The sequence below is a fragment of the Myotis myotis genome, unplaced genomic scaffold, assembly GCF_014108235.1.
Source record: "Myotis myotis isolate mMyoMyo1 unplaced genomic scaffold, mMyoMyo1.p scaffold_m19_p_15, whole genome shotgun sequence".
Lineage (NCBI taxonomy): Eukaryota > Metazoa > Chordata > Mammalia > Chiroptera > Vespertilionidae > Myotis > Myotis myotis.
In genome coordinates this window covers 41773201-41823781 of record NW_023416319.1, presented here as the reverse complement: position 1 = coordinate 41823781, position 50581 = coordinate 41773201, and the positions used below count along the sequence as shown (strand labels likewise).

Sequence of the window (50581 nt, the reverse complement as noted above, 5' to 3'; positions counted from 1 at the left end):
TCTGCCCCTCCGCCCACTCTCCATCATCTGTGCCCGCTCCTTGGCTGTGGTACAGGCCACAGGGACTGGGCAGAGAGCAAAGGAGGTGGGAGGGAGGGAGGGGTGGAGGGAGGGAGGGAGGAAATTTACCTCTTGTAGGTCACAGCAGGTTAGATGTGCCCCTGCCAGCCCTATACCCACTCTTCAAATACCCTCAAATTACCCATTTTGAGTGTGTTCTTTCCTGCCAAGACCCTAACACAGGCATTTCATTAAATACCCAGGTATTTATTATGCCCTTGAACCAATGACCATGTTGTAAACATCAATGTCAAAAGACCCAGCCCTGCCCCAGGCCATAGACCCCTTTAAAGAGCCCTGTTTGAAAATGGAGGCCTGACCTGCTTGGTCTCCAGTCTTGGGAAGCTTTCTGGAGCCCAGGTTTAAGGAATGAAGGGCTCCGCAAGGCCTCTTCGGGTGTCCCAGTCTGGTAGGTGGGTGCTCTCTCACCCCCAGAAAGCAGGGTCTGCACAGGCTTGGGTCTTGTACCTAAAGACTGGCCATCCCATGGGGACTTCTTTTCCAGGGAGACCCCTCCGGTTAGGGAGGATTGAGAATTCCCACACCTTGCTGTCACCCGCAAGGAGCAAGGCTGGGTGTTGGCACTTCACTGAGCCGAACACTGGCAACACGGTCCCCAGCAGGCTATACAGAGAGGCAGAATGCAACCGCAGCTGGGACGGTGACACCCACGCTGCCTGTGGCTGTGTCTTATTCAGATGTCTTTTGGTCTTCAAGTCTCAGGAGCGTTCTGTTAAGGTGTCTGGAATGTTTCTGCCTGGCATGGAGGCAGCACGTGCCACCAGCTCCCCGGGGACAGATGAGGCCCAGTATGCTCTGCTGTCCACACTGAGCCCAACTCCAGCCCTCCGGGCGGGTCCTGCCATCTCTCCGAGCTCCCAAGCCTGGCTCAGCACCGACCCTCTTGCCACCGCTCCCTCCTAGATGAGGTGCACAAGCAGGGCCGAGCAGGCAGAGCCGAGCACCAAACCCAAGTACATGTAGAAGGACATCACCACCCCTGTGGCCTCAGCCAGTTCCCTGGACACGATCTTCGGCCCATAGATGAGGGCCAGCGTGCTGAGGTAGCCATTGCTGAGCCCCAACAGGGAGCTGAACAGCATTGGGTAGATGTCGGACGGGAAGACCACGGTCTGCAGGTGGACACGGGGCTGGTAGTTGCAGAACACAAAGAGGGGGACGAGGCCGGTCCGGAGCAGCACCAGCCCAGGGAGCACCTTACTTCTGGGCCCTGGCACCTGGATCCAGGCTGTGATCTGCCGGCCGCACAGGTCAGAGAAGTTGAACAGGAGGAAGGCAGTGAGGGGGACGAAGAACTTGGTGGTCCACGGCGAGCCCGAGTCCTTGTCCAGAGACTCGATGTTGGTGGAGACAGCGGGGAAGATGATGCTGGTGATGAAGAGGAGGTAGATGATGCAGAAGCCCAGACCAGCTGTCTTCTTTAGGATGGGGCGCAGGGGTGGCGTCGGGGAGAAGCTGGGCCTGGGGGCCGCCAAAGGGGCAGTGGGGGAGTCCTGGCCTGGCTGCTCTTCACCAGAATACACGTGGGCGGGCCAAACAGGCCTCATGTAGTACCTGCCAGGGGAGAAGACACGTGGTCAGAGGGCCCCAGGAAGAAAACTGGGGATTTCCAGGGACAAGGCAGGGGACCTTTGGGCCCAGCGTGCAAAGCCCAAGCCCCTGCTGGCCTGCAGCCCCAGGCTGCTCTCGGGTGAGGTGCGAGCCGCAGGATGGCGCGAGGGGAGCTGCAGTGTCTGGCCTGCCTGTCCGGGTACTGCCTGAACGGCTGGCCTCCAGCAGCCCGCTGTTGTGTGATGGTGGCCATACCCGGAGATGGGACAGAGGAAACCATCTCTGACCACCATATGGCGAGCCTGGGCTCCAGTCTCAGCTCACTGGTGTTTTGGGGGAGGAGGGTGGAGATAAAATAACACTTAAAAATACACATCTTTGAAATTATAAAAGCAATACATGCTTGATGTCATGAACCCAAATAACGCAGAAGAGAAATGACGTAGTACAACGAGACTTCTCACCTCTGGTCTCACTCCTCAGAGGTACTGATCATTCAAAATCTGGTGAATATTGTTGTTCTACATGTGCAAACACCCCACACCTCCACAAGCCCAGTTATATTTCTTTTCTTTTTTAAAAAATATATTTTATTTTTTTTTTACAGAGAGGAAGGGAGAGGGATAGAGAGTCAGAAACATCAATAAGAGAGAAACATCGATCAGCGCCTCCTGCACACCCCCCACTGGGGATGTGCCCGCAACCAAGGTGCATGCCCTTGACCGGAATCGAACCTGGGACCTTTCAGTCTGCAGGCCGATGCTCTATCCACTGAGCCAAACCGGTTACGGCAGCCAGTTACATTTCTTAAGCAAAAGTAGCATCAAACGTACATATTGCAAGACTTTCTGCAGCAGTCTAATTCCTAAATATATAAAAAATACATCAAGTAACTGCCTGAATACACAATAACTGTTATGCATAAACGCATACATATAACTGTCTATGGAACATTGTGTGGCCATCTTTCACACGAGGACGCCGGGCTCTGTGCCTGTTGCATTGCTGCTTCGTGTTTCACTATATGAACATATAATTCACCTGCTCCCCTACTGATGGACAAGTAGGTTAGCGCCAGTTTTTCTCTACTGCAAACGCAGGTGCGATGACTATCCCTATACATCAGTCCTTGCGCGTGTGTAAGTATTTTAGTAGGGCAGACTTCTAGGAGAGCCACTGCTGCATCAAAAGGTTTGTACCTTTAGCCCAGCTGGCGTGGCTCAGTGGTTGAGCCCCAACCTATGAACCAGGAGGTCATGGTTTGATTCCTGGTCAGGGTACATGCTAGGTTATGGGCTCAGTCCCCATCTGGGAGCATGCGGGAGGCAGCAAATCAATGGTTCTCATCATTGATGTTTCTATCACTTTCTCCCTTTCCCTCCCTCTCTGAAATCAATAAAAATATTAAGACTTTGTCAAATATTGATGAACTGCTCTCCAAACAGGTAGGACTAATATATCTCTGCTCTGTCTGACCCACCTCCTCCACCCTTTTAATCTCTCTGAGAGCACCTACTTATTGCTCTTAAAAAAATGACCACAGATTACAATCATTGTGTTCGTTACTGGTTTATCTTCTGTCTCCTGTAATAAAAGACAGCTCCCTAGGGCAAGAACTATGTTTGGCTTTTTCCAGCTAAACCTCCAGGCACAAAATATCCTTCAAAATATAATTTTTGAAAGAACTGATAAGCCTATAAAACTGCCTTTCCCACCATATCCTCAATACTGAATATGATCAATCTTTTCCATTTCTGCTCCTCTGATCAGAGAAGAAAAGGTGTGGGTCACTTTGCCTTGCTGTGTGACCTTGTCTGGGCCACTCAACCTCTCTGGGCCTCTGATACCTGAAAACCAAGAGACATGGGCCCACTGCATTGAGATGCCTCAAACAGAAGGCTCGGTGTGGTGGTGGTGGGAGAACAGCAGCGTGGCGACAGCTGGGTTCTGATTTCAGTCCTACTCTGCCTCCCTGTGTGATCTTAAGCCGGGCCCGCCCCGCTGTGGGCCTCAGTTTCCTCCTCTGTAAAATGGGGCTCTGCAGCTCTGAGCTTTAGAGATCCGTGCCAGTCTCCTCATCCTAAGAGCCTATAAATAACAAGCAGGTCGGTGGGAGGATTCCTCCCCACAATCACTTTTTCATGTGATGCCCAGGTGGGAGCTTTGGCCTTGAACCCCATCTCGATTTACAATCACTATTTAGGGGAAGAAATCTTCTTACTTCTCCCTTTACTCAGTGTCAGGTCCTCACCCCAAGTCTTCTCTGAGGAAGCTCCCCACCAGGCTCCTGCGGTTGAAGCTCTTCCTCGTAAGTTCTTCCGACTCTAACCGGCTCACCTTACCCCGGCAAGGTCACCAGCCTCCCATAGTGCGCGAGGCTCAGTTCCTCCTGGGCGGGAAGGGGCAGCCCAGCCCTCCTGGTGCAGCACCTCCCCCCTTTAAAAAATATGCTTTTATTGATTTATAGAGAGAGAGAGAGGAAGGGAGAGGGATAGAGAGATAGAAACATTGATGAGAGAGAGAAACACCATCGATTGGCTGCCTCCTGTATGCCCCACACTGGGGATTGAGCCTGCAGCCCGGGCATGTGCTCTGACCGGGAATCAAACCATGACCTCCTGGTTCATGGACTGACACTCAACCACAGAGCTACGCCGGTTGGTCAGCACCTCCCTTTAAGTAAGATTTAGTCTGAGTTGCCCAGGAGCACAGCTCCATCCTCAGACGAGCTTCTATAAACCCCAAGGTCCTGAGCAACGTGTTCATCAGCCGAGAAATAGAAGCTTCCATGGGGCAGCATGGCCCTGGGTGCTCTGTCCTCACATGCTCAGCTGGGCGGGACTTAGCTGTCCAGGGGAATCTGCAATCCAGGGTGCAAAGCCCAAGCCCCACATCCAAACCGTCCTGTTGGCCTGAGACTTTCCTGTTTCAGCACTGCAAGCCGCTCCCCCTGAGAACACCTTCGGTCCCAGCAAACAGGAAAGGCCGGCCGCCCCACTGAGAACAGACCCATGCAAAGCATTCTGAAAACAGGACCCCAGCAATTTAACCAGCAGTGACAAGGTGCATGGGGTGCTGGGGGGACAGTGAGCCAGCCAACGCCCAGGATTCACAGGGACTTCCTCATGGACACACGTGTAATTTCTGACGACGGCCTTAAAGGAGCAGGAGGGACAGGCAGCTCATGGGTCGGCAGCCGCTGGGGGACACAGTGTCAGGCTGCTCGGCCTCTTTTATCCTCCTGAGGCCGCTGAGGTTATAACAATCCGCAGATGGGGAAAGCAGCTTGCCCCAGTAGAACTGGGGTCCTGGGGATTAGGGAGGTGACTCTCCCAGGGACAGGAGGAGTGAATGATGAGGACAGACCCTCGAAGTCACAAGCCAGAGCTACCACATGTGCAATGGAAAGAGTGCAGCTCCGGAAACAGCTCCGGGTTCACATCCCTGCCTGCGGCTCACCGGGTGAGCAACCTGGGCATGGCCGTGAGTGCTGCACAGCCTGTTTCCTCACCTGTAAAGCGGAAAAATACAGGAGCAACTGCACACAGCCTTCATGGGTAATAAATGAAGAAAGCGTACAGTGAGTGGCCTAGCTCAGGCCATCACACAAAGCAGGTCTCCTGTGGGAAGGGCAGGGCCGGACCGGACCTCGCCCAGCTCTGCTGGCTGGCACACTGGACCAAATGTCAATCACCGGGCCTCCTGCCTCAGCTTCTTCCCCGGTAAAATGGGGGAAACAGTTCCTGCCTTTCCTACATCAAATAAGACAACGGGTAGGAAAATGGATTGAAAAAGTTGAGGGGTTTTTTTGGTGTGGTTTTTTGTGTTTGTTTGTTTAATCCTCACCCGAGGATATTTTTCTCATTGATTTTTAGAGCAAGTGGAAGGGAGGGGGAGAGACAGAGAGAAAGAGAGAAACATTGATTGGTTGTCTCCTGCACATGCCCCAACCAGGGCCAGAGATGGAGTCTGCAACACAGGTACATGCTCTTGGCAGGAATGGAATCCAGGACCCTTCCGTCTGAGGGCTGACGCTCTAACCATTGATCCCAGCTGGCTAGGGTAAAGTCGAGTTGTTTGTAAAGAATGACAGGAAGCAAGAAAGAAAAAGAAAAAAGACAAAGCAAAGGAGAGACTCAAGCAAGAAGAGTGGTCCTGCAGGGTGGAGAGAGGCCTCGAGAGGCAGTGGGTAAAAATCCAGGTTTGGAGTGGGGTTTGAATCTGATCTGCTGCCAGCAGGCTGTGCAACTCAGGCAAGTAAGTCAGGCTTTCTGTGCCAGGTTCTCTCACATGTGAATGGTAACAATCAGGATAAATGGTAGTGCTGCAGCATCCTTCGGGGAGCAAGTATGTGAGCATTAAATGAGAGACGAGTCACTGGGCTATGCTGAGCACAACACAGGGGCAGCGGAGGTGCCCCTGAATGGAGCTATTACGCATCATCCTCATTCCTCAGTCCCACTTCCACCGCCTGCCCTCTCTGTCCGAAAACTTGCTGATCTCTCATCCACTGGCCAGACGATTTATTGAGCAACTACTATGAGCACAGCACAGTTCAAGGCATCAGGACACAGCAGTGAGCAAAATCTACACAATTCTGCTCCAGGAGCTCACACTCCAGCGGGGAGATGGGCAGTAAACAAGGAAACAAACATGCCACCTACTTATATGAAAGAACATCAGTGAATATAAAAGATAGAACCACATAAAAGAGTGAACTGAGAGCATGCAAGGCGGGGCCTCACCTGGCGTACTCCAGCCGGGGCAGCAGCAGGTAGAGCCCGATGCAGAGCCCGAGGAAGACGTCCGCGGTCAGAAAGAAGGCCAGGGTGCTGTCCGTCACATCATTGGACAATGCCAGGTCCACCAGGGAGGCCACGGCACTGATGGTGCCGCCCATGGCTCCTCCTGCAGGGAGCACAGGACGTCAGGGAAAAGGTCAGGGGTGGGTCCATCTTCCCTGCATCTCAGGCTGCCTCCTCTCTGCTCAAGTTTAAAAGAATCAAAATAGTTTCTCCCCGCTGAGGACAATGCTGCAGTTCTCAGTGTCCTGGCTCCTTGGCGACACTAGGGGCTCTGCAGCCGCGAGCTCTCCGGCTCTAAGAGGACAGCGTTTGCGTGTCCCTGCCCCAGGCTCTCTGATGGGCTTGGAAGAGGCTGCTGTCTGAGGCGGGCAAATGGCCTCCAGGATTTTGCCTGTTTTCTAGTTTCCCCTCTGTCCCTTGACCCTCCATCTCTCTCTCTCTCTCTCTCTGTGTTTTAATTTTAGAGGACCTTTACTAAATGTGGGAACAGGGAAACAAGAAAAGGCTGGGGAGATGGGTCCAGGCTGGGCTGCTTGGCTCACTAAGAAGTCAGAGAAGAGGGGCCTTGGGGGCAGGTTCAGGGGGTTTGTCTGGGGTGAACTGCCGCTGCCCATTGCTGCCCTGGTTGCAAGCCTCGTGGGGTCCCTTAGAGTTTAGGAGATGCACGCTGTGGGGGACAAAGGGGGGGGGGCTCGGGCATGCTCCTTGGAAGGAGAACACCCCCCGCCATCTCTCTTTATTGCCCTCCCAGTGGGGTCAGAAATTCTAGATGAGGGGCGTGACACCTCAGAGAACTAATTCCTCTTCCGCTCAAACCACCCACCACCCACACTGGGGAGAGGCTCGGGGATGTCCAGCACAGCTCTCCCGCTGCCTGGGAGCCAGGCTCTCTGACCTGGGCAGCCCTCACCCGTCACCATGCCCCGGTGCCGCCCACCTGGACTCAGGAACTTACCTGGCACCTCAAGGCAGCTTTGGCACCATGCACATGTGAACATATGTGTGCATGCATATGCATGTATGCATGCACACATACATATTCACACACATACCCTATCACATACACAAACACACACACATACACTACCACATAATGCTTGTACTCTATCACATATCAGTACACACACATATCCACACACCTACACTGTCTTACACGCTCACACACAACACACATACACTATCACATACATGCTCACACACTCTATCCCATGCACACACATATACTCCCACACAGACATAGTAACCCACAGTCATATATATACTCGCACACACATCCTCACACCCTCACACACGTACACACGCACTCGCACGCAACTGCTCCACCACCTGGAATGTTCTCTCTTGCCAAGGGCTTTCACCTGTGACGCGTGTGACCATGTGGCACCTTTCACTGCTACTAGCAGGGAAGGCTGCAACACCTGGTGGACCCAGAGGCCCAGGACCCAAACAGATGTACGCCTGACCCTCGACTGCAATGTGCTCATTGTGACCTGAGTGCTGACATGACATCCTGGAGCCACAGTCTGCTCATCTGTACAATGGGGATAGCAGCCCCTCCTTCCATGGCTGCTCTGAGGACTGAGTGACATGAGGTTGGAAAGGGCCCCGCACAAGGTAGACTTTCAACAAACGCCAGTCCCCTCTTTGCCATGATCATACAGTTATTTTGGGGAGAAGGAATGTGTCTTTCTTTTCTGTTGAACCCTCCAACTTTTACTGGCCCAGAATCAGCAGTTATATGTGTTACACATGTGAGCAGATCATTTACTCCTCTCTGCCTCTGTTGATGTGCCTGGAAAATGGGGCTAATGCTTGCCCTGTCATCACATGAGGCTGTAGTGGGGGGAATGGGACAAAGAACAGAGAAAGCACTGAACACAGACACAACCCTCGGTACCAGTACAGTCAGTGCCTAGTGACTACGTTGGACCGACTGGCTGAATGAGTGAACTTTTTTTAAAATTTATTTTTTTTTTTATTGATTTCAGAGAGGAAAGAGAGGGAGAGATAGAAACAGCAATGATGGGAGAGAATCATTGATTGGCTGCCTCCTGCACATCCCTTACTGGGGATCGAGCCGCAACCCAGGCATATGCCCTTGACTGGAATTGAACCCATGACCCTTCGGTCTGCAGGCCGACGTTCTAGCCCCTGAGCCAAACCCGCTAGGGCTGAATGAGTGAATTTTGATTCTCAAGGAAGCAAGAAGCGGCTGACTGCAGACAGCAAACAGCACACTCTGCGTGTAGGATGGAGGGCTTTGCCACTGTATTAGGCAGCTCTGACCGGGCACCACTTATCTGCCCGGCATTGCACAGAGCAGAAGTGGGAGCGGGGCAGTTCTGGCCCTTGTCCACCATAATGCCCATCATCACTGCCTCACCCACACTCCACCGACACCTCTGTGACTCTACACGGAATGACCCACGGCACTGACGGATGACCCCGACCTTGTCAGCATGAGCTCGATTAGTCACAGGCTGGGATTCGAAGGAAGGCAAAGAAATAACAGCTAGCACAGTGATTAAGAGCACAGACTCGAGAACCAGAACATCTGAGTCCAAACCTGGCTCTCCCACTCTGGCTGTGTGAGCTTCAGCAAGTCACTTAACCTCTCTGTGCCCCCCGTTTCCTCATCTTTAAAACTGGGGATGTTAATAAACCCCACCTTTTAGGGTTGTTATAAGGATTAAAAGTATTATTACATAAAAGTGCTCAGAAGAGCACCTGGCACAGAGAAGTACTATATAAATCCCCTCAGATTCTCAATTAGGTGTTTGGCTATTTCTGTCCTTCCTACATCAAAGCAGCAACAACAGAGTAAACCCTTTGCCAAGAGGCTGCCAACTTCTGAGAAGCTGTAATCCCCACCTGGGTGTTTTGTGAGAACTGGGGTTAAATTCAGTAAGACATTCCCCGGCTGCCCCGAGGAGCAGATCTAACATCGCTGCCTATTGATTTTCCTCCCTCCCTCCCCAAGTCGCAGAAAATTTACAATATTATCATCAACAACAAACCAGGCCTCAGGGAGCTCATCCTTCATGACTCCCTCCTTTTATCTCATCAGTTATGGAAATACATGCAAATGAGGGATTGAAAAAAAACCAGTATGGAACGGATGGATTGTTCCTCAGATGCCTACATGCACAGAATTCACAGATGGGCTCCTCCGGACGAAAAACCGGGGCTGGCGAGGTGGCACTGGGGCCTCCGGGAAAGTGGACCCCGGGGACTTTCCAGCGTGATGGGTGCCCACGGGGGCTGCGCACAGTGAGACAAAGGCTCAGGGCCCGGCCGGGGTAACGAATACAGAAGTGTGAGTACTGGGTTTCAACACTTTTTCAGAACTGGACTTTCTGAAAAGTTCAGGGAGCATCCATTCCCTCTAGATTCGTGGGTGGCCAGACGAACCCGAAGGGCTCTTGCCAACATTAACAGTGTGTTTGGTCACTGGCCCCTGAGAGGTAACGAGCATGGTTGACGCTTTATTAATAATACATCTTCCAGCTTCCAGGGAGCTGAGGGAAGGACAGTTCTCTCTCAGACGGGGATGGCAGAGGGATTGGATCAGCATCGGCGGCCATTCCTCCAGCCTAGGCATGCCCTCTGGGAGCACTGCTTGGATACATTGATTGCACTCCAGAAACTTAACAATGGGTCCATTCTTATTTCATTTTAGGCCCAAGGGCACAGACTCAAGAACCAGAACATCTGAGTTCAATCCTGTATCAGAAATAGCAATTAGATTTGAGGCCACATCTAACTCTGATCCCTGGACAGTAGCCACCTCCAGGGCTGTGTTGAGAAAGGATTTAGAGCAAGCATGTCAAACTCGAGGCCTGCGGGCCACCTGCCTCATTTATTTGGCCCGTGTTAGCCTTTGAGTTTGACATGCTTGATTTAGAGGCTCAGGAGGAACAATCCAGATCTATTAGTGATGTCTGGCACTGGCGTGGGAGTGGGAAGGGGACCTACCCTTGCTGAGGTATTTGTCATCCCTGCCACATAAGACCTGGCATATTCACTGTGGGCACACAGTGGGTTCTTTGTGAAATTCTTTTCAAGTGGGCAAATGCTCACAGCACTACTCCACGTGACGGGGCGTGTGGAGATGCCCAACAGAGCGGCTGCACCCCCAGTCTTGCTTTACGGTGGTGGTCTCCCCACCTGACCCAACTCCTTTTAATCTTGTTGGGACATCTGGGTAAGAGAACGGAACTGCTGAGGGCGAAATACCAGGCTTAGGGTCAGCATCAAAATGTCAGCTAAAGCACTTGGCCCACAACCCGCATCAGCCCCCCCCCGCAAGTCCTTACAATGCCAAAGTCCAGGGCACAGAGTTTATTTACTAGGCTGTCAGCTCCTGAGCGGCTGAGTCTTTTTTTTTTTAAATATATTTTTTATTGATTTTTTATAGAGAGGAAAGGAGAGAGATAGAGAGTCAGGAACATCAATGAGAGAGAAACATTGACCAGCTGCCTCCTGCACACCTCCCAATGGGGATGTGCCCGCAACCAAGGTACATGCCCTTGACCGGAATCGAACCTGGGACCTTTCAGTCCACAGGCCGACGCTCTATCCACTGAGCCAAACCGGTCTTGGCGTGAGCGGCTGAGTCTTGTTCATCTTTGCATCCCCAACAGATAGCAGGTCTTCTATACAATCAGAAAGGAGGAAATGACAGGTAGAGGGGAGGAAAGGAGAAAAGAAGGGGGAAAGGTAAGGGAATGGAAAAATAAAGAGAAGGGAGGAGACAGGAGAAGGGAAAGGGGAGAAGGAGGAAGGGAAGAAAGGAATGCCGGTTCAGGGAATGCAGTCGGGAGGCAGACTGGCTGCAGCCCTGCCCTCCCTTTCCACCTGCCTCTGCCGATGTAATTTTCTTACGCGCCCACTGAGACAGTGTGCAGACCGGCTTATGGTTCTGGTGGAAGTGACCCTAAATGGCGAAATCATAAAAGAAAATAACATTCTGCCTGGGTCTCCTGGGATGCCTGTTCTTGTGGCCCAGAGCCTGCCACGGGGAAGCTCAGCAGCCACGGCAGGGTCTGGGTGGAGAGGAAACCTGGCCCCACCCCCAGCTCTGGCTGAACTTCCAGCCAATGGCCAGCACCAATGTGCCAGCCAGGTGAGCATGCCATTTGCAGGTTTCTGAGCAAAACAAAACACAATAATAGGTCATGGAAACGCACCTAACACTCACTTCCTTTTCTCAAAGGGCGGCCACGTGCTCCCCTCTGGCTCCTTCATGTGTCACCGGCAGGACTAACCTGGCCGGCTGTCTGGACCTCAGCTCTCACCTGATATCAGCGCCTGGGAATTCCTCATAGGGAAGGAGCCCGTCATGCCGAAGACGCTGCTATTGAAGACAGTGGAGGTGCCACTGAGGATGGCCATGCAGGCGATGGTGACAGCAAAGAAGCTGTGGGTCCAGGAGGAGGTGTCCACCTTCACCAGCACGGTCATGACCACGAAGATGGCCAGCATGACAGTCAGCGAGGTCAGCACACGGACATGAACCGGAACTCTAGGGTGAAGATGCAGAAGTGGTTAGACCCCCTTGGGCTCCAGGCCAGGCTGGGGGTGGGGGACATTCTTAAGGGAAGCAGGGGAGCTCAGGGACTGGGACTGTCCATCTGCAGTTAGGAGGCCTGGGTCTGAATCCTGCCCTTCCCAGAGCACTCGCTGTGTGGCCTTGGATAAGTGACTCAACTGCTCTGGCTTCAGCTTCTGCATCTGTACCACAGGGAGGGGGCTGAGTCTACCTTCTGGAGTGGCTGTGCGGATCTCTACAGGGGTGTGTGCAGAGTGCAGCGGGCAGTGTCCGGCTCAGAGCAAATGCTCAGCGAACGCTGCTTCTTTCTGTCTTGCTGAGAGGTTCAGGAAGGAGCATGAGGGCGCCTGGGGCGAGCCCCCTGCTCCTCCTGCCACAGGGCTGAGCTCCTGCTGACTTGCTCTAGTGTTTGACAGAGGAGCAGTGGGGGAGGAAAGAGAAAGAAGGAACACGTCATCCCTATCATGGTCACAGCAAACACTGGGCACTTAATTTGTGTAGGTCCGCCACTAAGCGTTTTCTATGCGCGAACGCTGACTTCACCCACCAGCTCCACAGGCATTCCTACCTATCCCACAGGCACAGAGAAGGACACTGAGGTCAGAGAAGCTGAGGAACCTGCTCAAGGTCATTTGGCTTGAACCCAGGTCTGGCTGCAGTCTGGTCTCAGAATAGACACTCCAGCACCTCCCCTGGAATAAAGGCAGCACCGGTGGTCCAGACAAGCGGCCAGGGCAGGGTTCTCCTGGGATGGTCTCCGTTGTGGGCAGCAGCTGAGGCCAAGCTGTGCAGCTCAGGGCCAGCCCCCTGCCCCACCTGCCACCCCGAATGTAAGCCCTACACTCCTCCCACCCCCCACCCTGCCCGGGCATGCCCTTCAGGGAGGAGAGGGAAGGCTGACTCTCAGAGAAACTGCACATTCTTATTCCAGGGAGAGAGAGCATCATCTAAAGAGGCTGCTTCAAAAAAAAAATAATAAAGAGGCTGTTTAAATCATCAGATTAGACTCAGCTTTAAATCGGATTGGAAGTTAAGTTAATTTTCCTGCTAACCAGTGGGTGAGGGCTGGGAGAAAAGCCAGATTAGTTATACACAATTTCTTTTTTTGACTAAAAAAAAAAAAAAGATTTGAAAGGTAGAAAAATATATACGTACATAAATAGGTGTGAAATGATGAACATGAAAAGCAAGAAAAAAATTTTCTAGTGCTTTTGTGGCCCCAGGCTAATCTGTTCCCTTCTGATGCGGCTGACGGAGCCGGTGCTGCCTCTGTTTTCTGAGGCAGCAGGAAGCCCAAGAAGTGAAGGGAGGGTCCAGAGCCGTGTGAAGGCTGTGGGGAGCTGGGACTAGAACCCGGGTCTGCGGAGCCCCAGCGCAGCAGAGCCTGGAGGCAGACCTTACTGGAACTTCCCAGGTGAAGAATGAGAACATCTTTCTTGTGTCTCTTGTGTCATCTGTACCACAGGGAGGGGACTGAGTCTACCTGCAGGAGAGGCTATGCGGATCTAAGGGTGCCAACTAACACAAAGAGACAGGCAATCAGGGCCTCCAGCTGGGAGCACATGCTCAGGGTGCCCGCCCCTGTGCCCACCCTCCTACTAGGAAGCAGGCTGCAAGTGACAGGTGATTAACACCTGTTAAGAGCAAACTTCAACCAGTGCCCAGGAAGGGGGTGGGTAAACACCCCAGCTCCCTCCCACGGGGTGTGTGCTTTCCAGGAGCCCAGAGCTTCCCTGGCAGGTCAGGCGTGGCACACCCCATGGGCATTCTCTATTGCCTGCCTTTCCTTCCTCTCCCTTCCCCACTCTCCTACCACCACCTCCCAAATACACTACTTCTAAATAAAATCCTTGTTCCGGGGTCTATTTCTGGGGAGCCCCACAGTAAGACTCATCTTCCCGGGGTTCGCAGGGGTCTAGGCCTGGGCAGGAGCTGGTGGGCAGCCAGGTGGAGCACCTGAACCCCCGGGGCCCTGAGCATCTGTGTAAGTGCACACAGGTGCCCTGGAGGCTGGTGGGCAGGCCTTCCCTCTGATGCCTGGGGTGATCCTACACACTCAACGCTGCCACACAGTGCCCCGCCCTCCCCCAGCAGCTGGAGCTGCCCCGTTCACCCACAAAAGAAGAGCCAGCAGGGACTCCTCAGAGACTGGAGTCCTGGCCAGCTCTGCCACTGACTCACTGTGTGACCCCACGCGAACAGTCAACCTTTCTGGGCCTCAGTCTCCTCATCTCCAAAAAGAAGAAGCTGGATAAGATAACTTCCAGTCCCTTCCGGCTGATGATTCTAAATCTGGAGACACCCAGTGGAGAGACGCTAGGGACAAACGCCCAAAGGTGTTAACAGTTCCTTGGGGCAGAAAGAAGGAACAGGCCAGACCAGGAGGTACGGAGCTACACAGAACAGGGCCTGTGTAAGCTGTTATCCTGAGGGCTGGCACGGGGCCTGGCAGGCACCTGGCAAACATCAGCTGGATACATGCGTGGACAAGCAGGGGTACCAGCAGTGCAGGGGCGGCTTTCACACTGGGCCTGAGCCTCCCAGTCACTCTGCCTCCTGACCCCTCAGCGTGGCAGGGAGACAGCTGTGAGCACCTGCAGCGTTTCCGGCGGCTTTGGGATAGCTTCTGCCTCTACCCACCTCCTCGCAGGCCCTGCAGGACAGTCCACCTCGGGAGCCCTGGGGCCTCGCAGGAGCTCCTGTGCCTGTCACCACCCCGTACGTAGCTACTTGAACAGGATGGATGCTTTGGAGAGAGCTGGGGACTTCTTACCCAGCACCCACAGGGTGGGGAGGAGAGGGAAGAGTCAGGGATGAGGGGGTAAATGCCACCTGCAATAAAAAGCAACGCAAGCCACTTTTGCCTCCACCTCCCCATAAGGCCCCTCACCTGCACGGGTCTCCTCTGGCCTGCTCATTACTGGCTGCATAACCCCTTCTCCTCCGTGGGCCCCAGGCGCTCGGACCTGGCCTGGGGCTATTCTCAATGCTCATAAAGCTTTACGATACATGCTAGTGCAGCCTGCCCCACAGACACTAATGGGGCATGCTGGCTCCACTCTCTGAAAGTGGTCCAGGGGATGGTGATGCTGTTGGGATTTTAGGGGAAGTCTTGACAAGTGTTGCCCCGGGGTGGGTGTTCTGCGCTGGGACAGGGGAAGGCCGAGATTGCTCCAGTGCCTGGACCCGGGGCAGGTCACACAGCCCTGAGACATGGAGAGGGTTGCTAGCTGTCCCAGGCTGGTTGCCAGCTCCCCCACCCCCTTGCCTGTGAGGCTCGGGACCCCAGGGGACTGATTTCTTCACAAATCTCCCACATGTAAATCCTCCTCATAAGTATTTATGATGCTGCGGATTGAGCATAATAAAACGCTTGGCGATTATGGATGAGCCAGTCAGAGAAAGCCAGGGTTCTCCAGGAGGCGAGAAAACGAGACATTTCATTCTCGCACATTAAACAAAAAACAGCTCAGCCTCAAACCACCTTCCGGGGGGGCTTGGAGCACTCCCCACATTGCCCTCACCCCTCTCCCGTGGCCAGCGGAGGGCAAGGCCAGGCCTGGGCAGGCTGGACCTCTGGAGGAAGCCTGAAGTGCTCAGCCCTCAGGGCCAGCTCTCTGCCCAGCCGGCAGCCCCGGGTCCCCACTGCAGGCAGACCCAGGCCTTCTGAAGCACCTCCCTCCTTCCAGCAGCTGGAAGCCAGGGCGGGGCAAGCCCTCAGGTGAAGGGTCTGAGGTGTGGCTCTGGCTGCAGGGAGGGGCGGGAAAACCTGGGGAACTAGGAGGTCGGGGGCCCGAGGTTCCAGGCACAGATGTGGGGGAGAAGGATTCCAGTTCCAATGCTGGCTGCACCCTCTTATCAGCCATGTGACCACCTGTAAAACAAGGCAGTAAGTTTCCTGTTCTAGGCTGTGGCAGGGATCAAAGGGGGGAGCGCGTGTTCAGAAGTGCTCAGTGCTCTTCCTAGCCCAGTGATGGCGAACCTTTTGAGCTCGGCGTGTCAGCATTTTGAAAAACCCTAACTTAACTCTGGGGCCGTGTCACACATAGAAATTTTTTGATATTTGCAACCATAGTAAAACAAAGACTTATGCTTTTGATATTTATTTTATATATTTAAATGCCATTTAACAAAGAAAAATCAACCAAAAAAATGAGTTCGCGTGTCACCTCTGACACACGTGTCATAGGTTCGCCATCACTGTCCTAGAGAGTATTCTACTCTCCCAGGGCCTTAGGAGGGCCTTCCCTGCCACTGCTGACCCAGCCCCAGGATGGCTCCTGACCTGGACTTCATAACCGCTAGGTAACTCAGTCATGTCACAGCCGCCCTTCTGGGTTGCTGTGCAGCCTAAGTGATACAACAGGGGATCTGCAGGCATCACCCCTTGTTACAGCTCAAATAGAGTCTCCAGATCAGGAAGGGGTAGGAGCTCTCATTTATGTTCGCATGGGCAAGCCCAGCTGCACAAGCGAGTGGACAGAGGATCATGAGAGAGGCCTAGAGAGGAGAGAGGGTAGTGAGGAGCCGAGGGACTCTCCCCATGGGGCTGTCCCCCTCCTCTTCCATCCCCTTCCTATCCTCATGTTCTCTTTCAAGTCACTGCCAGGGACCCAGCTGTGCCCTCCAGGGGCTGACAGTGCTGAGGGAACCCCTGGCTCTGCTCCTAGCTCCATTCCTCACCTCCTCAGGGCTGGGGAACTGGAGGCTGCACCCCCACCTCCTAGGACACTGAAGGTAGAAGGCAGCCCCATGTGCCAGGACAAGGGCCCTGAGGCCATCTGAGCACCGTTCTCCTTCTTGCTCTTCCAGCCTGCACTTCGGTTTGAAGATGGGTGCACACTCTTCAACATTCTTTCCATTGAGAGAGGGGTCTCTGTCCCCTTGGAACCAGGGGGCTCTGTGACTGCCCTGAGCAGTCGGTGACGCAGTGACACCATGTGACTGCAGAGAGTAGGTCATGAGAACCACGTGGCTTCTGCCTTGTCTCTTGGAGCACTTGTTCTTCAGCCACAATACGAAAAGCCCTACTACCTGAGGCCAACATGGGAGAGACTACAGGGAGAGGGGAGCAGAGGGGAGGGGACAGGAGTGGAGGAGAGGAGCCCCCAAGGAGGCCAGCTCCAATCCCAGCTGTCTGCAACCACATGAGACACCAAGTCAGAGCTGCCAACCGAGCCCGCTGATTCCCAGGATCATGAGATACTAATTATGGTTACTGTTTTAAGCCACTATGCTCTGGGATAATTTTTACACAACAGGTCATTGGAACAGCCCCAGAGCATAACATGTTTGGAAAGACTGGCCAGTGCAGGCTTAGCACACAGGAGGCACATGTGCTGCCCCCTCTATTCTGTACTCAGGCAGACATCACTAATCCATCCCAGCACACTCCCCAAGGCCAAACGTGCCTTAGATTCCTGTTCAACCAGAAATCCAGGCAATCACTACAAATTGAGCAAAGTTAGGCAAAACGGGTTTGCCATTAGAGATTTAAGGTTTCAGTAGGTTGTACCCCAATTCAGGTTTCTGAAACATGACGTAGCCACTGTTATCACCTGGCGGTAGCTCAGGGAATAGGCAGGCACAGTAGCTGGGGCTGTTGGCCTTGTAAACCTTGACTGAGGATGGATGGCAACAGCCATCCACCCAGTGGGGTCTAAGGGCCATGCTATTGGCCTGGCTGTCTCCTAAGCCATTCCTTCTTCCATGGCGCGTCCAGATGGCGGCTCTCTCCCAGCCCCTCACTATACACAGGTTGAAGTTCCCCACTGATCCCTTTGTGAGTAGTTGGCACACACGCTAGTGTCACCAGCTTAGCGCTGAGCAGTTAGGTGAGCCAGTCCCCACAGCCAGAGCCAGACTCATGGGATGCCAGGCTCTTCTCTTCAACCTGCTCTCAGAAAAGCTCAGAAGACCAGCTTCCACAAGACTTGCTTCCGGGCCCCGCCTCACCATCCAGGTGGTGTCCCTTGACTGCAAGGCCCACAGCCAGGGCAGCCATTGATAGGCCCCCTGGAGAGGAAGATGGGAGAAGACCCATGTCCCCCCGTCTCCTGCTGGCTGCTGATGCCACGTCACAGAGTGTGGCTCAGAAAGTCCGCTTCCAGGCGGGGCCTCCCACCGGCAGGGCCCCAGGTAACCGATCTGACTTCCCAATCTTCACGGAGGAGCCTGAGCTGCCTGCCTCCTACCTTGGCAGCCACCCTTTAAGCAGGCAGAAAAGCAGCAGCTATGGACAAAGGGCAGTGGAAGAGGCAGGAAGGGAAGGTTGTGGAGGTCGGGCTTGGGAGAGGGGGGAACGTGCCTACCTGTTGACAAGCAGGAAGTTCGCCACGAGGCACAGCACGGAGGGCACGGTGGAAGCGATGGAAAGGTAGCTCTCAAAGTAATTCTGTAAGCACAGAAGTGAGGAGGCCGCTGAGGTTACTCGGGAATGAGGGGAGGGGCCCCCCAGAGCAGAGAGACAGGGCTCCTGTGGGGGTGCTTCTCCCTCCTGTCTTCAGAAACCTACAAGAGATGGGTAAGACACTCCCGCCCCATCTCCAACCCAGGATCACTCCCTGGGTCACTCAACACACAGACACCGATATGAGCTGTACTAGGTGCTCGGGACATAAGGAAGGAAGAAGCATTGCCCCTGCCCGAAGAGTGGCCCCCAGTGATCTGCAGGCTACACTTCCCCTAGTCTACCTGTCCCACCTGTGGACGAGGCAAGGTGAACAGGACTCAGTGTACGTCTACAAAGAAAAGATTTGCCCCATCAGCCTTCTTAGCCCACAGTCAAACTCCAGAATTACCCACACGGGCTTTGTTATGACTCAACCACATCCTTGGTTCTTGCGACCAAGTGAGGCCTCTTAAAAACATACCGGGCCCTGATCCCTGCAGGGAAACGTTGTTCTGACTCTGGATTAGCTCCGTCAATAGAGCAGCTACTAAATGTCAAAGCCATTTGGGGAAAAGGCTCCTAGACTGGCCAAGCTGAGGAAACTGGGCATTTCCTGGAAGCAGCACATGGGTATTATAGACAGAGAGTACAGGAGCCCACAGACAATAAAGAATTCCTGAGCAGAATGTGCTGGAACCTATGGCTACAGAAGCTGTGCAGCAACTGTATGTGTTTTACAAACTCGGAGAACTGTCCACTTATTAGGGCGGATTTTACTGTGTGAACATTATCCCTCAATATACTTGTCTAAAGAAACAACACTGGCCCTGGCCGGTTTGGCTCAGTGGACAGAGCGCCAGGGACTGAAGGATGCCAGGTTTGACTGTGGTCAAGGGCACATGCCCAGGTTGCGGGCTCAATCCCCAGTGGGGGGCATGCAGAAGGCAATCCATCAATGATTCTCTCTCTCATCGATGTTTCTTTTCTTTTAAATATATTTTATTGCTTTTTTACAGAGAGGAAGGGAGAGAGATAGTTAGAAACATCGATGAGCTGCCTCCTGCACACCTCCTCACTGGGGATGTGCCCGCAACCAAGGTACATGCCCCTGACTGGAACCGAACCTGGGACCCCTGAGCCCTCAGGCCGATGCTCTATCCACTGAGCCAAACCAGTTAGGGCTCTCATTGATGTTTCTATCTCTCTTTCCCTCTCCCTTCCTCTCTATCTAAAAAACAATAAAAACATTTTTTTAAAAGGTTGAAGATCACTGCTAGAGAGGATAACAGGTGCTCCTGCCCATTACGAGTGGAGTGTACCACTGGGGGTGTAAGACAGAGTGTGAAGGTTTTTTTAACATCTCGAAACACCACAGGAAGTGACGTTAGAATGCTGTGACCTCCCCCCACCAAATCAGAGGTAGGAGCAGTGTGTTCTGAGGGAATTCCAGGTGGGGGAGTGGGATTAGGGAGCTAAGTACTTGAGGGAATGGGAATGGGTGTGGGTTTGGGGACAGGTCCCAGAGGAGTTGGGATGTGAGTCAGACCTTGAAACAGAGGGTCAGATCTCTCTTTTCTGGGCGTCTCGCTGCAAAGGAGAGGCCAAGAAAGGCAGATGTCATAATGGGCTCCTCCAGTCTGAAGCACAGACGCGGCCACCGTCCCTTTGTAAGCCTGCAGAGTGCTTTTGGTCATTGAAATCTGCACCCTGAATGCAAGGCCATGGCAGCCTTGCAATTAAAATGATAATCACAGCCGGCGTGGCCCATGAACCATGAGCCTTAGAAATAGCCTTCCTCCTTTGAGGTGCCACCTCATTGTTCCTGCCCTGATGGGCTTAGCAGCCTGGACTGGTCTGAGGCACTCAGTCAATTACATCTTGACACAGTGGCTGGGCCTACGTGAGGCCAGGCAGGCAGGCAGGCAGGCGGGAGAAAGGGAAAAAGGCCCAGGGGAACAGCTGGCTGCAAACGGGGGCCAAGACTGCCCCGATGCGAGCCCCCAGTGAGGCGCCCGTGGTTCCGTGGCTGCTCAGTCCAAGGCAAGCCATGCAGGACCATCACGCGGGAGGCAGAACCTGTCTTTGCCTTTTTGAGCAGAGCAGGCTCCGGTTGCCTGGTGTTTTAGGAATGGGGGCTTCTTCGGTAACTGAATGTTCTAGTACAGTGGTCGGCAAACTGCGGCTCGCAAGCCACATGCGGCTCTTTGGCCCCTTGAGTGTGGCCACGAAGTTTCAATCGCACTATACATGCGCGCCCACACGTGGTATTTTGTGGAAGAGCCACACTCAAGGGGCCGAAGTTTGCCGACCACTGTTCTAGTATATTGAAAAGCAGAAAACTTGGAAAGCTTAAATATTGACAAGTGAGTAAGGCTGTGTCTCCCTTCTGCTGACTGAGCCCGTTTTTCTGCTTAACAAAGAGCAGGAGGGGGGGGGGAGGCATAAAGATGGGGGCGGGCAGGCAGAATGGACTGGACCCTGGGCCATCTTTCCTCTGGGACAGAGGGGGCTGCCGATGGTGATGTAGGTTGACTCAGAACATCCCATGGGGCTCTTTTCTTCAACCTAATTCCTGAATAAACATGTGGTGTGTTTTTTTACATATTTGCTGCCTTTGCTTGTAAATAGAATTCTAGCAAAATGAGGTGTGGTGAGCAGACTCCTCAGGTGGCCCCAGGATCCCAGCCTCCTGTGTTCACGCCCTTGTATGATCCCTTTCACTGAGTGTGGACAGGACCCGAGACTGGATTCTAACCAAGAGAAAACAGCAGTGGTGGCAGGTATACATGATGCTGTGCATGGGACTGTGTTACATGAGATGGTAGCACCATCTTGCTGAAGTCTTTTTCCTCCTTTGATGGCGCGGAGGAGGCAAGTGGCTATGCTGGGGACGCCCACGTGGTAAGGACTGCAGGTGAGACCGCTGGTTGCTGAGAATGGTTTCTGGCCAACACCCAGCAAGAAACCGAAGCACTCAGCCTACAACTGCAAGGAGCTGACTCCTGCCAACAACCCAAACCAGCATGGGAACGGCCTTTTCCAGTCAAGCCTCCGCGAAGCCTTGGCCAACCCCTTGATGGCTGCCATTTGAGACCCCGAGAAGGACCCAGCTAAGCCGCAGCCAGGCGCCCGGCCTACAGATGCTGTGAGACAATAAGTGTGTGTTCTTTTAAGCCACTAGATTTACAATATTTTGTTAAGCAGCAATAGATTCCTAATTAATGAGAGTTTCAGACAGCTGAGTTCCTACTAACCAGGGTTTTTCTGAAATTGCAGCCTTCCTGTTGCAATTTAAATTCGGTTCCTTGCCCTGCCCCTGTGGCTCAGCTGGCTGACCGTCATCCCGTGCACAAAAGGTGGCGGGTTCGATTCCGGTCAGGGTACATACTCAGGTTACAGGTTAGATTCCCAGTCAGGGCATGTACAGGAGGTAACCAATCTATGTTTCTTTCTCACACATATATTGACGATGTTTTTTTCTCTCTCTCTCTAAAATTAAAATAATCAACTAAAAGCCCTAGCTGGTTTGGCTCAGTGGATAGAGCGTCGGCCTGTGGACTGAAAGGTCCCAGGTGCAATTCCGGTCAAGGGTACATGCCTGGGTTGCGGGCTCAATCCCCAGTGAGGGCCGTGCAGGAGGCAGCCAATCAATGATTCTCTCTCATCATTGATGTTTCTATCTCTCTCTTCCTCTCCCTTTCTCTCTGAAATAAAAATATATATATATATATCTTTTAAAAATCAATCAACTAATAAAAAAGAATCTCTATTATTTTTTTAAAATGCAGTTCCTCAACAAAAACAGGGACAACTGATCATGACCTTTTATTCAACCTCCAGCCAGACAAGAAGGCCAGTCTCTCTGCCCCTTTAAGTGTAACAAAAGCTACGCATGCTGACTACATCATAGGCTTTGCTCACTAAGTCTTTGGCTGAAATTAGGATCATTTATGCAAGTGGCATGCCCTGATTTCAAGAACCTGAACTGAGTTGACTACCCCCCTGGATCTGCGCACCTTGCCTGCCCCTCAGGCCTCTGCCTTGCAACTTGGTCCCATGGTGTTAAAGCCACTGCCACCGATGCCAGCAAAGCGGGAAAACCCCTGTGTCTGCACTGCCTGGGCCCCACCGGCTCCCTGGTGGCTGGGGAGGGGCCAGTGACGCTCTCTGAAAGGGGAGGGAGGCAGTCCCGTGAGGTAGACTTTGACCAGCAAGAGGCAGGCGAGGGGAAAGAGACGAGAGAGACACTGCTTGCCCTTCCTCTCCTTCAACAGACTCTTCCAAAATGTGGAGGCTCCATGCGGCCTCGTTGGCGACAGCCCGGGTGTCTGAGCAGCCAGCTGTGTTGGCTGCGAAGCTGTGGCCAGCCCAGCAATACCGCAGCCAGTTTGCTCTCGTCCAGGCCGGCCTCACTTCCCTCTCCCCGCACTCTTACTTCCCCAGGACTGCACTCCCTGAGGCGGTGTCTGCACAGAGGCGTTCTCAGGCTCCTAAGAAACGTTCCACAGTGAGACCTACATCCAATTCTTGATTCTGCACTTTGCAGACCCGCAGCTGGCATTTCCTGCCTGTGTGCATCTCCTTTGCTCCTAGGAGTGCTGGGCCTCCCTTCTCCCATCTCACTCAAGGAAAGAGAAAGACATTTGAATTCTGGTTCAAGCTCATGGCAAGAAGAATGGGAAGAGCACTGCTCCCTCCAGAGCAGCCCGTAACCGTCATCCCATAGGGCGACTTCAGGGAACGCGACGCTTTGGGATAATGGATGCCATCGCTCACCTCCACGGGGCCCACACCTGAGAACGCCCTCAAGGCTCTGCTGTTATTTATCCCGCCAGGTGCCCTGCGACATGGTTGATGAACATGGCCTCTACCTCCAGGGGTGAACCCAAGGACCCCGAAGGCAGCTGTGGCCCCGGAGGAGGGGAGGGCAATGGTACTGGGTTACCGCCTACGACAGCAGAGGCTGTGCTTTGCACACCACAGGGGGCCCCATCCCATGGACTGTAAGACAGTGGAGCCCCTCAGAGCTGTGCAACATGGCAGCCCTGGGGCTGGGTTGGGTCTTGCATAATTGCAGGTGGAGGACGGTGTGTGGCTCAGCAGGAAGGCAGGGCTGGCAGGTGGGCGGATGCCGCAGGCAGGACCCTATGAGCTGATGAGGCCTCCTGAGCAGGCTTCCCTGCCTCAGCTAGTGGGAGACACAGAGGCTGGGATCCTCGCGGCCCTCAGTCTGGCTGGGAGGCCATTGTCCATCCAGATCAGTATCACTTCCTGTTTTAACCCGTCCTTTGTTTACACTGAGCTGGTGCTTGGTGTATAAAATAGAAAGCGCACGGTGGCCGATGCCCTCAGGGAGCCTGTGTCATGTAATCGTAGGCCAGCGGCTCTCAACCTGTGGGTCTCGGCTCCTCTGGGGGTCGAACGACCCTTTCACAGGGGTCGCCTAAGACCATCGGAAAACACATATATAATTAATTACATATTGTTTTGTGATTAATCACTATGCTTTAATTATGTTCAATTTGTAACAATGAAAATACGTCCTGCATATCAGATATTTACATTACAATTCATAACAGTAGCAACATTACAGTTATGAAGTAGCAACGAAAATAATTTTATGGTTGGGGGTCACCACAACATGAGGAACTGTATTAAAGGGTCGCGGCATTAGGAAGGTTGAGAACCACTGTCCTAGGCTGTAGCAGGATGGATATAGGTGCGGAGGGAGAGAGCGGGGCTGGGCGCTTCCCCAGGCGTTCCCTGAAAGATTGGGGGAAGGTTGCCAGACAGATCTGGGAGGTGGGGTGCTTAGCAGAGACAGAAACGGCATTCCAAGAGCGGGGAACAGCACAGGCAGAGGCATGGAGAGATGTTTGTCACTTGGGACTCCAACCCAAGTTTTTGTTGGCGTAAACCCTGAGGCTTTCCTCAGCATCGGGAGGAATCTGCTGAGCTCAGAGCAAACTGCACTATTATCTCCAAACACACTGGGACAGAAGCAGAATCCACCTCGCCCCCTCAGGGTGCTAATGAGAGAGAGATCCCATCAGTCACCATTCTGAATTCTCCCACCCACTGTGAAGCGAGGCCCAGCTCTGAGGAACAGAGAAAACTGCTCCTGGAAAGTCTCATCCAACCTCCCTGCCCTTCACTAGTTGCCCTGCACTCACAGTTACCTGGGGCTCCGAGGGCGCGGCGCTGGCCTCCGGAAGCAGTAACAGCAAAGGTCACTCACCCTCGGCACCAGGTAACAAGCAGGACAGCCCGCAGAGTACCAGGTAACTGGTATTTGAACAAAACCGCTTACGTGGGGCCTGACCAGACCCCAGTGCATTTGCTCTTAACACAGCCTGTGAGAGCAAGGCAGAGCGGGGATTGCTCCCACTTCACAGATAGGAAGCCTGAGGCTGGATGATTGCACAGAGGTGCAGATTTAGCGAGTGCTGGGGGCAGGATCTTCTGATGCTGCAGGGGAAGCTGAAGCCATTCCAGGGGTCGGGGGGAGATGAGATGGGAGATACTTATCACTCCACAAACCGCCCTACCTGAGACTGCCAGCCTCAGAGGCACACAAGCCCAAACACTGTCCCTGGGATTGCAGGATGTCCCTGGGATGACCAGTGGCCAGGTCTACCAGCCCGCGTGCCTTCCCTGCAGTGAGCAGGGACCAGCCTGAAGGTTCCATCAGAGTGGCCCCTTCCCTCTGCCCAGCCAGTAAGTGCAGGGGGCCTGCCCAAGCCAGCAAATGATGGGGTTTCCCTCCCTTGTCTGTTAACTCTTCCTTCCCCTTAAAACCCACTGTCCATTCTCCTGGGCATTTCCACAGGCCCGTGGATCTGAGGAGTGTTAAAAAGAAAAAGATTACGAGAAAAGCGCTCACTTCTGTCAGCCACCGAAATGGATGGACACGGCCAGCTGATAAGCACAGACCGTGTTAAAGAGGATATTATAGCTGGGAAGCACCGGGCAGGCTCCCAGCCTCTCCCCTCACCGTGCAAACCCAGCAAAGCCCCACCGCCCGCTGGGTGGGGGTGGGGCTCAAAACCCAGCCTATGGCCCGGCCAGTGTGGCTCAGGGGTTGAGTGTCCACCTATGAACCAAGTTGATTCCCAGTCAGGGCAAATGCCCGTGTTTCGGGCTCAATCCTGTGTGGGGCGTGCAGGAGGCAGCCGATCAATGATTCTCTCTCATTATGGATGTTTCTATCTCTCTCCCTGTACCTTCCTCTCTATATATTTTAAAAACCAGCCTATGGACGACCCTGGCCCAGAGGGGCCTGGTACGAGAAGCTCCCCAGGTACCAGCTCAGCAGGGAGGAGCCACCTGTGGCCTGGGCACAGGGCACCTGCTCACTTGCAATGGAGAGGCGGAAACTCATTTTCATTGGTTACACTCTGGCCCAGTCTGTGAACACCAGGGAAGGGGAGAGCGGCGCTTCAAACACAATTTAGAAGCCCGTGGAGCCAGCTGGCCAGATGTGAGGCCCAGGTTATGATGGGGAGCGTTTCCTCTCCACCGCCATGCTGAGAGGCTCCATGCTAAGCGCCTCTTCTGGAAGAATTTAATTCTGGGCTCAGCGTCCAGGTAAAGAGGTTTCTTCGGGCAGGGAGGCCCTGAAATGAGCCCGTGTATCTCCGGCAGGCCCTGGTGAAGCTTCCTCCCCCTCGCATGCCATTTGGGCACTTTGAAATGAGTGCAGCAAATCAGTCATGAGCTGCGGCAGGCTAACTTGGCGCAGGCTTCTCGAGGCAGCTTTGTGCAACCCCCACCTCAAGAGCGAGGCGGGCAGAGGCAGCCGGGCTCCTGCGGGTCGGGTCGAGAAAAAGCGATTCAAGCCTGGGGGTGGTAGCTCGAGGCAGCAAAGCGTTACCTGGATCACAGGGGCATGAAATTAGTAGCAGTGAGCAGGCTGGAGCCAAGAATAGCTAGCCATTGCGAAGTTGCGGCCTGGGATGCTGCAGGGGAAGCGGAAGCCATTCCTGGGTAGGCCAAGAAGTGAGCAGAGGGCAGGGGTCCCCACCAAGGGTGCGGGGGGGGGGGGGGACATCCTATCTGCCCGTTTCCGGGCCCCACATGGGGCACTGGCCCGGGGCAGCTAATGGTGTGTGCCCGGGGCCTGGGTGAGCTAAGAGGACTGGCTGGGCAGGGAGGAAGGGGCAGACAAGCGAGGGAGACCGGAATCCACATCAACCAAGGTGTGAGGGAGTGGCCAGGGGTCAGAATGAGACCGGTAAGCCCTGGAAAGATGCTGGCCAGAGACCCAGCCCCTCTAAGGCTGGGCCCCCAGCAGCCCTCTCAGGGCCCCTCCAGGCCTGGGCTCCGGGGGGAGGAGGGGGTGATGCTCAGTCTTGCTCTGTCATGGCCGGGAGGCCCTCCCCAACTGCAACCCCTTCTCCTGTCTCCTTGGGAACCCTCGCTAGAGGGTAAGGAGAGTTCCCAGGTTTTCTGGAAGGCGCCTCCCTCTGTGTAAGGATTTCTGGGGCACACCTCCCCTCCTCTCAGCAAGAAGGTGCACGGCCAACAGCCTAAAACGCCTTCTTAGCGGCTCGCACCAGGAACCCTCACCTTCCTTGCCTGCACTTTCTCTCCACTGCTGGTCCTTCCTCCTCTTCTTCTGGCTAAAAGGCTCCCTCAGGTCTCCCTGGGGCTAAGGAAAAACCCTCCCTGATTTGCTGTCTCTAGCCACCAGGCCCCTCCTTCCCTCCCCTCCAAGCCCCCTAAAAAGGCAGCCCACATCCTCACTGCTCACGACTTACCCCCCACTCCCCCCACTGCTCCGGGGAAAGACTCCTCCAAGGGGCCTCTCTGCAGCCCACCCACAGCCGAGAGTCTTTGCAGGGGGATGGGGCCTGGAATTGGGACTTCTCTCCTCTAAACTGTGAGAATGAAATCCCTGCTGTTCTAGACAGGGCATCGTGAGGCCCTTTTACGCCAGCCACAGGGATGCCCCCCACTTGGACTCACAGGCCACCCCTCCCCACTCCACCTCTGCTCTCTCTGCCACCAGAGGGGTGGCCTTAGTTTCCTTCCTCCGGGGGCTACTGTCCTGCCTTGGGAAGCTCACTCCCCGGGCTCCAAAGACCCCCATGATGGGTCAGTCCCGGACTCCGAGCAAGTTTCGCTGCCTGCCAGCTGTCCCCCCTGTGGCCTGTTGAGCCCAAGCTCCCAGCTCCTAAGCCTTTCAGAACCCAAGCACCCCCTCTCGAGGATTCATGGTCACCCCCCCTTCCTCAGTGCCCCTCTTCCAGTTCCTTTGGTTGCCCCTTCGGCCTCATCAGGGCAATCATGCAGGGCCACACCCCCATCACCCACTGCCTATGTTCCCCCCCAACCCCCCACACTTACCTGCCCACCTGGGTGTTAGCCATCCCGCCAGGTTCCCACTTCCTCCCACGCCTTTGCTCAAGCTCCCCCCTGGGCTGGCCACTCTCTGCCTCTCAGCTCCAAGCCCAGCCCAGCTGTCCTGTCCTCGCTGGCCTCGCAGGGCCCAGCCACGACACCGGCGTCTCCACAGAGCCCCACCCTGGAGCCCCTCCTGCTCTGTCCTCCCTCTGTCCTCCCTCTGGAACCTTTTCCAGGAAGCCTGAGGGGCCCCAGTTTGGTTAAGTGATGAGGCAGGTGGAGGCGAGGGAAGTGGGGAGTGGAGACTAAGGGATGGTGTCTGGCAGCAGACAGAAGAGGGGTGTTCGCTTAGACCAGCGGTTCTCAACCTGTGGGTCGCGACCCCTTTGGGGGTCGAATGACCCTTTCACAGGGGTCGCCTAAGACCATCGGAAAACACATACATAATTACATATTGTTTTGTGATTAATCACTATGCTTTAATTATGTTCAATTTGCAACAATGAAATTGGGGGTCACCACAACATGAGGAACTGTATTAAAGGGTCACGGCATTAGGAAGGTTGAGAACCACTGGCTTAGAGGGTACTGAGCAGTTACGGAGGCCTCTGGTCAGTGTGAGGCACAGAGGGGTCGCATGTCAGAGTGGGTGGGTGAACGGAGGGGGAGAAGCAGGTGCCAGTGGCTATGCATTTATCCACTCATTTATTCACTCACAAATGTTCAAGGCAGTTGATCTTGAGCCACTTACTCAACAAATCACAGCTGAGCACCTATGTTTGCCCAACATGTGCTAGAGGCTGAGGATGCCACAGTGTTCTCCTGATGGAAGCAAAAAAAAAAAAAAAAAAGAAGAAAAAAGGAAAAAAATAAATAGCAAATTAGGGGGAGGGGGAAAGGTTGCATTTATTATAACAAATGCAATAACAAGAAAAACCAAGTAATGGCTAAAATATAGCCTAACAAGGGGCTGATGTTGGTAGGGGTAGTGAGAGAGGACTTCTTAAGGGAGGTAATGCCTGAACAGAGACCCAAGCATAAGCTGTGTGCGGGGTGAAGGGAAGAACATTCTGGAAGAGGGAATAGCATACTGGCCTGAGGCAAGAATGAGCGTGCAGAGTTCAGGCAACTGGAAAACCAGGTGATTGCAGAATCCAAGAGTGAGGGAGAGAGTGGGGGGACCGGGCACGGGCAGGGCCAGTACGTCCAGGCTGGGGCGGGAGCCAGAGCAGGATCCTAAACAGTTGAGAGGCGTGGTACCAGCACACATTCGCGGAGCCCTCCCCACCCTCTGCTGTTCTGAATGCTTTTCACATATTCACGCCCTCGATGCACACAGCACCCCGTGGAGGGAAGATGCGTGTTGCCGAGGAGGAAACTGGCTCGGGAGAAGTCGGGCACTTGCTCAAAGTCGCACGGCTCAAATGCAGCCCTCTGTCCCCAGAGCTTGTGCCCTAGCCGTCACAGCGCATGGTCTCTCTGTTTTATGTCTTTGAAAGACCACTCCTGCAGCCTCCATGGAAAGTGATCGGAGGGCGGGGGGAGGGGGAGGGGGGGGCCTGGCTGGGAGCCAGTGGCCAGGGAGGCTACGGCCAGGACGATGGCCGTGGAGGGGAGAGTTGGACGGACTTGAGCCATTTCAGGGGGAGAATTGACGGGACTTGCTAACGAGTTGCGTGTGGGATGGAAGGACAGAGAGGTAAAGGGTAACCCTCACTTTCAGGGGTGACCACCTTGGAGTAGGGAGGGAGGGCCGTTGACTGGGCAGGGACGGGAGTCTGCTCCGGTGCATGCCGGGTAAATGATGACCCACGATGAGATCCCAAACCCCTGACTGTGGGCCCACATCGGCCTATAGTCCTGGGAAGAGGTTCTTTCTCCTGTGCCCTCTCTCTCCCCAGCCCCGCACCAGTGATGTGCCCGCCACAAGCACTTAGATCAGCGGTTCTCAACCTGTGGGTCGCGACCCCTTTGCCGGTCGAACGACCCTTTCACAGGGGTCGCCTAAGACCATCCTGCATATCAGATATTTACATGACGATTCATAACAGGAGCGACATTACAGTTACGAAGTAGCAACGAAAATAATTTTATGGTTGGGTCACAACATGAGGAACTGTATTTAAAGGGCCAGAAGGTTGAGAACCACTGACTTCGATTAAGCCATCATTCTGCACGTATTCGTTGGGCTTCGTCGGTATTCCAGGCACAGGGGATTTAGTCCACGTTCCCGCTTGCATGGAACTGATGTGCTGGCCAAGGAGACAGGCGGCAAATGCATAAACAAGTAAGCAGATAGTGGCGGGCAGGGTAAGTGTTAGGAAGAGAAGTTAAGCAGGGCAGGTACCTCTCACAGATCTCAGAGCACTAGGGGAGACCCGCCAGGGAGCCTGAGTCCAGGGAGCCTGAGGCCAGGGATCAGCAGCCGCTGCCCCGGGGCCAACACTGCAGCTGTGACTTGCCTATGGCGGCTCTCACTCCCCAAGGACGGAGTCAAGTAGCTGCAAGGGATCACAGGGCCCACAAGCCTGAAATATTTACCACTCGGCCCTTTGCAGAAAAAGTGTGCCACCTTGATCCGGTTTCTTAAATAAGGAGATGGAAACCCAAGTCACCCAGCAAACTTGAAACCGAGTCAGAAACAGCCCAGCTCTCCTGCCTCCCAGATCTTTCTGCCATGCAGGGTGAGCTCGGGAGATGGAAACGTCATTTCTGCCCACCCTCCCACCCTCCTCTGTCAACCCTTTGCCAGGCTCCCAACAAGGGCCAAGCTGGCCTCTGACTTTCATCCCTGGTGTTCCCCGTACGCACCCTCAGGCTGGAACCTTAGCGAGCAGAAAAGTGGCTCAGAAGTAGACCGAAGGGAGGGTCAGAGACAGAGGGAGCCCTGGAAACCCACACACAGGGACCCCGACCCCCAAGGGGTGAGAGCTGCTTCGAGGCCTGGTCCCTGGCTGATGCTTGGGCGGCCTGTCCTTCCTCCTCTGCAGCCTGACCATGTGGCAGGGCAAGGAGGAAGTGGCCTTCCAGGAAACTCCCCACCTACCGCACAGCCCGCGCCTGCTCGGGGCAGCTTCTGCAGCTCCCCGTGGGTGCCAGGAGTCAGTGTCCCAAGGCTGACCCCGTGGGGGGATAGGGACCATGCTCTGTGGCATGTGGGCAAAGAGGAGGTGGTCTGGGGGGTGCCCCGGCTGCTCTCTGCAGAAGGAAACCTAGGAGAACCACCAAAAAAAAAAAACAGGCCCTTAGTAGACAGAGCGACGCTTCCTCACAGACATCCCGTCTCCCATCTGGGGAAGCTGTTTGTCCTTGGAGGTCCCCATGAAACCACGGTGGCTGCTACAGGCCTTGGGTGCACACGCGCACACACACACACACACACACAAATACACACACGCACAGAGCACCCCCAAGAGGCCAGCAAGGGTCCCCTCAGACCCCCCTCGGACAATGATCCCTGTAACGAAGGCGCCCGCCACAGACTCCAATTTGGTTCTGCTCTCTGGGCAGTCGCCATGATCAATCACGTTAAGGAGACACTTGAGCACTTAAGGCCCAGGCCATGTTCTAATTTGTCCAGGAAATCGCCTCTGGATTCTAAGGACGAGTGCGGGAGGAAATAAAATCGAAGTCGGAGGGGGAGCGATCGATAGCCCAGGAGGGCCAGGGAGCCAGGCACAGGTGGGGAGACCGGGCCAGGAGCACGCGGGGAGAAAACAGAAAGAGAATTTGAGAAGTCTGAGGCCACCAACGGCATGACTGACAGCGCTTCAGGTCGGGCTTTTTCTCTCCCTCTGCAGGACGCGGCGAGAGCTAAAAACAGAGGAAAAAGCCATCACAGGTATATTTATTGGGAATGGCACGCTGGCTGGGTCTGCATTTAGAAGCAGAGGGTGGACAAGGGAATTAAAAAAAAAATCACTCATTTTTGGTTCTAATTTTTAAAAATGATTTAGAGCCGCCATCCAAACTTGCCTAAGCCACTGGACGGCTGGGGGGAGGGGCTGCCCTCCCCAGCTGGCAGCCACTCACCCACCCCCTGCGCAGGGAGCCTAGAGCCCCATTCCCTAGACCAGCCTGCCATCTCTTTTGGGACAACAGGGCTCAAGCAAAATCCTGCCTTCACATGTTTGCATGGGGAGGAGGGGTGCTTTACGAAGCACTGTTCTTTGGAACGCTGCTCTTCAGAAGTGCTTGCCTAACGGAGTCTGTGCATCTTTCTGGGGTGACACGGGGAGCGCCGTGACCCACCCACATCCAGAACAGAGCGCGCTTCTCAGGGAACAGCAAGTGGCATCGAGGAAGTGGCTCCCAGATACCTGCCCCTGCCGGCCGGCCGGCCAGGGCCCAGCCCACCTGGGAGAAGGAGCAGCAGGGAGGGTCCAGGACTCTGGGTGTTTGCCAAACGCCCCAGGAAATGCGATGCCAATTTGGATGCCCCTGGGCTGCAGTCCCCGAGCTTGCCTTCATGGCTCTGTGGATGAGTGAGGGCAAAGTGCATCCTCCTGGCTGTGAGGTTAGAGGCTAACAGGTAGAGCAGGATTTTTCAAATTATAGACGGCAACCCACTAAAGGACATGAAATTCAGGACCAGAATCGGATTTCATTTCATCTTTGGCTCCTCCTCTCCTATTCCTAAAGATGAGCTGTCTGCATGCTTTGCTGGGACCCCCTCCACTGTGCAGCGGGCCCAGGCCCTCTGCCTGCTCAGGGACCTCCCCCCGCTGTGCGTCCTCCTCTCCCTCAGCACCCGTTTCTCCCTCTCTACTGGACCATTCACATGAACACACACATTGGCTGCTGCTTCTCTTCTATTAACAAACAAAACCATAAAGTTGGTGCCCTCCTGACCATGCTTTCCCTATAATTCCCGCCTCACTTCTAGAATGAGAGTTTTAAAAGCAAACCTCCTAGACACAGTTCTCCAGGCTTGCTGTCTCTAATGTCCCCTCCCCCACGGCCAGGGGTCCAGCTTCTGCATCTCCCCCTCCCCTCCATGGGGCTGTTCCCAAGGCCACCAAGGACCTACACAAGGTGAAATCCAAAGGCAGACTCTCCACCCTCAGCGGGTGGCTTACAAGCTACTTGTAAGATCAGCACAGATGATCACTTGCTCCTCCTTGAAATCTACCATCAGAGATTTTTTCAAAGTGTAGATGCCGCTTCATGAAGCTGTTGTTTCCATTATGGACATGCAGGGCCTGCACACTTCATCGAGGGAGCAGGTGCATTGTGGTCAAAAGAAGTCTGAAAACATACGAATACTCTGACACGGAGCACAGGGTCCAGAGAATGAACAGCGTGGGTGCAGGTGGCCCGTGTGAGTCCCTGTTGTCACTTGCTTTGTGTCTGGGACAAATTACTTCCATTTCTTGAGCCTTGGTTTCCTGCTCTGTAAAATGGGTAAAATAATACCTGTCCTTGGGGCTTAGTAAGGACCAAAAGAGATCATGAAAATAAAGCCGGTGTAGCTCAGTGGTTGAGTGTTGACCTATGAACCAGGAGGTCACGGTTCGATCCCCAGTCAGGGCAGATGCCCAGGTTTCAGGCTTGATCCCCAGTTGGGGGTGTGCAGGAGGCAGCCAGTCAATGATTCTCTCTCATCTTTGATGTTTCTCTCTCTCTTCCTCTCCCTTCCTCTCTGAAATCAATAAAAATGTATTTAAAATAAAGCCTCTGACACACAGTAGGTTGCTTAACACATTCTGTGGAATTAAAGAAAGAACCAGAAGCCTTAGCACAGTGGCCGGCACATGGTAAGGCAGTGGATGTTATTAGGACTCTGCACAGCCCTCATCCAGCAGCTACCTGGTAGGAGGTGAGTAGTAGGTATAGAACCTCCGTCCCAGCGACTGCAAGTGCATCAGGGGGAGTCTGTGCGAGAGGCCCAGGGGCACAGAGCCCGGCCCAAGCCACACGGCGGTGAGGGCACTGCCCGGACAGGAGCTGAAGGAAGTCCTTCTGTCGCCACCCGGGCTCCTCCCAGCTCCTCTGTGGTCCCGTGAGACAGACAGACCCAGCTTTCTCCCAGGGACGGAGCTTTTCAAAGGTAAGTTGCCCATCACTCCTACACTCCTGGATCAGGCCCCAGCCCCACCGGCCAGCACAGAGAGGCGCGGCTGGTCCTGGCGACAGCAGCTCAGAGGAACGGCGCCGGACGCCTCTCCGGGGGTTCTCCTCTCCTGTTCCCATGGCTTCACTTGCTCCTGCTGTGTCACCCCCGGTGCCAGGACACCCACCTCCGGGCCCAGTCGGCCCTTCTGCTCCTTTTCCGGGGAGTCTGGTGAACCGGGAGGGAGAGGGGGGCTCTGGAGTCCCAGCTGCCACCAAAGGGACCACTGACCCAGAGGAAGGGCCATCGAGCTTCCATTCACTCACGTTTGTAAGGGTCCCAGTGAGGAGGAGGCCCGGGAAAGCCATTCCTTGCCCTTCCAGCAGGGAGACCGCTCTGCTTCTCCGAGGAGAAAACACTCCTGCCACCGCCAGCTCAGGCAACTGGACCGCGGGAGGTGCTCCGAGGGCTCACCTAGGTCCCTCGGAAGCAGCCTCCGCCATCGGTTCAGTGGGCGCTCTGGTGGAGGCAGAGAACAGCCGTAACCTTTCACCTGAACCTGTGGCTGCATGTTAGCCTCACTGGAAAGTTTTAAAATGCTCATGCCCAGGCCCCTCCGTAGACTGCACCAGAACTGGGTGGGTGTTGGGGGCAGGGAGGCTTTCAAAGCTCCCAGGTGATCCTAGTGTGCAGCCAGAGCTAAGACCATCCAAGGGGAGGAAGAAGCCAGAGGACATGCTGGGTACCGCTTGCTAGCAAATGACCCTGGGTCAGTGGCCTAAAATTTGTCATCTGCCCTCCAGTTTCCTCTTCTCCAAACTAGTTCATCCTGGTTTCTTTCAACCCCTCCTCCCCGAATTGGGATGTCTGTTCTTAGTCGTAAGAATGGCTCCCTGGTCATGCTATCTTGCTTCTCTGAGGGGCTGAGGGGTTGGGCCAGCACCCAGGTGCTGCCAATAAAGGTGGGCCCCCACCTGCTGCACCGGGCCAACCTGGGTCCCGTCCCCATTGTAAGAATCCCTTCATGTCTATGCCTCATGAAAGATCAGAACTCCTTTGGGGATGGCCACTGTGACCCCCAGATCTTCCTCTACCCTTTGCAAAGCCATGCCATCCTTACCGCGGATTGGGGTGATGGGGCTTTCCTCCCCAGCCATAGAATAACGAGCACAACACATGTTTGCTGTGTGCCGCACACTGTGCCAGCTGTTCTAGGCCACAGGGATGTACGGTGAGAGAGCTGTGCTCACTCTCCCAAAGAGCTAGCAGTTTAGTGGAGGAGGCACCCTCCGTGTGAAACAGGCATTGTCATCATGGATAGCACACTTCCTGCCTCACAGGGGCGCTGCGGGTTAGAGGAGACAATTCAGGCAAAGCTCTGAGAGCAATGGCTCCCCCGCAGTAAGGGCTCAGCACCACGAGTTGTGTGGTGAGAACCTAAGGGGAAGTACTGTGGGCTCTGGGGATCCAGAGGGGAGCCCCTAACTCAGAGGGTAGCAGCAGTGGAGGCTCCCAGGAGTAAGAGAGGCATCTCCCCCTGCCCTGGCCTGGGCTTTTGGGGCCCCTGCTGGTCTTGAGGTGAATGGGACAGCAGTAGATTGCCAAGCCTGGGCTCTGGCCCTGCTGACACCAAGTGGGATTGTGGGTCCCACCCATGACCTGGCCATGTCTGGCAGGGCCCTCTCCTCGCCCTCTCCACCCCCCTACCCCGCCCCCCCCCCCCCCCCCCCCCCGCCAGGAGCCCTGGCAGGCCAAGGTGAGCAGGGAGGTGCACAGGAAGTATGTGTTGTGGGGGGACATAGAGGCCTCGTGGTGGAGGTCTCATGGCAGGGAAAGACCAGGAAAAGGTGTGGTCACTCTCCTCTCTGGGGCAGAAAGGAGGCAGTCCAGCTGACAGTCCCTGCCCAGGAGCAGCCGGTTCAGGCCTACGGGAGAGGCTAAGGAGAAGGCAGAGACCCCAGGATCAGGGAGAGCTTACGAGCCTGGGGGTGGGAACGGTGGTGGGGAGGGATCAGGGATGCTGGCAGCTTGGAATCTGGGTTCAGAATCCAGGGGTAGAGCCAAGGCACCTGGGCTTCCCGGGCGGTAACGGAGGGCAGACCAAGGGCAGCCTCTCCGTATGGAGAAGGAACGAGAAGGAGCATTTGGCAGAGTCGGGGTGTGGGCTGGGCCTTGTCTCCAGGACAGCCCCCTGCGCGCCACTCTCAGCATGACCGGCTTTGTAATCATCTCTTCACCTACATTCTTCCTGGCTCTGTGACCTGGGGCAGGTTACTAACCATCTCTGAGCTCTGGCTCTGTGTCTGAAAAAACAGAGTTAGTTAGAGACACTGCATGTAATACCCCTGCCAGCACGGTGAGCAGAGTTGGGGCTCAGGGATGGAGGTTGTCCTGGCTCCCTGCACCAATTTTTCATATCCATTCTTCCTTATTTATGCTCTAATTTTTTTTAGCTCTGGATCCACGGGCCTGTGGTGGGTTCATTCAAAGTTCTTATCCCAGAGAACAGAGACAAAGGGGCAAAGGAACAGGATGCTTGCTAAACCATTCCCCAAACCGTTCCTGGCGGCAGAAAATGAGCCTGGGATGAATGAGATGGCCTTGAAAATGACATAATTTGGGAGGAGGGGCCCTGTGCAAACATTCCTACTGAGTCAACCTCGCCAGCCAATGGTATCCATCCCTGGGAAATATTAAAAGGAAAGAAAGTACAGAAAAACAGCAACATCCAGACCCACAGCTAATTGGGTTGCAGGTGGCGGTGGGAGGCAGACCCATTTGACTCTGTCCCCTCCTTCCCCCAAGTGGCCCTCAGGTGACGGAGCAGACCAGCGCCTCTCGCAGGGAAACCAGGAAGAGAGGAGGAAAGAACTGGAGATGTGGGTGGCAGGAAGAGGGAATTAGGCAAAGAGAAATGGCCTCCAAAATGCAGAAACGCCCCAGCATGCCTGTTTCCCAAACCCGGACCATGAATCGAGGGGTGACAGGTCTCTCATCTCTGATGCCAAGAGCCAGGAGCTCTGGGCAGCCGCAGGTACTACATTTGCACCTGCCAGCACTTGGAAAGAGGCAGTAAAGCATCCTAGCAGGGCCCGGAATGCTAAGTGCCTGCAGCTGGGAAGGGACCGCCTTGCAGCGAGAACAGCTCAAGGCAGACGTCTACTGTGCAGCCACGTCCATGGTTCGGGGGCTGGGCCGGGCCGGGTTCCCGGAGACCCGCCGGCACACCCTCTCCTGCTCTGGGGTAGCCTTCTCCCAGGGGCTGGGACGGGGGCAGGACAGGTACACGTGTAAACTGGTTCTGGGGGCCACCCTAGGCTGGTGCCGGCCCAACCAGACTGGGACCTTCTGAAGGAAGCCAGGCGGCGGGGTGATTTACCGAGGCCAGCAGAAAGCGGGGTGCTTGAGTCACTGGTAAATAAAAGTGGGTCATAAAGCACCCGGGTAAGCCAGACATCTGGAAATACACCAGGGCCGCATCCCCCGAATGATAATAACGATAATAACGTTTATGCAGCCCTTACCGCACTGTGCCAGCCCCGTTCGTTCTAAGTGCTTTGTGTGCTGAGTAATTTACTTAATCCTCACAACAACCCCAAGAATGCTGCTAGCATTCTCTTCCTGTTCCATACCAGGAAGACGAGGCAGCACAGGGAGGCCAGAGCTACCCAAGGCAGAGCTGGAGCCAGTGCAGTCTCCTTCTGGAAGCCATGCCCTAGCCCGTGCTTCTCCAACCCTCCTGTGCCCGCCAGCCACCGGGGGCTGTCAGCATGCAGCCCCTGGCTCAGCCGATCTGGCTGGGGCCTGAGACTCGGCATCACCAACAAGCTCCAGGCACGTCTGCCCCAAGGAACACCCTGGAGGAGGAGGCTCTAACCACTACACTATGCTCCCACGACACCTCTGCCTGCCACTGCTCGGGCCCCTGGAGGCAGCTATGAATTGCACAGTTAACAGAAGCAGGCCCTCACAAGGGGCCAGAATTAAGGGACCTAATTCAACCCTGATTTCTGGGGTGGGGCCCAGGTTAGGATGTTTTGAAAGCTCCCTGGGTGATTCTGATGTGAAACCCTGGCAGAATCCTCAAAACAGATAATAGGGAAACCTCAGTCACCGTGTCCCATTCAGTCCCACAAAACTGGGGAACGTTCCGGGGGTTAGGTCAGGGAGGTCAAAGGTGCTTTCAGGAAGGGGAGGTGAGCCACCTCCTGGGCCAGTTGAGGGGTATGACTACTGTCTGCTAGGGCACCCCCTTCTTGTCCCCTGGGGCACCCCTGGAGGAGAGGGGCAGCTAGCAACCCCAGCCTGGCAGGCCCTCCGAGGCCCCCGCTTCCCCAACCATGAACTTTCAAGAGAGCGAACACGGACCTAGATCAGTTGAAGCTCTTGACAAAGATTAACTGAACCTCTGAGCTCAATTCCTGACTAGGCCTCCACCTTGCCCCCGCCCCACACCCACCCCCCCGCCTGCCCAGCCAGTCTTAGCAAGAATCCTGCCAAGTCAGTTTATTGAAAATCCCCGCCCTTGATATCTGATCTCCCTTGATATTTGATCAAGTTCCTCATCTCATACCTTGGTGTATATGTCCTTAACCTGCTTGCAGCAAGAATGCCCCGACCCTTGGTGGCCCCTCTTAGTAATTTTCCATCCACTGACCCCCTCACTCTGCTCTTTGGCTATAAATCCCCACTTGTCCTTGAGTAATAGGTGCTGAGCCTGATCTCTCTCTGAGTGCACTGGTCTTGCGTAAAGCCTCAAGTGGCAGAATAATTTTTCCTTTAATACCCCTCCTGCCCAAGGGAAAAGTCACCCCACAAAGTGAGCCGCTAACCAAACAGAATTTAGACTCCTCGTGCTGACAGTCAAGGCCCAGGCAATGACCGCAAGCCTTATTTCTCTTACGGCAAAGTCGGGTGCTTTACTGCTCCTCACATACGCCGGACCTTTCTCCCATCCTGCCTTTGCCTAGGCTTTTCCTCCCACCTGGAATGTCTCCTCCCATTCTCCTAACCCACCTGCTCTGATTCACAGCATTCTCTCTTTTTTTTATTTTTTAAATATATTTTTATTTACTTCAGAGATCAAGGGAGAGATAGAAACATCAGTGATGAGAGAGAATCATTGATTGGCTGCCTCCTGCACGCCCGCCTACTGGGGATCGAGCCTGCAACCTGAGTGTGTGCCCTTGACTGAAACTGAACCCAGGACCCTTCAGTCCACAGACTGAAACTCTATCCACTGAGCCAAACTGGCTAGGGCACGGCATTCTCTCTTGGTGATTCGACTACTTATCCCTGAGTCTGCATTCCCCACTGTCTTCCATAACTATGCAACCACCCATTTTAGCTGGTCACATGGGTCTCTGGGCGAGGGGAGAAATACTACATTTCCCAGCCTCCTTTGCAGCTCACGAGGTCACATGACCAAGTTCTGACCAATGAGTTCAATGTGAGCAAAAGCAAGTGTGTTCCTTGCAGGAGTTTGCTTATGCCTCTCCTTCTCTTCTTCCTATCTGATGTAATGGCTGAATTCCAACAGCCATCCAGGATTGCGAAGTGATATTGAACATAGAAGTTACACATGGTGAAACAACTAGGTCCTGACAACATGGAACATCATAACAGGGTTGAAGTGGCCCCTCCAGACTTGAACATGAAAGAAAAATTACCTTCCATCTGGTTTAGCCACTACGCTTTTGGAATTTTCTATAACTCACTGCTGAACTTAATGCTACTAGATCCACCCCTTCAAAGCTCTGGAGGCATGGACTCTGGATTCTTGGGTTTACCACACTACACTACAGAGAATCATCATTTTCATCCTCTTCCCAAATTACATAGTAAGAAATCTGAAGACTGGGACTGTGTCTTATACATTTGCATCTTCTCCTGTCCCATGAAGCAGGAGGCTCATACACAACACAAAGCATGTCCGAAGATTGAGTTGGATTCTTTCTATTATACTCCGCATGGCTTCCTAGTTCGTATATCCTCAGCAGGCCACAAACCCTCCTGGTATGGCGCACCCAAGGAGAGCTGCCCTTCCCCCCATCCAGGCAGAGTGCAGCCCCCCTCCCAGGAGGAACGTGCCCTTACCAGGATGTCCGAGTCCTCAGGTGTCTCCCCTGGGGCTGGGCTGGAGCAGTTGCTGAGTTTGAATATCCAGTAGTCCTTGGCGGTGACAAAGAAGTTCCATGGCAGGAGGCCGCCAATGCCCAGGCTGAAGAAGATGATGTAGGCACCGTTGAAGCGGTCCTCGGGCCTCGGCAGGCTGGGCGGCGAGCGGTCCAGCAGCTTCTCAAGCAGGGCTTCCTGGTCCGAACACAGAGAGCTGCTTGCGGTTCTGTAGGTGGAGTTTGAACTCTGATGGATGTTGTCCTCTGAGACAAAGGCCACTGTTGAAACAGAGACAGGGCAGGTGATCAGAGGCGAAAGCTGGCTCAGTGGTTGAGTGTCGACCTGTGAACCAGGAGTTCACACTCAATTCCTGGTCAGGGCACATGCCCAGGTTGCGGGTTTGATCCCCAGTGGGGGGCGATTATTTCTCATTATTGATGTTTCTATCTCTCTCCCATCCTCTCTGAAATCAATAAAAATATATTTTTTTTTTTTAAAAAAAAAGAAGCTAACACTGGGGACTCACCCATCCTACTAAGCTGAACAGATGCCCACCCTAGGGCCTATGGAGTCACCAGAGCATGGTTAGAGAGTTTCAGCTTTAAGGATCAGGGAGAAAGTCAAGATGTCAGAACTGTAAGTGACCTCAGCCAGTCCGCCCACCCCATGCGGGAAACACAGGTAGCAAACAAGTGTGCGGCTGGCAGGGAGTAAGGCAATGGGGCCTAGTGGGGCCTGTGGCAATCAGTCCAGAAGGGTAAACCTGGGCTCAAAGTATTCATGCTTCTATGCAGCCATAACAAAGGAATTAGGACCCTTGGCGGGCAAAGCATGCTCTCTCAACTCTTTTCAACTTTATGTGAGAAAGGAGCAGGAGAGTGTGTGGAATATGCTACTGTGTGTGCAAAATAGCAAGGCTGGGGTGGGTGGAGAGGAGACTGTACACACGTATGTCTGGAGAGATACCAAGTAATTTCCAACAGCGTTGCCTCTGAGGAGGGATGGGGACTGGGAAGGAGGGGACTTCACCTCATACTCTTTTGTGTCTTTTTGAATTTTGAAGTAGGTAAATGTATTACCTGCTCAAAATAAAATCATAAATAAATAAAGGCATTCAAATTTAACTTTTTTTTTAAGCCCATGGTGTCTAGAGCTGCCTTCAGAAGCCAGTTTGAGACAATGAGTCCACTCCCTCACTTCATTTATGGGGAAACAGAAGTGCAAAGAGTGGAATGTCACAGGCCAGGTAAATGAACAAGCCTGGCTTTGCAACTCCTGCCTTGGCTCCCACCTCTACTCATCACGTCCCACCCACCGGGAGACCGCCACTCCCTACCTGTGGCAGCTCCAGAGGCAAAGGGAAGGTTCTAGGTTGGTAGCAACTATTGCCCACATGGCCTTGGGCACGTCGCCATGTTTCTGAGCCTCAATATCCCCATCAGCAAACCTAGGTTTGTTTTTGTTTTGTTTTTTCAAAAACCTAAGCCTTTTTATAATGGCTGTGTAACTACAACTGCTAGCAAAGCCTGGCCCACGGGAGCAGCTGTTGGACAAAACATCAGCATCTTCCCTGCCATCATGGGCTTGTCACCTGGCTGGCTGGCTGCTGAATTTGACTGCAAGGTCGCAGGCCTAGTCTATGCTCTATGTAGCACCTAGGATGTGGCAGCGGCTTGATAGATGGAAAATGCTTCCATAAAGCTGAGGACGGGACACCCTAGTCCCACTGCAGTAGCTTCCTTCCTCCCCAATAAATCAATAAATGAATGTGCCTCGGCTCACATGGGAGGCTGAGCCTTAACTCGGAGCATCAAGCCAGGCAGAACGGCGGCCTTTCTTCCCTGGTGAGATGGGAACGCCCTGTCGCATAGGCACCAGCCTTATCTGTTACTTCAAAGAGCCTCACAACATTCCTCGGAATTAGGCAGCACAGCAATTATTGTCTACTTTTTTTTTTTAATGCAAAGAATGAGGACTTAAACACACTTGATTTGTCCCACATTCAAACAAGTAAGAACTCCCAATAGTTAAATAATTAAAACCCAGTACTCATGCATGCTAAGGTGTGTGTCTAGCACTTGAGCCTGACAACAGCCTAACAATAAGGTAGGTACTATTCTAAGACCCTTTTAACAGATGAAGCGTGAGGGTCAGAAAGGTTAAGCAATCTGCGGAAGGACACACAGCTACCAAATGACAAGAGTGAGGCTACACAGCCAAGCAGTCTGAGGCCCACGGCGACTCCTTGGCCGCCCAGAGAGCAGGCTGTTTGGCAAGGTGAGTCAGTGCCTGCAGGCTCCAGGTACCATGGACAGGGGGCCTCCTCCAGGAAGGCCTCCGGCAAGGGAGCTGTGAGCAGAGGTGAAAGCACCTTCCTCAATGTTTGCTGAATGAACGAATGGCCAGGATATTCTCCCCCGAGGCTGCTTGTACCAGGCGCAGGCAGGCAGGATGCTGCCTGTGGGTCAGCATGGCTATTTTAAAATCTCCTGGTTGAGCTTTTAAACTCTCCTGGTTGAGCAGAGCCTTTTCCCAGCCTGGACTCACAGGGCACCCAGCACTAACCAACTAACCAGACAGTACTGGGGCGCGCACACCCACACACTCACCTTCTAAATTAGTGTTTTAAAATTATGGCTCATGTAGGACAGTGGACAAAGGGCAAGCGGTTTTTCCAGATGTTCCAGCTACAAGGGTGGGTGCAGGGCCAACAGCAGGGCTATGGGGCCCACACTCTCCGGACCCAGCCTCAGCTCCAGGCGTCTATTTGTCCAGGGCCATTCAGCCCTGACGAGTTTCTGAAGAGCTGGAATCTTCTCCCGCGGTCACAGGCCAGGGCACTGGCCTGAGCCGTCTCATTACTGTTTATAAAAGCGAGCGGCTGGCGTTCAGATTGAAAAGAAAAAGGGGGAGCTGGCTGTCTGGCGTGTCTCTCCAGCACCCACCGGAGCTGGCCACACGGGGCCCTGCTCTCCTCCTGGGTGCCCGGACCAGGGGCAGCCTCTATCCAAAGAAGCAGAAACTTGTGGGGCCTGCGGCCACTGCAGACCGCCCTCTGCACCTGGTGCTGGTTCCGAGGAGGGTTCTGACTCTGGCTGAGGTGGTCTCCCCTCTGTGCCTCCCTTTCCCCATCTGTGAAGTGGGGCTGGGGCTGGGGAGGCGAACCTGCTGGGAACGCATCGCTGGGAAAGGCCAGGCGCCACGCAGAGGCCATGGGAGAACCGGCCTCGGCGCGGGGGACGCTCCCAGGCGCAGGCGCAGGCTCCCCCGTTTGGGGCAAGAGTCAACCACTTACTTGGGGCTGAGTTGCCCTTCCCCGCCACGCACCCCCTCCCCCCAAACCACACACATCCAGATGGTGAGGCCCAGCCTCGGGAAACGCACGAGGAGGAGGGGGAGGGTCCGGAGGAGAAAGTAGACCCGGAGAGGACAGTGAGAGGAGGGGGGCAGGGGGAGCGCGGGAGGAGGCGCCGGGACCTGGGGAGGGGCCGTGGCGGGACCCGTGCAGCGGGAGGGGCGGGAGGGTCCCGAGCTCCGGTGGAGCAGCCTCCGGCCCGGCCCGGCCCGTGGGGGCGGGCGCCGAGCGCGGGAGCCCGGGGGCGACCGGGACGCTGCAGAGCTGGCCGGGGGCCAGGCCGCCCGACCTCGGCCCGCACTTACTGTCGCCACCGCGCCGCCGCCGCCGCTGCCTCCCGGGCCGCCGGGGCCACTGCGACTCGGGGCGTCTCTGGGCCCCAGGCCGGGCTCCGCCCCCGCCCCGCCCCGCCCCGCCCCTCCGCCCGCGCTTCCCGGTTTGCAAACCGGCCTTTCATCCCCCGCGCCCACTCACCCGCGGAGGCCCCGGCGCGGCGCTTGGGGACTGCCCCGCGGCGCTGCAGCGCGTCCCTCCTCCACCCGCAGCGGACCCGCGTCTCCCCTACCCCTCCGCTCCCAGACTCGCCTCCCCCAGACTTGCAGAGCACCCCTCTGATTGCAGTCCCCACTCCTCCCTGGTCCCCCCCTCCCCAGCGCCACCCCAGGGGTCCCCTCCTGCCCCAGAGCCTGGAGCTGGCCCCAGCCCCCCAGCTTTAGCTCAGTGTCAGGCCTCCTGTGCGCCAGGCCAGCGCCATGAAGATGGTCCTGGTCATGGTCACACTGAGGCAGGGGGGCAGCGGGGACAGCCCTCAGGACCCCCCACCCCACCCACCAGGCCTCCCAGGAGCCGCCAGACCTTCCTGTCTAAATCGCAGACCCAGCGGGCCTCGTGTTCTCCTGAGTTCTGTAAGCCATGCTATCAAGTCATTGAAACAGAAGATGGGTGGGGATTGTGGGCACTCCCAACTTCGTAGCCAGAGCAGATGGAAGTTTTGTTATATTGGTGTTAACGTAAAAACTATTGAAACCTGTAAAGGATTTTTGTGAGTTTATTTGAACCAAACTGTCGACATATGCCGGCAAGCAGAACCTCAATGAATTGAGATAATGCTCCGGAGAATGGGGGGGGGGGGGGGGGAATGTTACATCTGCATTTATACATTGCAATCAAAGAATGGATGTAGGTGGGTTACATGAAATTCACTGGTGATAGATTAAGGAGGAGGGATAAAGCAAAGCAGGGGAAACCCCTGGGATTGGATAAAAAGTAAAATGATGGACACATACTTAGGTGGGTGCAGGAGCAATTAACATGATAATGAATGAATTTGTGGTCTCTGTCCTGGCACCCAGGCACGTTAGGTTGTGCCCCAGGGGCTCCAGAAAAAGGGAAGTTACAAGTTACCCAGACATTTCAAGGATATGTTATCATAGATGCAAAAAGACAGATAGGCTCAGTTAAGGTAAAGGTTGACCTTGTCAGTGAAGATACCGGCCTAGGACGTAACCGCCCACCATCACTGCTTTTAGTTAAAGTTTAATTTCAGACCATCCTTTGTGGTTACTCTAGGTCTCTGAGTTTGCAAGACTGCCATGCAGGCTTCCCCTGAGCTTGTCAGGTCAGCATGTGGCCCCTTTCGTCCACATTGGGGACTAGTTATAGTTTTAAGAAATATTAATCATGCTCTGTTGACCGTGATCGTTTTGTTCTGATTAAAGAAAGGACTTTCTAACCTGACTGGGAGTTGTATGCCCCTGGGACCTGGGAGTCAACCTTGGACCTGGGAGTCAGCCTTGGAATGTGGTCCATTATAGAAAGATTAGCAACCTTGGTTCCCAAACAATGGAGCCCCACCTGCCTGTGGTCTGTAACCATTGTACCCATTCCTATTCATTTGGCCTACTTCCCCAGGTAACCTTCGTCCTGCCCAATATCAGCTGCTAGCTTTTGGGGGGCTGCAGAAAAGATGTTCCTGGATGACCTGCTGCTCTCCTATACTGCCAGCATTATATTTTAAAAGTATATTTTTATTTATTTCAGAGAGGAAGAGAGAGATAGAAACATCCATGATAAGAGAGAATCATTGATCGGCTGCCTCCTGCACTCCCACTCGGGGATCGAGCCCTAAACCCAGGCATGTGCCCTGACAGGAATTGAACCGTGACCTCCTGGTTCATAGGTCGTCGCTCAACCACTGAGCCACATGGGCCAGGCACTGGCATTATTGGAATCAACCCTCCTTTATGATTCAATTCTATTTCTGCTTAATTGGCTCAAGTAGTGATAGGCAGCCCAGACCCACCGGTTGTCTGGTTTCAGTTTGGGTACCCTGGGTACCCCATATTTGAGACTGGTGTCTGAAGTGTGGGCAACCTTGTGGCTCTGAGCCCTGAAACCTATGGGGCCTGGTGCTGGCTCCAGTAGATAGTGCTGTGACTGGACAATCAGTGGGTCCGGGCTGCCTGTCACTACTTGAGGCCTTGAAGCAGAGACAGGGTTGAATCCTATATGTGCATTTATTCCAATACTGCGGGCAGTAGGGGACAGCAGCAGGTCATCCACAAAAATCTGCTCTGCAGCCCCCCATAAGCCAGCTGCTTATAGAGTAGGACAAGGATTACATGGGACGTAGGAATTACAGGCATGGGGAGGCAGGCTATGCAGGCTGGAGTGAGACGCCATTGTTTGGGCAACAAAGTTGTTAATCTTTCCATGATAGGCCAGTCTTGAGTGAGAATGAACCCCATTCCAAGGTTGACTCTCATGTCCCGGGGACATACAACTTTCCGCCAAGGTAGAACGTTCTTTCTTTAACCAGAACAAGGCAATCCTGGTTAATAGAGCATGGTTAATATTTCCCATACCATAACCAGTCCCCGGTATTCTTGTTTTGCCAGAATTGAATTGAATCATGGTGTCCTGAGAGTTGGAGAATTGATTGTTGGTGTGGAAAACCCCACCCACTGGTGTCAGTAGTGTGGAGAGCAGAAACGGTGCAGAGGCCCGAGGTGCCAAGGGCTGGGGTCCGGGTCCAGAAGAGCTTGTGCACTTCCCAGGGGAAACAGTACCATGGAGGGTGGGCGCAGGTGGGCGACAGCCAGGCCTGGGCACCAGCCACCCTTGCCATGGCCCCACATCCCTGTTGGCCCCACTCCACAGGGCACAAGTCCAAGGCCTAAAAAATGTCGCTGGCCCAAGGACACACGGTGGTGCAGCCTGCTTGTACCCCTAGATGGGACTCTGAAGTCCTCACCTGTTTTCTGTCCCGCCACGTGGCTCCCCTGAGGGCCTGGCGCAGGCGGGGAGAGTGGAGAGTGGGATGGAGGGAGAGGACTTCTCAGGAAGGGTGACTTGGAGCTGAATCTCAATGGCATGTGGCCATGGAGAAGAGCAGGGAGGACGCTCCAGGAGGGGCAGAGGGCTGAGGCAAAGGCCCAGGTGACAGCCGGGATATGTCCCTGGAGGGTGATGTGTACTTGGTGAGGCTGTAAGAAAGGCTGGGCCCGGCTTGGGATGGCCCCTGAGAGCTAGAATGGGGTGTGTGTTCCAGGAGACCGCTACCAAGGCGGGTCTGCCCCAGCACTACCTGGGTGTGTGGGTTCTTGACTTCGTACAGGAAAGACTTCACAACACCAGTCCAGGTGACTGTGAGAGGAGGTTTATTAAAGCTGGGGGCAGTGAAACAAAGCAAGGGCTTAAGGTAGAAGAGTCAAGATCACAGCAACTGTGAGACCGGACAACCAATGGCCCGGGCTGCCTGTCGCTACTGGAGCCGAGTAAGCAGAGACAGGGCTGAATCACACATGGGCCTTGATTCCAATAACGCCAGCAGCTTGGGAGAGCAGCAGGTCATCTAGAAATCTACTCTGTCTCCCCATAAGCCAGCTGCTTATGTGGGGTGAGAGGGCAAAGAATACATAGGGAGGTGAGCAAAAGGAATGGGACTGGGTATAATGGTTACAGATTACAGGCAACGTGGGCGGGGGTCTGCAAAGGGCAGGGGGCGGCCGGGACCCCACCGTTTCCTTTCCTGCAAGAAGGTTGTTACTCTCGCCAGGATACTGGGACACTCCCACGTCCGCCTGCATTTCCATGTGGTGAGGCTGAGGAGGGAAGGGACAGCATGGGCGACAAAAGTCCTTGGGTCCAGTGAGGGCAGCGGATGCAGGGCTGTTCCTGGCCCAGCCCCCCAATCATGATTTCATCTCTTTGGTGCTTTGTTGCTCTGTCACATGACTGCTTCTCTCCGTGCAAAGTCCTGAGTGGTATGCAGTCATTTCAGTCTTCACTTGGGGAGAACACGTGTGCATGTGAAGGAGTGACCGTTTCAGACACCTGCTGAGGGAACCAGAGGTATCAGGAGGCCCCCTTTACTGCTCAGAGGTGTGTGTGGGTGGGGGGGGCTTTCTCCATGTGGGAGAGGTGCCAGCCCCTTGGGGTTAGCCGGTTGCTGGGACTGGGTCTTGGAAGGGACTCGGGATGGCCTCCGTTGTTAAGACAGAAAGACTAGAAGGAAACAGGTTGCTAATGCATCTGCTGGGCTGCCTCTGGGCCAGTGTGGGCTCGCCTTCTCCTCCAGGACCTAGACAGATGGCAGCGGCAGCTCTAGCTTGGGGACAAGATGAGGCAGGCAGCTTGGGCCACACTCAGCTTCCCAGGGAATGTTCGAGGCTGTGGGGCGGGGGAAGGAGTACATTGCAATAAGAAGCTGAATTTGAAAGTGGCAGAGCCACGATTCAAATCAATGCCTTTCTGTCTCCAGAGCCCAGTCAGGGTTCCATCAAAGGTGGCTGGTTGTGGGGGTCACACAAGCTCCTTACCTCACCTGAAGCCTGCTGATCTGTAGGAGATGAAGCAACCGGAAGAGCAGGATGGATGCTGAGGCCTCCAGGTGCAGGTTTGTGTGCCGATGCTGCCCTCTTGTGGCTGTGCTCTGTCATTGCCGTGCTCACAGGCTGGGCTGGCTCAGTGGGGCTGCATTTCCTGCTTTGCAGGGTAAACTGGGCCCCCAAGCAGGGCAAGTGGATCCCGTAATTCTCTGCTTCCACGTCACTAATCAACCCCTTTCCCTCTCCTCCTCCCCCACGACTTTAACCACCTGTCCTCGTGTTCAACTGCTCCCCTGGGAAAGTTCCGGCCTCGTGGAGGTCCTTGACCTGACTCTCCTCTGTGCATCAGTCATCTTTCCTTCCACCCTGAGCCCGCTTAGATCCCATGGTCCATCATTTTAGTAACATCTTAGCAACACCCTGCACTCCCACGTCCCTGGTCTCCTGGTGGCGCTGCTGGCCAACCCTGGGCGAACAGACACGCCCCCCCCCCTGCTCCCCCCCCCCCACTCACACACCTGAGCGACTGAGCCTCGCTGGTGCAAGTGCCAGCAGGCCGGCGGATCCCTGTGAACTCATGGTACCTACCTGAGGACGCGTCTCCTTGCCTGTGCTTCACCGTGACCTGTTGCCACCTTCCCCCTCCACTCGCCTCCAGCCCCGAACACACCCCATCCCAAGAGGGCCTTGCCTCCGGCCTCCTACTCGACAGAAAAAACAGAAGCCGCCAGAGAGGAAATCCTCATTGCACGGCACCAAGTCTGGCCCCATCAGCCCGTTTCTCTCCCCCCCCCCCCATTATAACGGTCTTCCTCCACCATCAGAGGGCCCGTTTCCCTCCCCCCCCCCCCCCCCCCCCAGTTATAACGGTCTTCCTCCACCATTGGAGGGCGAAGTCCTGCTACTGTAACCGGGATTGTGTCCAGCGGAGACCGAACCTGGCTCGCCATCCGCACCAGCTCCGGAGAGCAGGGCACACCAGGCTCGCCTCTGCTCCCTTAGGGCCTGGCCCAGAGCAAGTGGTTGCTGAATGACTGACTGGACGCAGGAGCGAGCAGGAGCTGGTGCACCTGGGGAGATCCGAGGCGCTGAGGAGACAGAATGAAAAGTGACATGAGGCAGGGCAGAGGGAGGTGGAAGGGGCAAGGATGCTGACTGGGGTCCCAGTTTGCTCATCTGGAGGGATGATGGGGCTTCCGCTGGGACAGGAAATGCCAGCAAAGCCAAGATTTGGGGGCAGGTCCGGAGTCCTGACTTGTCATGTTGAGTTTGAGGTGCCTTTGAGGCACCAGGGGGCGATGTCTGGGAGGCATATACAGCTCAGGGAGAGGCGGGGCTGAAGGCCTAAGTTGGGGGTTATCAGCTCTGTGTGGTAGTCGCAGCTGTGAATGAGGATGAGATGAACTAGGAGTGGGGTGAGGGTGGGAGGGGAGAAGGAGCCCAGGACTGTGCCCTTGGGTCTGCGTTCCCCCCTCTGTAAAGCCAGGAGGGGAGTCCCCGAGCTGCCATCGCCAGGGGCTGGCAGTGGGGTTGGTTCTGGAGGTCGAGGAGGGGATGTGTGAAGGTGTTACAGGAAGGCCACAGGGTATGTCAAGGTCAGGGGTGATGCGGGTTCGGAAGGCGGGGCTGCAGCTGGGCTATGTGTGGGGCTGTGGCAGGAGCCCTGGACCAAGAGTCCCTGGCCTCCTGCCTACATGAGAAGGAAAAACATGAGGCGCCACTGACATAATACACTTGAAAGAGCTGTGTGCTCTCAGGTCTGCCGACGCAAAGAGCTACTCCTTCTCATCTTCACCTAATAGGCAGGCACAGGTTGTGTAAATAGATGTATAAAGCTCATAAAAAGGGAGGTGATAGTAAAAGTTCAGCGACACACCTGCAGCTGCTATTGATGCTGACAACATGGAAAGGGACTAATAGTTATCACTCTCTGTGTTGACACTCACCATCTCCTTTCATTCTCACAGTAAATCGACGAAGAAAGGCTTGTCATCCCCATTTTGTTGTGTGACTATCTGAGGCCCCAGGAGTTTAAGCGATTTGCTCAGGGTCACGTGGTTAGCAGATGACGGAACCTGGGTTCAAACCAGATTCCTTCTTCAAAGCCAAAGCTTGTCCCCTTAAACCTGCAGCCGAGCTGGGAGCGGGGGTGACGTCAGGCTCTCGTTCCCGAGGGGCCTCAGTGCCAAGCCCTGTGCTCAGCGCCTCCCACACGTTGGTGGCTCTCTGCCTCCCACGCGCTGTGCTGTGGGCGTCATCATTTCCCCCTGTGGGAGTGGAGGATGCAGAGGCAGGCCGCCAGGAACCCGAGGGGCACAGGGGGCACGTGGACACTGAGCCGTGCCACGTGAGAACGGGGGGCCGTTCCCTGGAAGAGAAATGGTGCCAGGGGGGACCATGAGAGCTGTTTGCGAATATTTCAAAAGCTGCCAGAGAGTGGAAGACGCAGACTTATTTCTATTGATTCTAGGGAATAAAACCAGCCCCTCCCGTGAAAATAAGTA

At 54.6% G+C, this 50581-nt stretch overlaps 1 protein-coding gene and 1 long non-coding RNA gene across 4 annotated transcripts; both read right to left on the bottom strand.

Moving 5' to 3' along the window:
• Positions 1-246: 246 nt before the first annotated feature.
• Positions 247-43639, bottom strand: SLC29A3 (solute carrier family 29 member 3). Its single transcript, XM_036337000.1, has 6 exons — positions 43554-43639; positions 39873-40171; positions 18300-18382; positions 11735-11961; positions 6378-6540; positions 247-1635 (listed from the first exon to the last, which is right to left on the bottom strand). Coding segments are annotated over exons 1-6 (1428 nt in total). The 5' UTR covers positions 43555-43639; the 3' UTR covers positions 247-980.
• A 3251-nt stretch (positions 43640-46890) lies between these two features.
• LOC118670114 lies at positions 46891-48837 on the bottom strand. Of its 3 annotated transcripts, XR_004972218.1 has the most exons (3): positions 48666-48837; positions 48069-48248; positions 46891-47583 (listed from the first exon to the last, which is right to left on the bottom strand). It is a non-coding gene; the product is annotated as an uncharacterized LOC118670114 (long non-coding RNA). The 3 variants fall into 3 exon arrangements; XR_004972219.1 differs by lacking the exon at positions 48666-48837 and having other exon boundaries at positions 46891-47919; positions 48069-48547; XR_004972217.1 differs by lacking the exon at positions 48666-48837 and having other exon boundaries at positions 48069-48547.
• Between the last annotated feature and the right edge of the window lie 1744 nt (positions 48838-50581).

Coding starts and splice junctions, on each gene's coding strand:
- SLC29A3 (XM_036337000.1), bottom strand. Junction 18,383..39,872: donor CTGAGGACTCGGACATCCTG/GTAAGGGCACGT, acceptor CTGTGCTTACAG/AATTACTTTGAGAGCTACCT. Junction 11,962..18,299: donor AACTTCCTGCTTGTCAACAG/GTAGGCACGTTC, acceptor TCTTCACCCTAG/AGTTCCGGTTCATGTCCGTG.